Below are 63,303 nucleotides of genomic sequence, written 5' to 3'. Positions count from 1 at the left end.
AAAATAGCTGTTTACATGTGTAACGAAGCATGCAGCCCACTATGACCTCATTATATCACCGTAACAATCATCTGTCCTCTTCCAAAATTCCTCACAGACTGATAGAGCTCTGAGGAAAAACATATCTCATTCTGAGTAATTCGTTTTTCCAAGGAGGAAGTAACTCTGCCTGCTTGCCTCAACGTCTCCTGAAGGAGGACGGAAACTGACACCAGCTCATATGAAGGCATCACTCATCGCCTGCCTGACATCTCAGGCATAAATTTGAACAAAGGTAGTTATTTTCAAACCAACACAGCTACAACACCTGAAACTGAAAGGTCTTTATTCAGCTTATTCGGAATACCGTGCTTTTCTTTTCCAAGTATCCCTCTGGCCTGAGTCTCTCAGTTAGCTGAGTTTGTGGTCACATGTAAACCAATTTAACTCTAAGTTGTTTTTCTGGGACACTCTTAAATCCTTTTCATTTATTAAAACGGACCCTCGGCTGTCATAACCTCTTCGGTACTGGCTCAATTTGATTTTTGGCAACGACCGAACAGGCAATAAACCGAATGCCCTTCCCCATCAGCAAAATATGTGATTTATGACTTCTCTGGAAATATATGCTACATGCAAATATCTGTCGGTGTGATTATGTGAGGATAAATTAAGGAAACTGCTCTGTACGAAACTGAATAAGCATGAAATCATGTTTGCACTTCAGTTAACATTTACTTATAAAAAGTGGGAAATTTTCTAAACCCATGTGAGCTTCTTCACAGCCACCTTTTGCCTCTTTGAACTGCAAAACATCAGTCGACACATACAGCTAATGCTGTTTGCACTGGGCTGTAAGAGTCTTTCTTAAGCTTCCCTTTCTTTCAAACCTCTTTCTCTTGAAAACTGTGAATGCTTTCAACATTTATACCTAAAATCTGGAATAACATGTATCAGGAGTTGGCCTTGTCTGAGTCAAACAGCAGGTTGATCAGCCCTTACTTGCACTTTTCTGCAGAAAACAGCGACTTCCTTGGAACGCCGTTCTCTGTGTTTACAGGTGGCGTCATGTGGATCCAGTTTCCTTGTCAGAGCTTTACAGAGTTGCATCTAATCTCATCAAGGTTAATTCAAGTCAGATTAAAAAGAGAATGAAGATTTCGCCCTGTTTTATTTACCCCTTAACTTTTAGACAGCTTTATTTGAAGTTTTTGGTTTTTATGTCATTGCATTCATAATTTTTTCATTGCTCTGCCAGGAATAATGAAAGATGATCTGCATTTTGCACAAAATGGCAAAATTCATACTTTAGTTTTCTCAGTTTTTCTTCTATCTGCTGAAATTTAAAGGGCATGTATTTGTGGCTACGCTACAACACAAAGGATGCAAACTGCACGTTGCTACAAAACTAAAGAACTGGATGGACCAGGTTTTTGTGTCAGCGTGACAGGTCTTCCCAACCACATACTTTCCACACATTATAACATGCGGTCATGCGGCAGCATGTTCACCCCGTATTTGCTCAAAACTGGGAGTGTTTCAAACGTCACTGTGAGCAAATACAGTTCAGCAAATGCAACACTATGAATGAAGGAAGAACGCTAAAATCAACATTTCCGCTCCTTGATTTGACTTCGATCTTGTCACCTGACATGTTCTGACTCATGAACATGTCAGGTGACAGGTAAAATGTGTGTCAAAGGTCAAGATGGGTCATATTAAATATGTTGAGCGCAACTTAATGGTTTATTAAACCCTGTTGGAAAGCTGCTGGTACAAAGTTACATCACTCCATTCTCCTGCTTCACTAAATTTCAAATGGAAATATTGAATTTAAAAATTTAAAAACATTCTATGATCATATAAATCAGATTAGCTCTGATGAGCCAAGCAGGACATCTTATTCTTTAAAGAACATTTGATTACACAAAAATATCACATGAAAGCATTTACCCCGTCTAATACCAAAATTAAACTGTTATTTCGAGTTGGTTAAAGTAAATCCAATAAATATGTTGACAGTGGTACTTTTTTCTGGAGGTACATTCTACTTTGAAACTGAACATTGTTGATATTTCCAGAGAGTACGGAAATAAGGTCGGACGTCTCTGTTACGGTCAAAGTGTTCCTTACGTCTGACTCAGCTAAGAATGTCTAACGTTGTATAACACAGACACGCACTGTCAAATAGCACAGAGGAAGGAAGTCTTATTTAATCACAGGGGTGATTTGTACATGGCGAGGGACTGTCCACGTTATACATGTCCATGTGCGTTATGCAAGGGCAATTACTCACCATTCAGTCATTTGTAACCACGCCTGGCAGTTACTGAGGATGAAAGTTTGCTGTTACAGGGAAACACTGTACTCCGCTGACTCTCCACTGCCATCAGGCGTCACAGCAGAGTCCTACGGCCTCGTGCAGACACACAGTGTAAGACTGTGGCGCCATCATGTGGGGAGGGCAGAAAAGTAGCTTCGCCGGCCACTTTATTAGGTACACCTGCACAACCGCTCATCGACACTCATATTTAACTCCGTTAACAGCTGGCTGTAACCAAGGTCTGTGCCATTTCTGAAGGGAAAATGGGGGGTTCAAGCCGGTAGTACCCAATAAAGTGGTCTGAAAGTGAAAAAATGTCATTTCTGCACTATAATCCTTTCGACTGACTCTTCTGGTTGCTATTTATTCTTTCTATTCTATTCTTGTCTCGTTGTGAACACATTTTTAACTAAAGTAAAAAGATCTTTCTACGGGACAGAATTGAAACCGGAAGAGATTCTTCTATTCTTATTATTGTGCATACTGGTCAAGTGGGACCACTGCCACAGGGATAAGTAATAATAATAATTAATATTATTTGTATTTTTTCACGCTATATATCTATCTATAGATATAGATAGATGTATTGAAGGCATAGATACGACTCTTTAAACAGCGTGAAAAAATACAAATAATAATTATTATTATTATTTGTATAAAGAGAGAGAGAGAGAGAGAGTCCACTGTAGTTACAAGTAGATTTTCAGATTAATTCCCTCATTTATTATATCAGGCTGTCCTTTGTAATCATAATAATTTCTTTTTTGAGTAAATGTTTCAGTCTACTGCAGTGTAAAATTATAACGGTCAGTGGTAATTCCCTTGCTGTGGTTATGGGTTTAATCTTTGCTAATATTTTAAAGTTTCAGCTTGAAAATACAGACCTGCAGTACTACTCTGTAACAACAGGTGGCGACATGGACCGGGTTTCTATCTAGTCTTCTAGAAAGCTCTTTCCTCACCCGCCGCCTAAAAGTCATAACTCTTTATAAACTTATTTATAAAACACAACTGAGCCTTTTATTTTCAAATTATTTGCAAGTTACTGAGGGCGGTATTATCTGGTGTTATTTTAAAGTAAGCACTGTTACGTTAAATAGTGGGCAGAGCTACGCAGAACACCACCGCCCACTGATGATTGTAGCAGGTCATGCGGCCTCCACTGTTTTGATCCACGGCTCTGACAGACAGGGTAGAGATGGCGGAAGACTTTAAGTCCGGGTGACTCTTTCAAGCAACTCTGCTACTGCGATACATCTCTATTGTACCTAACAGGACGGGATATTCTCCGAGAAGCTGGCGGCTTTGTACGGCACTCGGTTCCTCCCTGAGGACATGGAGATCAGGGCAGAGGGAGAATCTGAGGAGCGCAGGTGAGTGACAGGTTAGGCAGCGTTGGTATACGGCTAACACCCATGGTTTCATAAACAAGGCAACTAAAGAGTTATGTCACTGGTTACCTGTGATCTTTGTTTAAAAAGATGACCAGCAGTGAACGCATTTAAGCTGAGTCAACTGTAAAAAAATGCGAGCCTAAGTAGGTTTGAACACTAGTGAAGAACTAATACCAGTATTACCCGTTAAGCTAGGCTAGGCTAACCTGACATGCCAAGGTTTGACAGGCTGGAGCTAATGGCTCTATCCCAAAGGTCTCCTGGTTTATTATTTACTGTGTTGTAAAAAAAATATGGCGTTGTTAGACTGCACATTTGGAAGATGACGGAAAGGCTTGTATTCGTTTGCGTTATTAGAGCTGTTAGCTGTCATACAGTGAGATGGTGCTAACAGCTAAACTGACCACATAAAGTACCTGTTGTCTAATAAGATTAAAATATGGGTTATATCAGCAAACTAAGCAGGTGGTTATTTTTATGAAGGTTTACTGAAGATCAGCAGAATTACTGACAGTGCAAGTACTGGAAGACTTTTGGGAAGTTCAAGGATTTCCAAGTGTTTTCCCTAGCAGATTAGAAGGATACATGTTTGCCGATCCTCTTAGTTTGCACAGCCCGGGGTTTCTCGTACATGAACACGCACAGATAAGAGTGGAAGGTAATCCTTAAAACCTCAATCTCTCCGAGTCTAGAGGAATTTTACCCCTGGATGTGGAGGGGCTAATTACATAACTTTACCCCTCTCACAGATGCACCACGCTCCGCAGTATGTGCAGAATGCTCGCTAACCTCCGGCCTCGTCCCCCTTACACTCCTGTGTTACACATATTATGTGATTTGATTAGTTGGCTCTGTGTCTTAACTCGTGATGCTGCTGCTGCTCAGAAATTCTGCTGATGCCTAAGAAAAGACCTTGTGCTCACTGTTGTGCTTCTTCCAGGTTTTATTGACTTTTCTAGCTGGCCGTTCTACTTTCACACACCGTCTCTGCCTGAGATACTGTTTTTGATCTATTAGGAAAATAAATTGTGTTTGTCTTTGGCCATGTCAGCCTAGATCAAAGAACTCTTTAGTCTGGTTTCACAGCCTTACAACACATAATCTTCTCTATTTTGTTGCAGTTGTGTTTTTATATTATCTACTGGATTTATTTAACACCATGGAGCACATGTCCAGTTAAGTTCTCCTATAATCAAGGAGTTCACCCTCAGTTGTTAACGTGAAGGTTTCTTTGTTTAATTTTTTTCATTTGTGTGCTGCTGGTGAAGTCTGACTTGCTGAGCTGAGGGGGAATGAGGAAGTCGTGTGAGCCAGCAATTTATGGCTCTTGGGGAGTGTCTAATATCTAGTATCTGACTTTTTTTTTTCTTTCTTCCACTGCTGACTGTATCCTAAAGATAAGGGTTGACTCAGTACTCAGTGGGTACATGTCAATGACTGAATTTGTTTTGCAGTATACTTCATGAAGGTACTTGTAGAATTCAAGTGGGCTCTCACTAGGTTCAAGACCTGCCTTTTATTTACATTTGTACACAAAATATTGATGTTCATGATAGAACGTCATGAACATCAATAATGGGTTCAAACGTACTGACCTTTCCTGATAGGCAGACTCTTGGCTATCGGGAAAAGTCAACATGTTCATGTTGGGATGTAATCACACTGCTCACACATTCAGTAATCCTCAGCATTTCCAATAAGTCATTGAATTTCTGATTGTTTCTGAGAAAAGAATTTTGGTCTAGATGATTAATGGATTAATCAGCTGCATTGCCAACACCAGAACCTCTGTACCTCCTCCCTCTTTGTTAAATGTCTTCTTGCTTCCCTGTTACCTTCCAGAAAGGAGCACTGGAAGCTGCTGTCCAGCCTGAAGACCACAGTGGAGGGCCTCTTGTCCACCAACAACCCTAACGTGTGGTCGCGGTATGGTGGCTTGCAGCGGCTGCACAAGGACATGAACAACATCCTCAGCCATGGACTGAGGAATGAGCAGGTCAGCACACGAAGCCCATATCGATCTCAACAACAAACCTTTTTTTTTGTTTTTGTTTTAACAGAACAAGGATGGCATTTACTAAAATAACACCAGCATATTCGCATGCTTGGGGGAAAATAAAGAATGCTGATTTTGCTAGATACGTCCTGTGTGTTTTGTATCTTATTTCCCGTGCTGTGTCTGTGCCATCTGATTCTGGTATGAAGACAAAAACACTTTGTGTTGCACTGAAGGTGCATTTACCCTGATCAACTGTATCAACACAGCATGCCTGATGAGGTTTTGGTGCATGCATGTATTGAGACTTGGGATGTTTATGTGAGTGATATTGACAGAAGTGCTGTGTTTGTATTGAAAAACCTGTTCTGATCTGACAGATACTCTCCATATCATGGTAATGGGAGTACCTGCTTTGGAAACAACCTGCCCTCATATTAAATTAAAAACAAAAGTGAAACACAAATGTGAACTAAACCGGAAAAAAATAAAACCATAATAAATCTGGCCGGGATGGAAGCGTGTGATTTTTATCAGGTGGTTTACAGTCATGTGGGGGGGAAAAGTTTTCACAGGACTGTGCAGTCTTGTGAAATCTAAATACACCCTTACGTCCGTGAATTAGGAGGATAAGACGCAGGAAAGTGCAAATGTATTTTATTAACAGATCATCAGGAAGGGTGAGGACCTCCTGTAGAAGCAAATGTTTTGGTGGTTTGATCGTCAGTTAGCATGTTAAGTGCTAAATGATGGTATAATGGGGGGGAAAAAAACAACAGAACAGGTTTGGCTTGTTTGACAGCGTTACCAGGGGAAGACTCTTCTCTCTAAAATGAACATGGCAACAGCGCTTAGGCTTGCAAAACCACATCTGAACAAATCATAAGACTTCTGGAACAATGTCCTTTGGACAGATGAGAGCACTTTGGAGAGTTTTGTCCATAGTGCACAGCCTCATGTCTGGTGAAAATCAAACACAGTATACCAGTGCAAACACCTCATACCAGCTGTCAAGAACTGTAGTTGAGAAGTGATGATTTGGGCTTATTTTGCAGCCACATAAATTGGGACATCTTGCAGTTGTTAAACTCTTCTGCATATCAAAGTATTTTTGAGTCAAATGTGAAGCCGTTGGTCCGACAGTTAAAGCCTGGTCAAAATTATATAATGCAGCATGAAAATAATCCCAAGCACAACAGAATGGCTGAAAACAAAAAGAATCACAGTAGTGCAGCCGCCCAGTCAAAGTCCAGATCTCAGCCTGATTGAAATGCTGTGGTGGAGCCGTGAGAGCTGTGTATAAACAAATGCCCGCAAATGAACTGAAGTGGTGTTGTAGAGAAGCTGCTCCACAGCAATGTGAGAGACTAATAAATTTAACAGAAAATCATAACTTATTGTTACTAAGGGCGATTCTGTAAACTACCAATTCACCAAAACTTTCTTTTTAACTAACTGGATGAATATATATATATTTTTTCAGTTGCCCTTCTAAAATTTAAGGAAAATATGATATGAAACACAACTCTCGTTCTTCATAATGACTTGCTGTATTGGTTGAAGCTGATACTTTTGAAACTGGGTCATACACGCCTTTGGCCTTGTGTTGCAGGTGTACTACAAGCAGAGAAACTATTGGCCGTTTGTTTGGTGTGTTCGCTACATCAGCCCACAACTCGCCTCCCACGTTGAACAGGTATGCCCAGCCATGTTAAAGCTGGGATGTAACTTTTTTTTTCTTAATCTTTCCTGACACATAAATATTTCTACTAGACTTTCTGTGCATGATTCAATTTCTTTCTTATTCGAAACTGTGATACAGACTCTTAATACATCCTCTGGCTGAAACAAGCTGCTTTAGCGCTCACCCACTTTAAGCCGGCTTTCTTCTGATTGGCTGGCCTTTACAAACAGAGATTTGGAACAGCAGTTCAAAAATAAAAAAAATTAAAAAGCATCTTTATTTAATCAAACACTGCAAGTTTTTTGTTTTTATATTGTGATTTACATTTTTTTTCCCCCCTAAATAATGTGGCAAAATACAGTATACACTCTTTTGGCTCTGGTTCTCCTTAACTAAATAATTAATAGTTGCTGTTTAGCAGTGTTTGAGAAAAATATGCTACTGTGATTTAATGCTAAGTGTGGTTTATTTACGCTACATTGGTTGCTAATGCGGTTTTCATTTCTAAATCAGTTTCTTTCTTCGTTTCTCTCGCTTCGTTTCCTACTTCTGAGTCATCTTGTTCAAAGCTTTAAACACTGTCTGGTGGTGGTGTTGTTGTTTTTTTTATTTTTTTATTATTAGTTTACTGTAAATGTGAAACCTGTAAAAAGAGCTAATGTTTCAGTTCTCCAATCCTTGTTCACAGCTACCAGGGATGCACACATGCATGTTTATATCTTTTATGTTGTTGCTGTTGCTGTGTGTTTTAGTTTTGAAAGTATAGCAAGTTTCCTGAGAGAGCTGCAAAAGCAAAGAGTAAGCAATTACATAATTTAGGCTCAGAAGCATTTGTTTACTACAAACCAAACACATCTTTAGTGTGAAGGTTGCATTTAAGAAAATGACACTGTTGGATTTGGAGGATTTATCTTTTCTGGAGGAAAAATGATAGTTTACCTTTTTTTTTTTTTTTTTTTTTTAAACCTGTAATGTGCTCTTGTCCCATCAAGCCTGAAGCGCTAGATTTGCTGGAACTGCCTCCCTTTTGTGGAAAATCCCCATAAAGTGATGTTAGAATGTGTTTGAGAAAAATAACACGGGCCTTATAATTATGTTCTTGAAAAATCCCCCCCAAACTCACATGATCTGATGGCCTGGGTAGAGCCACTACACTTGCTTAGATTGCTGACTTTTTGCTTCCTAGTTTGTTGTGGAAAACGGTCTGCCTTTAACCCCAGTCCTGTCTGTCAGGAGGTAATGGAGTTGTATAACAGCAAATGGACTTGGAGTAATCTAGTTATCCTCATTATTCCCCTGGTGTTACAGACCAGCAGGGCTCACTCGGGCATAATGCAATCACCATGTGATGATTGTTGTTCATATCTGAGCTGCCGTCCTCTAGTTTTGTGCTGCTTTTTATCATCTGACATTCCACTTGTTTTTCTCTCTTTTCAAGCCTGGTGTCTATTTCTGTCTCTTCTTCCTAAACCCTCTTCGTAGCTTTAGACCAACTGGTGGGAAACACTTATGGGGAATGTTTGCAGGAAAACTCAAAAGAGGAGCAGTTAGGTTGACTCAGTGTTGGCTTAATGTTTCTTTTAACAATAGAAACTAGTTTGAAATATATAGAAGAAGATCTGGGTAGGTGTTAGAAACAATTAACTGCCAAGGATGAACTCCAAAGCCAAAGCCAGCACCACCTGCTGAATGGTCACAAAAACAAAATCCAGTTAAGGAAATGTTTATGGCCTCATCAGCCGAATTTTTTTTTTTTTTTTTTGGTTTACAAGTTTGATCACATAATTAGAGATGGAAATGTGCTTTTACAGACATATAAAAGTTTTAGCCTGTGTCAACACTTTCCCATCTGCTGTTCTCTGTCCATCCTCAGTTCAGGCACCTGGAGCCGGTGCTAAGCACTGGGATGAAGAGTGCTGGTGAAAGCTACAAGGCTGAGCGTTGGCTGCTTCACAGCTTACAGGTTCACATGCTGTCATCGCAGCTCCGACCTTTGCTCAAGCATCTGGGACACATGCGTAAATACTACAATGGTGAGCCACGTTAATAACAGCCCAGGTTGATATACTTGTATTAGAGATTGCTGTGGTGTATAAGTTGTGTTAACTTTGTTTTCCCCCCTCTCTCGTCTTTCAGATGATGCTTTTCTGCTGAGCGAGCCTCATGTGACCGCCATGTTCCAGTGCCTGGAAGCTGTGGAGCAGAATAATCCCAAACTGCTCGCCCAAGTAGACACTGTTGGGGTGGGTTTTCTGACATCTTTGCACATATCACCTGTTTATTCATGAAAAGGTCACTTGTGCAAATGTTTTTCATCGCTGTTTCACTCAAGTTTGACCAGACTGTAAACACATCATTCAGTTTTTAACCATCACCCATCTTTGATGAGTGGTGTCAAAGTGATTTAATTTTTCAAAGAAAAGAAACTCCTTTTACTTTTATTAAAAATCTTTCTTTCCGCTGCCCAGCTGTCCCCTCTGAAGGGCCCACCTTGCCTGGGACTACTGAAGAGCCAGAGTCTGTGTGTCTTGCCCGGATCTGGTGGGGCTTGGAGAAACGCCGACAAGGCTCCCAGTAGAGAATCTCTAAGCCGCAGACTCACCACCTCCAACTGCTCTCTGCGAGAAGCAGTCGCCACCAGCCAAAACTCTGCAAGCACTACAGCAGCTGGATCCTCAAACAGCAACAGCACAAGTGAGAAAAGAGGCTGGGTTGTGGATTTATTTTTTCTTATACTTAAAGTGTCTTGATGCATGCTCAATCATCCAGGTAAGTAAATCTCCAAAAGTTGATTCTGTTCATCTGGACGTCGCGTTCTCATTGGGAGAAACGTTTCGTCACTCATCCAAGTGACTTCTTCAGTCTCAGCTGACTGCAGGTTTCAATCTTATAAACAGTACATTTGCATAATGACTGAAACCAGCCCAGTGAAGGAACAATGGGCTGGGAGGTCAGTTCCTTCATCATAATTATGCAAATTCTCATGACCATTGATCAAGAACCGTTGATCAATGGCCATGAGTATCATTCACAGAGAGTTGGGGAATGTCCCCTCTCGGGTGGATTTGTGGCAAGGCGCTATGAATACACTACAGTTTGTATGTGAATAGGCAGGCTGAGTTAACCGTACAGAGGCCTGATTGTTTGTTGGCAAAGCCAATTGGTGAAGAATGTGTTAATGCAGTTGGCGAAGTCAGTGTCCTGAGCTGAATGTGCTCACTGAAATGGACAAGGGTGGTTAAAAAATAGCTTAAGTGGATTTAAAATCTCTGCAGCGTGTCACCATTTTTAGACAGTCGGTTTGTATAAACAAAAACAGACATGCGCGATACTTATATGTATGTAAATACTTACATACGCAAGCCCTTGTGGGGCAGAAAATTCTGGGAGTAAAATTTGAATATGTGAAAAACCAAAAACCCATAAGCAAAATCTGAGTACAAATCTTAATCTGTCCCATTTGTCTTGCAGACACTACCTCTCAAACCAGCAGCCTGGAATCTGAATGGGTGGTTGTCACCAGTCCGGGGGAGAACGCACGAGGTGCGACACCCCCACCTGGCTCAGCGTCCATCCCTTCAATCTCATTAACGGACACAAACTCCTTCCTTCAGCCCGAGGCTGACGAGTACGGTGGCGGCGGTGACTCTGACGATGGTCCAGAGTATTTGGCCATCGGTAACCTCGGGCAACGCAACGATCGACGCAATTCCCAAAGCTCCACCCACAGCAGCGAGCGGGGGGGGAACACGGACCAATCCCTGCAGCATTCTACTACACAGGCCCCGCAGAGGTGTTCATCTTTTTCAGAGGGCCAGAAGGGGCCGGGGAGGGGGCTCAAAGGACACACTCGATCATTCTCTGACACGGGGGTCAATCAGAAACTCAGGAATGGTGAGTAGGAGATTTCAAGAGTTTCCGTTTGGAAGGGATTGTTTTATTTATTTAAATTACAGTGTATAGCAATTTTCTGTTTAATTAAGGAGCCTCTCTTTCCTATGAGAAACATTTAAAGATAAACTTGTACTTCAAAATTGATTGTAATACTTCCTAAAGCGGTGAACTTCAGCTTCAGCTGGTAGCCAGTTCACTTCTTGCTTAGTTACTTTGTGTTGCATGTTCATAGATCACAACGTGGCCTGTAGTACTTGTGGTATTTATTTGTAATTGTCTGGCGTGTTTCTCTGGAGCGAGTTTGTAAATTTCTCATGAGTTTAGGTCATTTTCAGAATTAAACTAACCCTAATTTTACTGTAAGTAGCAGAAATGTACCTGACTAATGCAGTTAAGGGTGAGGTTAAGCTGTAGTTCTACCTGCGTAGTATGTGTGTTTTTTCACAGCTCTCTGATATGCGGTTAAGCCGTGTTCTCGCACGCTTCCTGTCTGAGGTTTTAAAGCTTTCACCCAGTTAATATCGGCTCTGTTTGCTCAGACTGTTTCCCCTTTCTTGGCTTGAATTAATCATCTCTTCTTCTGCTCTGTCCTTGTCTTATCTCTCCCTTCTACTGTTTGCACAAAGGAGGGGGCCACAGAAAAATCACCATAATAATAGAGGACCCGGTAGCAGGTTGGCGGTGCAGTTTCACTGTACTCCATCACATGACTTCTCATCTCCCCTCCGCTTTTTAAAAAAAAAAAAAAAAAGTTCTTTGTGTGCATGGTGAAGAACTCCATCCCTCTTATTTTCCACTCTTGTCTTCAGCCCATCATTTGTGTTTTGGATTTTTCTTCTTATTTGTTTATTTAAACCAAATCAGATTGGTGTGAAGAAGTCACTTTATCACTTTGCTTTCTTTTGTTCTGGGACTCTATTACAATTCACACCTTGGCTCATGTGACCCTTACGACTCGCATGACAATGAGGTGGCTCAATGACTCTCAAAATTGTCAGTGTTACAGCCCCATTAGAGGTTAAATACCTGGGAGTGTCCCGTCTATTTGAGAACCCAAAAAGCAACATTGCCTTTAACTGAAGTGTGATGGGGGTGACCGGCGACCATAAAGGTTCCCTAAGACTACGTGTCAGTATTGTATTCAAAGAATCATGTAGTCTTGTCTTTTCTTCTGATGTTTTGAAGTTTTAATATAAATTCTGGAGCTCACAGAGAGGAAGATTCCCAATGCAAAACATAACTTTAATGCAGTATTGTTTACATTTGCAAAGCAATGACAATGTAAACAATACTGTAAGTTTGTGGTCTTTAAGTAAAAGTGGGTCACTGAGTGATATAGACTACCTCTGTTTCACTCTGCAGTTAGGCTGGTTGGCACTCAAAGCCACATTTGTTTCAGTGTAGCCATACACTACACAATAGCCTTAGACGTCATTGTCCAACACAAAGCATTTAACCAGCTGCTTTTCCTGCACTCAAGCATGTTTGCATCCATTTCTCTTAAAAGAATACTGTAATGAGGTGAAGGATGTATTAACACACATCCTTTTTTTGTGTGTGTGTCTCTCAGAATCAGCAGGCGAGGACTGCTGCATGAAAGACTACAGCCCGTTCTCACCTCAGCACAGTGATACCAGCACATCCAGTTCTCTTTACATGGAGTCTTGTGAGTTTTCTGTGTGAATACTGACACGCATATGTCAGCTGACGTCTTGATGAGTTTTGTTTATTCAAAATGCAATTAGGTCATTAAATAGAGATCGACAGACCACGCGACTTTCGCGTATTGCATTGTAGGTACGAATGGCAGCAAAATCAAAACACTGCATCAGGCGCTAGCATTTCCAGCACCGGTAATCGTTCATTCTGCGGTTTTAATCCCTGCTTGCATTTTATTTGCCCCCAAAACAGTTGCGTACAAAACGAAGGCGAACACAGCAGGTCCGTACAAAGACAGACTTGATGAAAAGGCAAAAAAAAAAAGTACGAGGAAAAAATCAAAGGAGTGAAAGGGTCAGACCATACAAGCATACAGAGTGCGCTAAAGACGTTGGCGTGCTGCCCAACTTTCATCACACTCATATTTAGAATTATATGGTCCTAAGTGTGAGTGCATACACTCACGAAATGTTTAGTAACTTCAGATCCCTGCAACAAGCCCAGGTCCAGTTTATTTTGGTGTGTCTATTTTCTGATTTGGACTATTTCATTTTACAGCTGTCGTTAAAATTTTTCCATTTTCTCCTGTGCAGGCCAACGCAATTTATTTGTCTTTTCAGGTTGTAGTTTTACACAACATTTTCAGATCCAATAGAAATAAAATAAGTTTTTCATAATTCATTCAATTTATTGTCTTTATTTATAACTGGCATTATTGTTTCATTCTATTATAGATTCTTACAAGAAAGAGGCAAATCCATTATGCTTTATTAGCTGCTTCGGTGAAAAACAAATCAACAATGCAAAAAAACAAAACAAAAGAACCACAAAACATTTCAAAACAACATACTGGAAAACAGTTATTCATCACTTGATTGCTTCAATACAACCCTTGGGCACATATATGTCGGACTTTTCGTGGCTGTTTTGATCTCGCTCTCCCTCTTAACCGATCAAATCTCGCTGTGGTAGCAGCTTTAAACTCAGTATGACCCAGGTCGATAGAGGGTGCCCAGTCTGGACCGCAGCATTTTGTAGGCTGGTTTTCCTGCAAAACACAACAAACATTAGCAGGCAAAGCCACAGTGAACAAAGCAGCAAAGCGCAACGAATTCAGTTCAAATCCATATAAGACTTATTTGTAACCCACATCAACAATTATGTTATGATAAATTACGTGTTAACTACAACAAAAGATTTACCTTTGTGGAAATGCTTGGAGCAGACTAACATGTGAGCTGGAACGTTAGATTTGGTCTTGGAATAGCTGTAATCCAGGCCATCCGTCGCCTCTTCGTGACTTCGGAAACATGACTTGAACAATTTTTCTTCCGCGAAGGAATCCGATAAAAAACGATCTCTTTACCCGTCGGCTTCCCGTGACTGTCATGTGACCGCCTATGGCAGTTAATAATACAACAGCTTCTTGCCATTCTTTGTGTCTCAGTTTATCTCTGTGTGACTGTTGTCTTGTAATAGCTCGCGCGTGCTGCCTCTTGTACCTACAATCCTTTGCGGTTTTACCCTGGAAATGACGTCACATTTTCGATCTCTATTGTCCAATATTATGTAAAATGGATAAAAGTAAATCTGTCTTGACCAACACCCAATTAAAGTGTTTCTTCTGGCAGCCAAAAATCAGAACCTTTTGATTTGTAGGCAACATTATGGCACTAAAATTCCAGTGCAGTGTGTAAATGTCTGTTTTTATGGCTTTGTGTTTCTGTGTATGCTTTGTTTACTTCAGATGGGTCCCAGTCCAGCAGTACCTCAGAAGGGATGTTCAGGAGGCCGTCAGAGGGGCAGAGCCTCATCAGCTACCTGTCAGAGCAGGACTTTGGCAGCTGTGCAGACCTTGAGAAGGTCAGGGCTTAATTCATTGCAAATGTAAATTGAATCTCAGTGCAAACATAATTGAAATGGAGAAAAATGTAGAAATTATGGGTGAAGATATGATGATAGTTACAACCAAATTTCCCCTTGTGGGACAATTAAATTATTATTCTATTCTATTATATTCTCCTTTTTAATTACCTCTGTGTGCTGCAGGAAAATGCCCATTTCAGCATCTCCGAGTCGCTTATTGCTGCCATCGAGCTGATGAAGTACAACATGCGGCGCCAAGAGGAGGGCGAGGAGGAAGGAGACAGTGACAACGAGATTCAGCAGCTGAAGCAGAAGATTCGCCTGCGAAGGCAGCAGATCAGACGCAGCCGTCTGCCGCCATCAGCAAACTCCCAACACGGTGTGCAAACATCAGTTACATGAAATCCTTTTGTCATCTGTACACAGACACAGTACTTCCTTCATGTGATTCTAGGTCTCTCAGTAGAGAGAGAGCTTTTTAGTTGTCAATCTTCAAAAACAATGTGTCTGTTTAATTAAAGTAGCTTTCACTGATGCACAGATCTTTAAAACAAGTATCAGCTTTTAATAGATCCTCACATTTAAATCAGACAGTAAGAACCTGCTTTTTTCACTTGAGGAACATTTCTAAACTTAGATCCATCGTGTCAACAAGTGAACTCGAGATGATCATACATGTTCTTGTCTCTACTAGACTTGACTTACTTGTCTAAACAAGAAAGGGCTAGCTCGTCTACAGGTTGTTCAAAACTCTGCAGCGAGGCTACTGACCAGCTCGAACAAGGGAGCTCATATGACCCCTGTTTTAAAGAGCATTACAGGGGACCCCCCCCCCCCCCCCCCCCCCATATTGCTGATTAGATTCATACACATACTTCCACTCGTAACCTGAGGTCATCAAACCAAAACCTTTTAGTGGTCTCCCACACTCGTTTTAAAACCCGAGGGGACCGATCTTTCCAAGCTGTTGCACCCAGACTGGAATGCACTTCCCCTATTTCTACGGTGTTTGGACTCAGTGGAGACCTTCAAAAAGCAGCTAAAGACATTTTTATTTCAAAAAGCTTTTAATTAGACCAGGGTTTTTATGATGTATTTATGACTGTATTGTGTTTTTGTAAAGCACTTTGTGACACATGTCTATGAAAGGTGCTATATAAATAAACTTTACTTACTTACTTACACATACAGATGGACCACAGAAATACTGGAGAAACCATTTATGATTTTTTTTAAATTTTTTTTATTGCACGTGTTGTTTATTTCTGTGTCCTTTCTTCTGTGCAGCTTTTCACTCCACTGACAGTGGAGGCTCCAGGAGGAGCTCTCAGGACTCCTACCAGGGCCTGTCTGACTCGGGCTCAGCGGAGGAGGTGGAGGAGTGTGAACTGCGAGGTAGAGAGGGAATGAGGGAACACTGGGGTGGGGTGGGGGGCTAAATAATCAAATATATATATTTTGGAATAATTATTAGTTTTATTCCTAGATTTTATAATTCATCATTGATTCGATTAATTCACTTTCTGGTCATAATTCATAACCTCTTCATCAGCCTGTCTGCTCACCAAGCATGTCACATTTCACCGAAGACCCTAAATATGAATGTCTGAGTGCAGAGTTCACATAATACTAGCTATTTCTGCTGTTGCCATTTATATATAGCTGTTAAAGTCATGTGATCACACACGCTAAGTATTTGTATAGTCATACTCATTTTGAAAGGCGTAGCTATTCTAGGAGGTCTGTCATATTTCTCATGCTACAAACAACCGTAGTCTATGAATTGCTTTTATTCTGCTAATAAGGGTTGTGGTTTTTCTCGTGTCTTGGTGGGTTTTATGTATGAATGTATATACATGTATTTAACTGTACTTGGAAATGAACATCTTTGGGATTTCTGCTAACAGTAGGGCTGTCCTGTAACATTTAACTAAATGTTAACAGAGGATAATTGGTTTGGTTGGTTGTTAGGGGGAAAAAGAAACTTTGACCCAAAAGTTCTCAGGAAGTTACAATCATGGACAGATGCTGTGAAGCTGATATTTAGTCATTCATCTGTCGACCTGATATCATTTACAACTCGTCTTTACTTCAGTCCTTTAGCACTGGTGCTTGTTACAGACTCTCTTTACTGGTTGTTGCAATACATTCAGATGTATTCCTGCTTTTGCAATAATGAAGCAGCAGTTTTATTTGTTGTTGTTTTTTATTGTGTGGTGTTACTGGTAACATTCTTACCTAGAACTAAAATATTTTACTGTTTCCTCAGTATATGAACTCAACAGCCATTTAATTCAATATACCTGTTAAAGTACTTATTAATTAAAACATTAAGCTGGTTGTAATACTGTGTTCAAGTTCAAACCAAGCATCAGAAGGGAAGAAAGGTGTTTAGGAGAAACTGCTAACTTGTTATCTTTACACATAACCATGTGTGGGGTTTACTGAAACTGGTCTAAAAAGGAGAAAATATCCAGTGCGTGGCTATTCTCCAGGTTAAGAAGCCTTGTTGATACGAGAGGTCAGAGGAGAAGATTGGAGTAAAATCATTTCATGTGTTTTCACCCTTGTACCTGCATGACTTCCACATATACATGCTCCTCTGGATGCGGCAGCGCAGGGTGGCACTGACACACTCTGTGGAGTGTAAAAATGTATGCATGTGGTGACAGTTTGTGTCTCTCAGATGGCTGTGAGGGTCAGTCCCTGTTGGCGATGTCTCAGAACGGCCTCTCCCTGTCACTCGCCTCCCTCTTCTCAGGTATCTGCGGGCTGGAGTGGTGGGCGTGGCTCCACAGCTACTTACAGGCAGTTTACTGTGGCTGTGCTCCTCTGAGAGGAAGCTGGTGGTTCTACTCCAAACTGAAAAACCTTCTTTCATTAATCGCTCTAACTGTGCTGGATGTGGGTCCTGCATAATTGCCGTGCTAGTTAGTGTTTTGGTTTCATAGTAATACTTTTTTTTTTTTTTTTTTTTTAAAAAAACAACTTCCATTTCACCCAGCTCTCACCACTAATTTTTATACTATTGTGCATATAAGGTTTTGCAATATCTTATCTTTACCTGCTTTTATAGTTTTTAAGTATTTAATTGAGAGCTATGCAAGCTGTGCACCAAAGGCATTAAAAATTGATGATACATTTCTGGGTTTAATTTACAACCGAATTACAAAAAAGTTGGAATCTGTGTAAAATGTATATTAAAGAGAACGTACAGATTTGTCTTATTTACAAAAGAACTTTGCCAACATGTCAAATGTTTAAACTGACATTATGTAACATTTTAAGCTCATTTAAAATTTTACTGGAGCATAGCATCCCTTCATTATTTCACAATAGCTGCTCTCCAGTCCTCAGTTGTCTTTGTTGTACTTTTTATTTAGTTTTTCGTTTGTTTCATTGTGCTCCAAGATCTGGACTGCAGACAGGCCAGTTCAGAACATGGAGTCTGCAACATTCAAGGTGTTCTCTGACAAACATGTCATCCTGATAGGAGCATGTGCTGCTCTAAAACCTGTATATACCTTTCAGGTCTGATGGCTGATGTACAAGCTGCTAATTCCATAGGCAATAATGTACTCGCATACCATTGTTTGAAGTGAGTGCTGATAACACGCTGGATGGTCTCCATCTTGTGTTTGTTCATGTGGACAAAATAGGTTAGAAACACTTAGGCTTCAGCCTTTTGTTTCTTGTGTCCAAACTTTTTTTTGAGATGTTGCTGCCATCAAATCAAAACAAGTTAATATTTATGTGTATAATATGTCTCAGTTTAAGCACTTGGTGTGTTTTGTTCTATTAAGAATAAAATGTGAGTTTATGAAATTTGCATTGCAAATGATAGCGTGCTGAATAACCACTCTTAGCAGTGGCAACATGTAGTTTCCTTCCATAACTAAAAACCAAACACAGTTAAGATGCTATCGGCTCAGTCTCATACTCACTCAGTTATTTTATTTCCCTTGTGTCCAGTATCTAATCTCTTTCCAAGAACTTGTCAGTTTGGAGATGAGCCACCTGCCTCCTCACCTCAGTGAAACTGTGCTCTTGCCTTTTTGTGTTAGTGCTTGTTGCTCAATGCTCCGGGGTTTTGGTGGTGCAGGAAGACGAATGTGCCTGTACCTGTCGGGGTTTAAAGAGGCTCTCGGGAGGAGACGAGGGAGTTAACCAGTTGCATCATGTGGCTGTTGTACATTTGAGGTTATCACGTATTCATCCATCCATCCATTCATTCATCCCAGTCATTATTCATTACTTCCAACATGTGTCCAATGACCATCTGGTGTTGTCACACATGCGTCCTTCCACCACGTGTTCATATTTAAAGAAGTTAGCTCAGTAACCAGAATGGTGCTAGGATTATTCCTGATAAGGTACACTTCAGGAGGAATAACAAAGAAGCGGTTATCTCTTAGGGGGATTTCATTTAGACATCACAGCTTTAATTTTCTCGTAGCATTTTCCTGAAAATGCACCGTTTAAAGGGAAGGCAAAGAAATTGGCTAACACCACTGACTACAATATCCCAACAAATCTAACAGCTTTCTAACTGTGCTGTAATTGCAACTCACTCCTCTGAACACAGACTGATCAAAAAGATCAATTGTCAGAGCTTCTATGCACACATGATTTACGTTGTGCCACTAATTGAAAATTGCACATTCACACGATGATTTTTAATCATCTCGAGCAATCAGAACAAATGCAACCGTTCAGACCTTTGTATCTGTAGGTCTTGAGTTTGCTTAGTAGAAGCTATTCATAACACACATAATCAAAAGATTTTTAAAATCCATCTTATCTGTTCTGCACCAACTTTAATTGCCTGCAATCCTGAAATTTTGGCTGTAACCTGCACTCATATGGGCAAACAGGAATGTTGATCCTGAAAGAAACTGGTAAATCCATGCAGGCGGTCTCCTGTTCTGCCAAACCTGTGCTGCTTTTGTCTTTGCTCGCTAGTTTCTTTTCTTTCTTTTTTTTAAGAACACGTTTTAGTGATGATATTGAGACTGTTTAGCTTTCACTGCATGTTTTCTGCTTAAGTGAAGTTAAAATTAGCTTGAATTAGAAGAGAAGAGATGGTGTGGGGTTTTTTTTTTTTTTTTTTTTTTGTCAAATTTATCTTTCTCGATTTGTTTCACTTTTTAATCTTCAACCTCTTTGATTAATTTTTTATTATTATTTGTTTTTAACTCTGCTTTGCTGTAGCAAATAGTGGCAACAAACCAAAGAAACACCATCCACTCGCCAGTTGCTTGCAAGCCTTTGGAAGCCCTCTCTTAAAAATGAGTCCTGTTACTGTTTGTTTTCACTCGGCCAAATCTCCTTTAACGTTTTGCTGTGTCTTCTAGATGCAGACATAAAGCACAGTGTAAGCTCCAGCGGCAGATCTTTTCTCAGCTCAGATTCATTGTAAGTAAATTTTTCTCATTTCTCTTTACATCATAATTTTGTCAGTTTTACTTTAAAAACTGGCTCAGTACCTCACTAAGGAACAGCCCTCTGGCTCGACAAATCATGGAAGCTCCACTACCACATCGTCGTTCTAGACAGACCAATCACTGCAAGGACAGAGGGTCTCCTGACCCCCTTTATAATAGCCACTGGCCCAACCACAGGCATTTTCAAATAGCCCTTTTCCTCTAGTACTTACTGGGGGCAGCTCAGCTCGACTCGACTCGGTTTTTCAGGTTTTCTGTTAGGTGGCAGTACCTGATACCAGGTACCTTTTTTATTACCTACTGAGCCGGGGTTCCAAACAATCTAAAGCAATTGGAAAATTTGACATCAACAGACTGCATGCCACCAATTTGACACTCAGTGGCGTCACTTGATGAGTCATGAGCGTCTCCACAGAAACCTGGCAACGAGGGAAATGACTACCCACAAAACTCTATGGTTCCCGTGGCTGACAAAGTGCCGTACACTGAGTAGCAGGTATACCGTCACCTCAATGTTGTGGTGTTCATGTCGCATGCAAATGACGTCACTGGACTTTCAGCTGGATTGCTGTATCAAGCTCGTGTACATTGGATGGTACTCAGGTCACTTTTTCATTACAACTAAGTCAAGTTGAGCCAAGTAGGTGCTAGGTGAAATAGGCCAAAAGTATTTCCTCTACGTGCCCATGCCCCATTGCTCTTACTGTTATTGTCATACTAATAACTTACTGATAATACACAAGGACCTATTTGGAGTTGAAGACCAGAGTTGAAGTCACTTAAACAAAACAAAACAAAGCGTGCTTTAGGTTTCCTACACTCCATTGACTTCATTTAGTTAGTTTAATCAATCAGTTGAATTCCAAATTTGAACATTAAAATGAATCAAGTTGTGGATTTTACTGTCCCTTTTTTAAAAATGTCTTGCTTTCCTGTGTGTAGCACCCCCTCCTTCCTCCAGTCTAACTCAGCTGAGTCAGTAGCCATGGGTTTACTCAGGCAGTTTGAGGGCATGCAGCTTCCTGCAGCTTCTGAGCTCGACTGGCTGGTCCCAGAACAGGATGCCCCTCAGAAGGTACATATCCCTGCCGCTTGCAGTTTTCCAAACATGGCACTGAACATTGTACTCAACTGATCATGCTGTCTCCCAGTTGTTGCCTATCCCAGACTCTCTGCCGATCTCTCCTGATGACGGCGAGCACGCAGACATCTACAAGTTAAGGATTCGGGTCAGAGGTAACCTCGAGTGGGCGCCGCCGCGACCACAGATCATCTTCAACATTCATCCTGCACCCAAGTGAGTCCACATCATATGCATCTTCATCTTTGTGAAAATAAATAAAAAAAAAAATAAATAAATGTATGTATGAAAAATAAATAAAAGCATACTACAGGGATTAAAGTGGATACAGTAGGTGGAGAAGAGGAGTCTAAATTAGGGTTCTGTTAGCACCAATGAACTTAATTTATATTTTTCAGGAATAATAGTGATGACTGTGGGCTCTTTCACAGAAAATTTAAAGATATGCTTATATTTATTAATCATTTCAGACATGCAGTAATCAAGTAAGAGACACAACTGTTTGCAGTTTGCATTTTTTTTTAACTTATTGTTGTCTTTCAGGAGGAAGATAATTGTGGCTAAACAGAACTACCGCTGTGCTGGCTGTGGCACCCGCATTGACCCAGGTATAACCAGCAACAACATAAAAGCTAAAGGAATTGTTCTGCGTGCACATCCTTACCTTACCTCCCTGTGTTTTTGTTGCCTGTCCCTGCCTCAGACTACATTAAGCGGCTACGTTACTGTGAATACATCGGCCGGTACTTCTGCCAGTGCTGTCATGAAAACTCTCAGGCTGTGGTTCCCGGCCGGGTGCTGAGGAAGTGGGACTTCAGCAAATACTATGTCAGCAACTTTGCCCGGGACCTGCTGAGCAAGATTTCTGGAGATCCGCTTTTCAACCTCAACGATATCAACAGCGAGCTGTACAAGAAAAACAAATCTCTGGAGACTGTTCGAGTGAGTTCAGAGGCAGCAGTGACATTATCATGTTCAGACTAACATCACCAACATGCAATATCATTAAGAAAGAGTGTTGGAAAATAATTCACACTCTGTCTTTATCTTATATCCTGTATTTGAATTTATTTTTGCAAGTGCTTCAATGAATTACTGCACATACTTCTGATTTTCCTGGAAAATATAAAGAGATGATGGTTGACTTGAGACTTTTGCATCATACAGTAACACAGCCTTACAAGTCATGTTTATTTTTCTCACGCACAGTGAAGTAAACATAATTTTCTAATGTGGTATTCAGGTTTTGAGGATGCAGCTTTTTCACATGAAAAATCTCTTCAAGACGTGTCGCCTCGCTAAAGAGTAAGAGATCTCTGCTTTCTCGTAGTCCACGATCATTTCACAAAGCTTGGTAACAAACTTAATTCGAGGTTGTGTGTGTCTCTCTCCTCAGCTTGTTGGACAAGTTCGACAGCCTGCCGGGTCACCTGACAGAGGACTTTCACCTCTTCTCCCTCAACGACCTCACTGCTGTGCGCAACGGGGAACTGGGTTCCCGAATGAAAGAGCTGCTGAAACTTGGTACCATGCACGTAGCCGGCTGTGTGGTAAGATGAGAGTCAGGTTCCTCTATAGATTAAAATGGGCTTTTGGACAATAACATCAACAAATACAATGCTTTTTGTTTTTTTCGTGTTAATCTAAAATTTCCTTATTTCCTTTCCCCTCATCTTATCCTCAGCTGTGCCAAGCAAAAGGCTTTATTTGCGAGTTCTGCGGGAACGACAAAGACATCATCTTCCCTTTCCACCTGAGCAAGTGCCAGCGTTGCGAAGGTGAGCCCTCTCTGCTGGTGGCAGGCCTGGGTGGTGCAAGGCCCTCCTCCCGCCTCTTCGTTCAGTTTACCTGGCCAGATTGGAAGATCCCCAAGCCTCGTAGCCTGGCAAAGGCCCTCGCGATGGGCATGAAAGAGGGGGTGGGTGGGGAGGAGGATTTAGGGATGGGAGTAGATGAGGAGGTGAGGAGTGGAGAGCAAAAGGAGCAGGAGGAAGTGCGACAAGCATCAAGAGACACAGCACAAGTGAGACATGAGAAAGGGGGACTATTTCAAGGTTTTACTGCTGGAAAACTGGTTAAAGCTTTTTCCCGAAATAAGCTTAATGAGGAGGAGCAGGTAATGACAAGAGGGGGGGATTTGGGGAGGAAGGAACAGATGGCGCATGATGACAACGGAAGCGTTGGTCAGCACGGTGGGGTGGAGAGCAGTGAGGGGGAACAGAGCAAGGAAAAGGAGGACAGACATACAAGAAAGGAAAAAATGAACTTCTTGAAGGTTTTTCAGATGGACAGATTAAAGAAAAGCATCTTAAAAGCAGACAAAAGGGACAGCGACAGAGAAATAGGCAGCAGCGTGGAAAGTTTAAATGAAATTGGAAAAGAGGGGAAGGGAGGTGGCAAGGCATCAGTGCTAGGAAGTCGAGTCAAAGGTTCTTCAAAAACAGACGTGGAGGATGAGCGGAAACCAGAAGTGAAAGAGGAAGACAGAAATGAAGAGTTTAAAAAAAGATCCTCAGAGGAAGCACGGGGAACGGCAGACGAAAAGAAAGATGGGGCCCAAGCTGGGAGAACGGGGAAAACTGAATCTGTGGCTGACAAACATCCCGTTATGAGGCTAGAATCTCATCAGCTGACAACTGTTGTCTCCAGAGGGAGAAGCAAGGAGAAGGAGGAGAGTAGTGGAAGTGGGGAAAGTGATGGAGGAAGAGGAAGAAACCCTGGGGAGGAAGGCCAAGAAGAATCAGGAATTGTGACGCGGAGTAACTGGAGAAATCATAAAACTCGCAGAGGCAGGAAGATGAGGGAAGGCATGGAGGAAAAATAAGACAAGAGGGGAGAACACAAAGAGACGCGACATAGATCATGATGCAGGGGGAGGTGGAGGACACGAGTAAGGAGGGCTGTGTCCTGGGATCACAAAGGATTAGGAAACCTGAGTAAACCTGGAATCAGCTCACAGCAAACAGTTTAATTTCATACATTTGCTGGATTAAAACTAGCTCCTGTTTGTCCAGAACAAGCGATGGATTTCTGGTTGCAGTTAACCAAAGGCCTCACGGTTATTTATCCTTTGAATAAGACTATCGAGCAGTTATTGTACAGTGATTTAATTTTGTCTACCCTTGAGGTACATGTTTTTTTACAGTGTTCAGTCTTGATATTTAAAATGTTACTACCCCAAACGCACATTTTTGGCAGTTAACACTTGTGTAGCTGTGCATTAATGTTTACCAAAACCAGAAAGTCTTACAGAAACCAAGTTGGACAATCCTTATTGCCAAGAGTATGATGATGATGATTATATTGATACCACTCTTATATTTGCCTGTTAAAGGTAAAACAACGGCCTATAAACGTCTCTAAACTTTGCAGATGCACGAGTTGGGCCTCACGTGTTTACATCCAGTGTTAAATATGTAGTTTTAACTTTACTTTGCAGACATAAGAGTGGTGTTCTCTAACTGCACAGGACATGCTGAACTGTCCCTTTAGGTGTTGTAATATGTCTTGTGTGTTAAATTATTATTAGATGTTGTAGTCGTACCTTCATATTTCAGCCATCTTTTTCCCTTTACAGTTGTTTTTTGTCACTGAGGTCTGGTGTGTTTCTGTAGTTACGGTGCTGGTGGAGGGGCGATGTTTTTGGGCGGGTTTTTTTTGCGGTGGATCTCTTTCGGCTGAGGTTGTGGAGGTGCTGGCGCTCTACGTTCCCATCTTTCTCTCTGAGCTCTGAGCTGCTTCCGTGTTGTTGGTGTGTGTCACTGTGAAAGAGACGCTGCTCCTTGTAGTTGCTGCTTTTATTCTTCTTAAGAGCTTTTCTGGGAACGGGTGGCAACTGTACTACAGTGGTACGTCGCTCTGAAACGTTTACATCTCTGCATGCTTCGTTTCGGTGGGTGTTTGTGTTTGTCTGAGTCGTTTTCTCGCACGTGTTCCACCTGAGCTGGTGATTTCATTCCCTTTGTTCGTGTGTGATGTCGGCTGAAGAAGAGTCAAGTAAATCTGGACTCTGCTGTTGTTGTTGCTACGCTGCCTCGCCTGTCTGTGTTTTTAAACCCTTTTCTTTTAGTATTTAGGCTTTTGTCGAAGGAACTACTTTAACGTGCGGAGGTGACGACATGGATGTGAATGTGTAATTTATGCTTTTTAGTAGCTTCTGCTTCTGATTGCTATTATTTAAGCTGGTTTTTATTTTATGTCCTCATAAAATAAACATTGTTTTTGAATTTGAGTTGCCTGTTTTTTCACGAGTCCATCATCAACAGGAAAAAAAAGAGATCCCCGTTAGAGCATCGTATGGGAATGAGGCTGAGTAATGAAACGGGACATGTCTGGACAAGTTTCCTTGTGCTGAGCTTATCCCGGGATATGACTTGCCTGACATACCTGCTCCTTGTGGCTTTCTGCCTTTTTCTTCTGCGGCTTTTATACCTTCCCCGCTCCACCCATCGTCCCTCAGCTCTAATTGTGATTGGCTGCTGTTTGTGCAGTCCAAACATGAAACTAGTTAAACTGGTTTACACTGCGCAGGTGTTGCTTTCTTGTTAAGATGACACACAAGCTCAGTTAAACTGGCTTTCTTTTTAAAAAAAATGTTTTCTCTCCGCTTTTTTTCAGACTGCCACGCGTGTTACCACCGCACCTGCTTCCGCACAGGTAAAGACTGTCCTCGCTGCCAGCGGCTGGCAGACCGGAGAGAGAGGATGGCACGCAAAAACATGGAGGAGCAAGAAGATGAGGGAGGCGGGCCTTAAAGCTGGCAACAGGGGAACCTCAGAGAAAGAGGAGGAGGAGAAGCACAACACGACGATGATTGTAGTGGCTGACCATCTCCCGTTCTGTTCCAGCCTTTGTAACCCGGCGAGACGGCCTTTGCAAACAGCTGATTGCCTCACATGCAGGTTTTACTACATCAGGGCAGCCGCATCACTCAGAAAGAGCACCAAGGCTGGTGTTGATTTTTTCCTATGAATCTCTTTTAGACATGCACTTTACTCTAAGAATGCGTCCTGCTAGAATGGTAGTGATTTTTAGAAATCAGCTCCCTGATTTGGCAATTGGATTAGATTTGTCTGTCCTTTGCTGATGACTTTATTTAAATTTCCTTGTAAATATGAACTGAATATTCTTGCCAGCATCTCCGTATGGTAGTGCTTCTGTTGCTCCAAAGGGAGTTTTACAACAGGGCACCTTTCTTGCTTCAGCTGTGCTGAATCATTCCTGAATTAATAAAATCGCTCCGTGTGTGTGAATGAGAAAACGTGCTGCCTTACACAGATGTTTGATGCTCTTATGTTGTAGTTTCATGTGTGAAAACAGCCAAAGATTCTCGACCTGTCAGAAAGTCCCCATTTTTCACTTTTAAATCTTTAAATTGGGATTTCAAAACGTTAGATTTGAAGAGCTGATCAGTTTCCCAGTTAAGACGGTGTATTTAAATAACCCAGGAGTGCTCTCTTCCTCGCTCCTTACTGTCCTGTTTTTAGCTATTTTACACACATTTGTGTGGCTCTTGGACAAAGCTGCATTCAAAAACACTGGACATTAGAGGAGGTGTTTCAAATCAGCATTGAGTTTTTTTTTTTGTTTTGTTTTTTTTAAAGAATTGTGCTGCTGCTTTGTGTGCATTTGGTTACTGGAGAGAGGTGTGTTGTGAGTGTGGGTGCTTGTGTTTATTTGCGCACACGTCTACCTGCTGTGCGTGTAGCCCAACTGGCACACGGCTGCTCGTTGTAGGTTTTGGAATATTGGAGAAGGTTTGGTTAATTGCACTGATCCCATGTTTTTGTTGGAGGGGCCGATGGTGGGACATCACTCTTTGAGTTTTTAGATGTGTCAGGAACATGAACCCTGATCTTGAACGGTCTTAAAAGTTCCTGCCGGTTGAGTTTCTCAACATTGTGAAGATCCACAAGGTAGAAGAGACCATTATCACTTCTTGGGCTAAATTTAGTTTTTTCTTCCAGCAGTTTGAAAGTGTAAACACGACGGTTCACTGTTTGAACACGGAGTTGTGTGCGAAAGCAATTTTTCCAATGGGACTGCTAGCTTGGAGTCTCCTTTAACTGTTTAAACTGACCGTAAGGTTCTGACCACGTATGAGCGTGCTGTTATCACCTGTAGCAGATGATTAATTTCAGTAGTTGAACCAAAAAATATCTTTACAACTCTGATCGTTTTATTTTGATGACTTTTTTTGCAAACCCAGTATTGCACAGAGGAATAGAAATGTCTGATTATTGGCTCTGTTGTGAGCTGAATTGATCACATTTGTAGTCCTGAAGTCCTTTGATAGACTGGATAAAACTCCAGTGTATGTATCCCATCTGTAGATTTGAGTTGTTGAGGTTTTGGGCACATAAGGATAAAATATCTTTATTTAAAACTGCCAGAGACTGATTTTTGAATTTTGAGATGCTTTTTAGAAGAAACACTGAACAAAGTGACTGCTGAGCTCTACTGACAAACCTCCATTTAGATGATTATTACTATTGGTTTTGTTGCCTTTAACATGGACGAGCGAAGGGGCCTTACAGTGCACTACAGATCCAAATGTATGCTATTAAAAAAGTTAATTATTATGATTAATATTGTGTGTTCATTTGCTTTGGTTCTGTAATCATGTTAATAATAAATGACTGGCTAGACTGTTAATAAGTGTCATTCTTCACTTGAACTTTTCTTGGTAAATAAAACTGAAGTCTTGGAAGTTCATCTGCTATGTATGTTCATAATTAGTATTTAATACATCAGAGTCACAGCTGCCAAGACCCAGAGGTGGAGGTTTTTCTTTGCCTGTTTTGTTTTTGTGTGATTGCAAAACAATAGGCTGGCGCCCCCTGGTGGGCCATGAAGGTACTTCAGATCGACTATAGGAGATCATTAACAATAACCCATTTTGAACATTTCCTTCATACATGTAATTTGTATGCAGTTTAAATAAAAGAGAATGTATAATTTTTAATGTTGCACTTCTGAACCTTTAATAAGCCATAATCCTATTTATACGGTGAATCAAACGATTATCATTTTGGTTTGATTTCTATAAGAGTCTATAGGAAAACTTCATTGGAAGTGGCTCCAAAATCTCATAGATTTTTCTGTTTAAAAACTCTGATTATGATAATTTTGGAGTCCTTCCATGAAAAAGAAACTGAACTAATAAAATAAAGCCAAGTTATTTTAAAAATGAATAAATCCGTAAAAATTAATCGCTGTTTTGTTTGTTTGTTTTTTGGGGGGGGGCTACTTTCATTTTTGATCTATTTAAAATAAATTTAAAAAAAAAATAAAAATCCTAATTTGCAAAAGTGAAGCTGTTAATGAAGAATCAAGTCATCAGAAAATCAAAATAAATGAAAACCCAGCTGAAAGTCTTCATTTTCTGCTGGTGTGGTGATTGGAAATGATTGCCTTAGGTGATATCCGGTCACACTGATGAATGCATTTGGAGCAAATTTGGGGTTCAATACTGAAGTGGTTTGCAAATCAAACCTGATCGGTGGACAGCCTGCTCCCAGTCGTCTCCGTACAGGTACTAATCAGGCTTGGCCCAACCCAACATGTGGAGTGCTCGAGGTGGCGGTATAACCTCAAACTGAAGCAGCTTTAATTGTCATAAAATGTAATTTTTAGTTACTCAGTTTCGATGCCAAGCTGTTTAAGTAGCAGAGCTGAAACCATCGCTTACATTTCATTGTCACAGAAGCTGATGTCTCATGTATTTATTTTCTTTGTCACAAATTGCTGTTTATGATTATGCAGGTAAACCACAACCCATGAAATTGAAAAACAATACAATAATAGTTGTAATAGTTTTAATTGCTAATGAATCTTAAAGACAAGTACAACTTCTATTAATGGCATTAGAGTCTAAATGTGTTCAAGGTTCTGATCTGCAAGGAAAATGGTGGTTACTGGATGTAAGCCGAGGCCTGTAAGTTTATGAATGTGTCCCTCTTTCATTATTTTTCTCTGGCTACTGATATGTTTGGGGGGGGAAGCTCCAGTAAATAGTGTCAGGATACAGTAAACCACAGTTTGTGACTGTAAAATGCAGAGTTTGCCAAGGCCAGCTACCTTACAGCTCATTAACTGATGCTATTTTGATTACAGGAATGAAATTCAGATAACAGAAGCAGGGCTATTTTCATTATACTAAATAATGCTGCAATTCCTGATCTCAGCAAATCTAACTCATGCCCTCTTTGCTCTTGGTTTGTGTATTTGTCACACTAAAATGTTTCAGGTCATCAATTCCTTTGATCTGAAACATGTACGTGTGACAAATATGCAAACAAATAAGGAATCAGCACGGGGTCAAGTGCATGCGTGAAGTGAAGATTGCCATGGCACCAATCCATGTGATGCAGTTTTTGATCTAATCATGTAGCAAATGAATTATTCCATATCCAGATGCTTATTATTGTGATAAAGCTCACAAAAATGAAGATGATGTACAAGCCAAACAGCAGACGATCGATCACTGTCCCGATCATTTCCCACTCCTGCGTGGCTTTGGTCCCTTGACAGTATTTGTCCATCTGAACTCGGATGGCTGTGAGCTCTCTGCCTAACATCCTCAGTTGTTCCAGAACTGGGTCCGGAGAGTCCAGAGAAGCTGAAAGTGTAACATCTGAGATGCTCTGATGGTCGGAGAGGTTTGTGGCGCTGGTGTTCGCTGATGGTGCTGTGAAACACAAACAAAACACCCTGAGACCACAAAAAGTGGTTACTTTTTCTTAAGTCGTAGATGGTGATTAAAATCGACTTGACTATATTACTACCGGCTTAAATAAGGATAAGCATAACGTACTTTTCAGCTGAGAGATACGTGGCATGACTGTGGAGAGTTGTGACCTAAAGTTTACGTGTCCAGATTCATCAGGATCAAATTGTTTACAAGTTTTAAAAAAAATTGGTACCTCGAACTGACTGCGAGAAAATGATTCATGCGTTCATATCGAACGGGTCAGACTGTTGTAACGCTCTGTTTGTAGGACTACACCATCATCAGAGTTCTTGCATATAGGCAAATATAACCATTACCCAAGCGTTTATGTCACTTCACTGGCTCCCAGGACACACACACAGATTTGCCTTAAAAATCCTTCTATTAGTTCTTGAAGCTCTCAGTGGTTTGGCTCTCTGGTACAAGTTAATATAATTCAGTGAAGGAGAAACTTTCAACTCGTTTATTCTTCTTGCATCCCTCCATCCATGGTTTTCAACTTATCCGGGGCCGGGTCACGGTGGCAGCAGCCTAAGCGGAGAAGCCCAGACCTCCTTCTGCCCGGCCCCCTCCTCCAGGTTGTCCAGAGAAACAGCAAAGCGTTCCCAGGCCAGCTGACAGATATAATCTCTCCAGCGTGTCCTGGATCTGCCCCAGGGCCTCCTCCCAGTCGGACATGCCCGGAACACCTCACCCAGGAGGCATCCTTGTCAGATGCCCAAACCACCTCAACTGGCTCCTTTCAAAGAGGAAGAGAAGTGTTTCTACACTGAGCCCCTCCCGGATGGCCGAACTCCTCACCCTATCCCTAAGGGAGACGCCAGCCACCCTTTGGAGAAAGCTCATTTCTGCCACTTGTATCTTGCTCTTTCGGTGGGAACGTACACCGATGGATAAACTGAAAGCTTCGCTTTTACGCTCAGCTCTTTCTTCAACATGATGTACAGCCTCCGCATCACTACAGTCGCAGCACCAATCTGTCTGTAGATCTCCAGCTTCCCTCTCCTCTCACTCGTGAACAAGACCACGAGATACAGTCGTGGCCAAAAGTTTTGAAAATGACACAAATAATATTTTTTACAAAGTTTGCTTCTTCAGTTTTTATCATAGCAATTTGCGAATACTTCAGAAGGTTATGAAGAGTGATCAGATGAATTGCAACGTCCTTTTTGACATGAAAATAAACGTCATTCCAAAAACCTGCATTTCCACTGCATTTCATCGCTGCCATAAAAGGATCTGCTGACATCATTTCCACAATCTTCTTGTTAACTCAGATGAGAATGTTGATGAGCACAAGGCTGGAGATCATTATTATTACTCATTTATTGAGTTAAAATAGCGGACTGGATTTGTTAAAAGGAGGGTCATTTTTGAAATCATTGGTTACCTGCAAAGAAACACATGCAGCCATCATCGCGTTGCATAAAAGAAATTGATTCCATCCTGTTTTTTAAAACTCCAATTGCTTATTTGTACTATGCTTTCATTTTAGAGTGTACTTAAACTCCTTTATTTGGTGCAGGAACTCGTCCCTGACCCTCAGTGGGCACTCCTTTTTCTGGCTGAGGACCATGGCCTCAGATTTGGAAGTGCTGATTCTGAATCCTGCCTCTTCACACTCAGCTGCAAACCACTCCAGTGCCAGCTGGAGGCCGTCACCTTATGAAGCCAACAGAACCACATCATCTGCAAAAGGCAGAGATGAAATTCTGAGGCCACCCAAGTGGAAGCCTTCTGCCACTTGGCTATGCCTAAATATTGTGTCCATAAAGATTATGAACAGATTCAGTGACAAAGGGCAGCACTGTTGGCGTCCAACGCACCAGAAACATGTTTGACTTATTGCTGGCTATGCGGACCAAGCTCCTGCTCCTGCATCCGAGGTTCGACTAACGAACGGACTCTCTTTTCCGGCACCCTGGCATAGACTTTCCCAGGGGGGCTCAGGAATGTGATCTCCCTATAGCTGGAACACACAATCCTCAGCCATAATGCCAGCATTATGTTGTTTAACCTAACACATAGTCCACTACAGTCAATACAGGCCACAGCTGTTTCTTCAGCTTGGGCTCTTAACAAAATCTTCTAGTAATAACGGGACTATAAAAATAATAACGTACCTTTGTGAGATGGATTGAGGGAGACTGTGACTCGGTTGCTCTTTTGCTTTGGAGGGATACAAACAAGAACAGCTAGATAACGTAACACGAGGACACTGAGCCAGTGAGGCACTGCGCTGTACTCTCTGGGCTTGTACTGAATGTTTGTGATGAACAGCGTCTCCAACAGGCTGGCAACCATCAGCGCCAGACTGATGGAGAAGAAAACATCTGCAGGAAACAGCACCAAAGACAGGAAGAACTCAGAACAGTTTTCATTAAATCATTTTCACATGTGAGCTCATATTCTCTTTCTCAGTCTTAGTTACCATCGTGTTTAAGAAATGTCTGGATTACAGCCATAGATGCCTTATCTTGCTGTGTGTCATTGACATGACAACTAGAGCTAAAAAAAAAAACCCCACACCCCAAGAATAAATGTGTCTTTAGTAGGTGGAGCCTTTTGGCAAGTTGACACTGATCGGGATCATCCAGTTTTGCAAAATGTACTTCGGTGAAGAGTTTCACAGTTTAGAAAACTTGTTTTTTTAGGAACTGACAGTTTTGGTGAAAATTTGATTTCGAGACGTCTGTTCCACAGATGTTTGAATTCAACCCTTCATAATCCAAAGGACACTGTATTGTCTTTCAGAAACACTGTCTCTAACCTCCTTAAGTGTATAAATACAGCACAGTGTATTTCTTCAAAAGAAGAACTATGCAGCCGATACTACATTTATGTACACTCACTGATGAGCGGTGTTTTCTCCCCGGTAACAGGCAGCAGGTCATTCATTATGAGCAGGAAGACGGTGTAGCCCAGGATGAGTGTCATCTTGAAGGAGGATCTGTCCACGCTCTGTGGGGGCAGCACAAAACTGAAGAGGTCCACTGTGATTAGGAAACAGCTGGGGACCAGGAGGTTGACCACATAGGCGATTGGTCTCCGTCTTAGCACGATCTTGGGAAGAGACAAAAGTATTAAACCTGTAAGAATTTTGTTAGATTGTATGCATCAATCAATCTTTTTCCTTTACAGCGATGTGACTGACAGAAAATGATTACATCAAGTTGTTGCTGCTAAAGTCACTGAATCATAGGATGTACTTAGTTTTTACCAACTGCTTCAGAATTTTGGTCAATAAATGAGATGTCTCATTACATCAAATATTAGAAATGAAGCTTTTAAAACGGAAACTACTTCCAAAATGCTGGACGTAATCCCTGCTGTCCTGTGCCACCACAGCACAGTTCAGTTTCTTTATGTTTCACTCATGCATCATCTGCACCTGATTTTACTTTACTTTCATTCTCACGACAAACATGTTCAATATGATAGCGACTGGTTTATAAAGGCTTCCCATAATTAGGAACTATTAAACAATAAAGTGTGATCAGCTATAACAGTACAAAATAAATTATCAGAAGGATGAAAAAGTCAGTAAAAACACGCTTACATAGTATGTGATCTCAGAGTAGCTTCCACTGTCTAAATGCAGGCTGGAATCGGCAATATTTATATCTGTCAGCTCCCACTCCCCACTGGTTACTATCACATCTTGGGACTCTTTCAGGACCTTTTCAGCTGTGGCGCCTTGAATCATCTGAATATCCGTAGCTAGAGTGACATTCAAGACTTTTGCTTATTTGCATATTAGCACATAGTTTTGTGTTAAAATCAGAATATGGATGCTCTATAGGGATGTTTTAGAGTTTAAAAAATAATTTTTAAGACTCTTTGAGATTATTATTTTTTTAAATTTTCAGGCAGCCTTACCAAAGTGTATATATGATCCGAAGGTCAACGAGCAGTTTTGGATATCAAAGGGAAAGGTGTAGATTCCCAATTGGCAAGAAGTGACCACTGTGATGGGCTTATCATCATATACATGACCTGTATTATATAAGTAGACATAGGGAGTTTTGGTAGAGCTGGCTTCGTCCAGGCTGGAATAGAACAGAATACAATAATAAAACACTGAAAAAATATATATGAAAAACAATATATTCAAATCAGGTGATGAGTGTAAGAGAACAATAATTCATTATTATCAGGATGTCCTAAAAACTAAATGAAAAGTCTTCAGCTAATCCAAAATGCTGCAGCAAGAGTCCTGACAGGGACTAGAAAGAGAGAGCGGATTTCTCCTGTTTTGACTTCCCTTCATTGGCCATCCATCCATCCATCCATTTGCTTCCGCTTATCCTTTTCAGGGTCGCGGGGGGCGCTGGAGCCTATCCCAGCTGTCATAGGGCGAAAGGCAGGGTACACCCTGGACAGGTCGCCAGTCTGTCGCAGGGCTAACACATAGAGACAGACAACCATTCACACTCACATTCACACCTAGTGGCAATTTGGATTATCCAATTAACCTATCCCCACAAGCTGCATGTCTTTGGACGGTGGGAGGAAGCCGGAGTACCCGGAGGGAACCCACGCAAACACGGGGAGAACATGCAAACTCCACACAGAAAGACCTGATGGTGGAATTGAACTCAGGATCTTCTTGCTGTGCGGCAACAGTGCTAACCACCGTGCCACCGTGCTGCCCCCCCCCTTCATTGGCTTCCTGTTAAATCCAGAATTGAATTCAAAATCCTGCTCCTCACATACAAGGTCTTAAATAATCAGGCCCCATCTTATCTTAATGACCTTGTAGTACCATATCACCCTATTAGAGCACTTCGCTCTCGCTCTGCAGGCCTACTTGTTGTTCCTAGAGTATTTAAAAGTAGAATGGGAGGCAGAGCCTTCAGTTTTCAGGCCCCTCTTCTGTGGAACCAGCTTCCAGTTTGGATTCAGGAGACAGACACTATCTCTACTTTCAAGATTAGGCTTAAAACTTTCCTTTTTGCTAAAGCATATAGTTAGGGCTGGATCAGGTGACCCTGAATCCTCCCTTAGTTATGCTGCAATAGACATAGGCTGCAGGTGGATTCCCATGATGCATTGAGTTTTTCCTTTTCAGTCACCTTTCTCACTCACTATGTATTAACAGACCTCTCTGCATTGAATCATACTTGTTATTAACCTCTGTCTCTCTTCTACAGCATGTCTTTATCCTGTCTTCCTTCTATCACCCCAACAGGTCACAGCAGATGGCCCCGCCCCTCCCTGAGCCTGGTTCTGCTGGAGGTTTCTTCCTGTTAACTCATTCACTGCCATTGACGTCTATAGACGTCAATTACGTTTTTCAATGGGAGGGGCCAGAATACAACCTCGGGCAGCTTGTCAGTGAATTTTATTTTTTCATATATTTGTAAATAAATTGTTTTGATAAAACATAACCTTTCTCAGTGTTATTTCTGTTTTATAGAAGTGAAAAACTATTTTATATGTTAGAGGTGTCACAAAGCAAGAAATATTAGTGTCAAAGGCACTTTTCTGCTTGAAATGTATTTTTCACAAAAAGCTCATTTTCTCCCTTTTTTTGGTCAAAACAGGCATTTTTGGTGGAACCCACCTCTCTTCTACAGCTGATTACTAAAGAATGGAAAATGGTAGAAACAAGCTTTTTTTTTGGATGAAAGAAGAGAGTCTGTTCTTCATTTTGGTAGGTTCAGCGTTTATATGATCATAACACACAGTTTTCTGTGGCTCTTCAAAAATGAGTAAAAATGCTCAAAAACCCTGGCAGTGGGGAGTTACCTGATTTGAAAATGGCTGGCAGTGAATGAGTTAAAAGGGAGTTTTTCCTTCCCACTGTCGCCAAAGTGCTTGCTCATAGGGGGTCATATGATTGTTGGGTTTTTCTCTGTATGTATTATTGTAGGGTCTACCTTACAATATAAAGTGTGATTTGGCGCTGTATAAATAAAATTTGAATTGAACAACACTGAAAATAAATGTCGCAGCCTGTCCAGTAGGTGGTGCAGAGGGTGGTCGGGGTTCCTGATTAGTTTATTTATCTCCTGCTCCCCCAGCAGACCACAGCAAAGTACACTGCACTCATCAGGACGTAAGCTTCCTTAGCAAAGAAAACCTGCTCTTCCACTTTCTGTTTACAGAGCAAGTGTTGGTCTCCCAGCTCAGTTGTGGACGGCGATGTCTCTCATGACTGCTTTGTCATTTCTGACATTTTTAGTGTTTTAATTAAAAGTTAGTTTCTTCGACTTGATTTAGAAAATTCATTAAACTTACAGCTGTTTTAAGTGAATGTCTGGGACCCAAAGGTTGTCCCGAGGAACCGAAACTCTTTTAGCTGCACATTCCTTCTCATCCCAGTTCAGTCCTTCGATATCCCACTCCTACATTAAACAGAACAACAGCAAAACTGTTCCACAGCACTACAGCTATCATGCTAACTGCTGAAACAGGGAAACACAACATCTGGCATTAAGTCATGTTAGACTGTAAGAAAAAGTTCCCAAGTGATAATAAATATTTGAAATTACTGTTACAGACTTAAGGAAATCTAAAATAACAAGTAATGTATTCTTTATGTATCAATTCAGTGGCCAAACATTTTGATTCATTCTTATGATCGCTCTGGACTGGTTCATTGTGCTGAAAATACAAATAGCTGCAACAGAAATAATTTACAAAATGTCAGTATAATCATATAAGAAATGTGACATTATTGTATTAGTTCTGAGAGCTGTTCAAAACATACCAGGACCTGCCATATGACTGAAGACAGTGTTTGGGATTTTTCATTCTAAAGATGAGTAACATTAGAAAGTATATTAGAGTCATAAGGATTATTAGTTCCACATAGATGACATGATGTTAATATTTTGTGTATAAGCTGTGTAGACTCACCACTCCTAAAATTCCTGCCACTGTTATGCTGATGGATATGTTTATTGGCTTTGCAAAGGTTTCGACAGGACGCAGCAGTTTGTTAGGGAACAAATGATTTGTGAGTTCATCAAACAGGGCAGCAGGAGTTGGGCTGGTGCAGTTCAAAGCCGCCACAAAGCCTGAGATCAAGAAGAGAACAAGCAAATTAAACGTACCATTATGTTAAATGCTTGAACATGAAAACACGCTGGCTCAGTTCTTCCATTTGTATTTTTTTTTTTTAGTGCAGCAGATGCTTATTTTATTACAGCGGGTAAACACGTGAGAGCCGAGTGTGTTTACTCGTTTCTTTTGTTTGTAATGAAAATGTAATTGTACTGAAAACACTGAAAAATAAAAGCAGATCCAGTGCTGCCCTTTATTGAGATAGATGTAACTGAATGACCTCCTTTGTTTGAAAATTAATGACAAAAATAATAGTGATGGGAAAGTTTTTAAACATTTAACCATTTAGCTTCTCTGTTATGTATTAATCTGCATGTATATCACGTATAAAGAAATGAAGGCAATACTTTAACTTTAGTCTCTAAGTTAGGTTTGTTTTTCTTACAGGAAGTTTTAATGCTAAATTTTAATAAATCCTTCATACATTAGTAAATATGTGTAAGGTGTTACGACTGTGCAGGAAGTAAATCAACACATTGCTGTCGCTTTCTTTGTTGTGAAATGTGTTGATAAAATGTTTTCTTGCCTTACCTTGTAGCAACATGAAACAGATGACGATCAGCTCAGCAGCTTTCACACCGGCCATTTTCTGTCTCAGCTTTATTTAGCCCTTATTAACATGACAAGTGGCTGATACTCTAAATTACAACAGCTTGGGTGCCGTCACATACAGATAAAGCTGTGAGGATGCGCAGGTGAAACCAGTAACCACCTTCAGAAACTAATATTGACTTTGCAGTGTGACACACGTACCTGATGCACGCGTCCATCCACACATTGTTGCAAGTGTTTGGATTCAAAGCAGGTTTTTATCACTTATCATCTTCACTTGGATTTGTTCCGTATGAGTCAATCACATGATGACTGTTGTGACAGCTTTTTTTGGCAACAGGCTCTGCTGCTTTCAATTTCCAATAATGTGACATAGGTACGCAATTATAATTTGTGGTGTGATATTAGGAGATCAGTGAAGATTTTAACTGGCAAATAGTTTTTACAGACCAATTTGAGCTGGTTTGATGGAGATAAATGGGCAGCAAGCAGCCTCTCCATTGCCAGAGAGCTCTAGTTTTGTCTCGTCTGACTAAAGGACGCACTTCTAGTGTGCATAATCTTTCTTCAGGTTGTCCTTAGTATACTTCAGTCTGCTGTGAAGGTGTCTCTTTTGCAGAAGTTGAGTTTTTCTTGGTTTGCAATCTTGCAGTCCATTCCTGTGCAGGGTTCTAGTGATTGTCTTCTTTGAGACCACAGTTCCTGACTTGACTAAATCATTCACTCATCTCTTAGCATTTGTTATGGAGTCTTTAAACACACATTCTCTCTCTCACTAGTTTTCTTTCCAGAGTCTTTGAACTCTCTTGATTCCTGCCTCTATGTTGGAAATCCTGTTAAAAAGTCCTTAGGACAATTGTGTTGGTGACAGCTTTTGTTATAGTATCAATAATATATATAAATATGGAATACTGATACATGTTTGCATAGACTTCTGTGGAATATGGAGACACTCCTGGCATTATATGAGCAAAGTGAGACTCATTTTGTCAGGTTTCGTGGAGATGAGTGTAAAGACCCAAACAATCCCTGTTATGATCTCAGTGATGGAGAAGCTTTGATGAAATAATTTGGTAAAAAGTTCAAACTTACTTAGGAGGACCCCACCACGCCTGCTTAAAGAAAAGTAAATGTGCTGATGTGATGGCTGCCCTTACAGCCACACAGTGGTAATATCACCATATTAGTGTAGAGGCTTTTACATAACATTGCATTCACACTTGTCTTTAAGTATAAGAATTAATTTACAGGACAAATAACTGATTTGGTTCAGAATTAATTCACATTTCCACATAACACTGCATTCTAAAATAAGTGCGCACATTTTAGTTTACACTGTTATGTATGACTAATCTTTTGTTTTCTGAGTTACCTTAGTTGCAGCTGCTCCAGTCTCTTGTTTGAGGAGCCAAGAGGTGGAAAAGGGGCGGAGCGAGCTTTAAAGGAAGACTGCAAATTGGTTCATTCCATAACTCGGGACCATGGGGGGAAATTGGAGTTTATTATGTTGGTTTCAGTTAGGCTTTGTGTTAGGAGAGTTAGGAGTTAGGAGAGGTGGAGGAAGATCTCAGCCTGGGCGTCTATTGTCTTGTGTAGTCTGGAAGATGAGTGGATGACGGGGTGGGTGCAGTTTTCTCTGTGGTGGGGTCGGGTAGGCTGTCCCGGGCTCTGTAGGGCCAGGCGGCGCTGCTGAACTGGGCCCCGGTCCGGATGGGCCTGGGCCCCCTTTTGCTGGTGGGTTGCAGAGTATGCGGGTGCCTACTGGGGTCAGCGGCTGGCCCCAGGGAGGGGTCACTTGCCCCGCCCTTCCTTCCCTCCCCATCTCCAGCTGCCTCCCTCTTCCCGCTCCACCACAACCACCCACACATGCAGGGCCTTGGGGTAAAGGTATGTCACCAGGGTGCGGGGGAGGCATCTCCCCCTCTGTCCCCTTCTGGCTGCCTGTACTTCAATTTTATCCCACAACTTAGACATTCACATTACTCACACTCTCATTACACATACATATAGGATCTTGGGGGTGGGCACGCTACACGGTATCCAAAAGACCATCAGGGGGTACACCTCACCCCTGGCGTCGTTGCCCACCTCTCAATTTTAAATACACGTAGACATTGAGGGCTAGCAGGAGGGACCATGCGCTTACCTGCTGCTCTCTGGCAGGTAGCTCCATGCCCTCCTGGGTTTTAAATGCACCTTAGAACACACATGCATCAACACTACAATGAGCGGGTGGAGGGAGGTTTGGAGTCTTCTCTCACCCCCGTTCTCTGCGGCCTGCTGGAGCGGGGGGGCTAGGAGGAGGAGTTGGCTGTCCGACTGCGGTCTGGAGTGTGGGGCCTCCCTGCTGCTGCCGAGTCGGGGCGGTCTGCCTCTCCCCACCGCAGGGAAAAGGGTAACACCACCTGGGTCTGGGTGCAGTTTCCCCCTCCAGGGGCAAGGGTACCTAGACCCGGTTCGTAGAGTACGCTTGGGGAGTGTGATCGTGTGTACAGCGTCTCTTTATGTCTGTCTCCACGTTGGGTGAGTGTGGAGTGAGTGCATATGAGAGCATGAGGGTGGGAATGGATGTTTGTATCTGTGTGTGCCTGTATGTCTGTGTCTATATGCCAGTGGCGGACTCCCTCAGACATCGGTGCGTTGGTGGTTCTTTGTGTCCGGGGATGGGCGTCCGGGTACACACCGGCTCACTCCTTGGCGGCCGCTTATCGGGGCCTGGAGCCTGGGGCTTGCTCGGGCCACTTCGGAGGTGGGTGGCTCGGTCACTCAGGCACAGCTGGCTGCCGGCGGAGCTCACGGGCGCGTCACTGCAACCCCCCCTGGCTTCTGCTCCGCGGCTGCTGGGTGAGCCCTCATCTGGGACTCTCCTCAGCTCTTTCTGGGACAGTGGCGCAGCTGCCCCTCTGTTGGTCTTCCTTGGTCTCTTGTGTTCTGGGGGCCTCTGGATGTCTGGAGTTTTGATCTCCTCCATACCTGCTTCATGCCCTGGAGGACGGGGCTGTGGCCCCCCCACACCCTCTAGCAGATCATTACATGAAGGAACCTTTTAAAAAAAACAAGCCCGTCCATGCTCACAGGTGTACACACGGGTGATCACACCCACAAACTACACCCTTTTTGGCTCCTACCTCAAAGCACACTGTGTTCTGTTGATCTTATGTGCTGCACAATAATGTTTAACATTTAGTATTTACTGTCATATTCCCATATATCATTGTGATGTTGTTTATTCTATTACTCTTGTTCTCTTCTGCTTGTTTTCTTTTTTCTTTCTCAACAGGTGATCCAGGTGATTGATATATGCATTTCTTTTTCTTTTTTTTCTGCCCGTTCTGTTGGTTTTTGTTTTTTGCCCTTCTCCCCCGTCCCTCTTCTCAGCTGTTTCTCTTTCCCTCTTTCTTTCTCCCCTTCTTTCCCCCAGTCAAGTCTGTCCCGTATTCAGCAAGTGAAAATAAAATAAACAATAAAAGGTGAATCAAATGGACCATTACGGCAAGGCTGGGATGGTCAATTTGGTAAAGTAAATCCGTTGGGCATCTTTCTTTGCCTTTAGACAATAATTCTGATGGCAAAAGAGCCAAACGGGACAGGCAAAAAAAACAAAAAAAAACAAAAAACGACTAAATAAAACAGGCAATAAATTAACCAAAAGCAGTTTAAAAAAAAAAAAGAAAAAAAAGAAAAGCCAGTGTGCATGGATTCATCCGTGTTTGCCATTACACACTTCAGCACCATTGGGCAGTGATTTTCAGGTTCCTTTTCACATGTAATGTACAGCTGGCCACTACACTCTTTGCAAAAGCCTCTGATTTTAATAAAACAAGATACAGTTCTACAGAAGTTTGACTCTTGCAAAAAATATAGGTCGGCCCTTTCATGTAACATTGACAGTTACCTAAGGTTCACAGTTCTGCAGGCTGTTTGGAGCCTTTGAGTCCAGATTTGCTGAATCACTGAAGTGCACTCCTGTGTATGTTAATTTTATACAACTTGCTCATGACAGCCCACATACAAATGACAGCACTTTTGTTAATATTAGCATTTGACTTAAAAGCTACAGTTCACATATTATTAGGTTAATGTTTTAACAACCATTAGCATTTTAGCATATACCCTGCTGGTAGCACACTAGATGGAGTAAGGTAATGTTAAGAAACATGGTAGCCAGTGATCCACAACCAGCTTATTGGCTCAAAACACCTTATCTAATTATAAACTGATACGCACCTACTGGCATGCCCCTTTAAATTTCTTCATAAATGTTATTTAATGTTATTATTACGGCAGCACGGTGGTTAGCACTGTTGCCGCACAGCAAGAAGGTCCTGAGTTCAATTCCACCATCAAGCCAGGGTCTTTCTGTGTGGAGTTTGCATGTTCTCTCCCCGTGTTTGCGTGGGTTCTCTCCGGGCTCTCTCCAAAGACATGCAGCTTGTGGTGATAGGTTAATTGGTTAATCCGAATTGCCCATAGGTGTGAATGTGAGTGTGAATGGTTGTCTGTCCCTGTGTGTTGGCCCTGTGACAGACTGGCAACCTGTCCAGGATGTACCCTGCCTCTTGCCCTATGACAGCTGGAATAGATTCCAGCACCCCCTGTGACCCTTAAAAGGATAAGCAAATGGATGGATGGAATTTTATTAATATCTTTAAAATAATAGCACCACAAACAAAAATTTTTGCAGCACAAACCTGTGACATCAACTTCTGTTTGATTTGGGTGATGTGGGGGGCTGGTTGACCTTTTGACGTTTGCATTTTCATTAATATCTTTAAAACAGAGGCAGCACAAACGACAATTTTAGCAGCACAAACCAGCACAAACGTAGCACAAACGTTTGATACCACTTTTGTTGGATTTGAAGAAGGTGGGGGGGCCAACTTCACTCACATGGTATCACGTTGTTCCACCCTCACCTTGCTGTGTTTCTTCCTTCGGTTTCTTGGCTAAGCTTTAGCTCTCAGTTCCTGGTTTGTTTTCTAGTTTGTGTTTCCAGTTTCGTCTCTAGTTTTCTGAGTTTTTTTCTATAGAAAGTCTTCCCAAAATTAAAAGCGGCTGCTCTAAGTTGTCAGTCTGTGTACGAGTCCTGCATTTTGGATCCTTCATCCTGCCACTGCACCCTCCTTGACACAGGCTCAGTTCTTTTAATTTTATTGGTGTTTCAAATGCTTTTTTTTTTTTTTTTACTGCTGCACCAAGTTTGCTTAAGTACTTTAAGGCTGCCTGTTCATTCAAGGGAGATGAAAAATACATTATAATTGTAGCTAGTAATATCACAGATGATTAAATAAATATATTTTAGGTAGATGCTTGTGCATTCTTAAAGTCTTATTGAAGTATGTCATCCATACATGCCAACCCTCTCGATTTTTCCGGGAGAATCCCGAATTTCAGTCCCCCTCCCGAATATCTGTACAATAATAACATTTAACTTATTTTATCCGATAAACACTGTAAAATTCAAGTTTTTTGTATATATATGTATATGTACAAATGTCTCCCTAATTCTGAGGTCTCAAGGTTGGCAAGTATGATGTCATCTGTTCAAAGACCCTCCCAGTCAGTGCTGTTCTCCATGCCTGTCTTACTGTACATGATGTTGTTACACAAACACTTTAAAGGTGATCATTTAGGACTTAAACAATAATACAGACAGCAATGTAGTTAAACATCTTACATTCAGTTTTATTAGGAATGAATTAAAAAAAAATCTAGTCTCCTATTTTTTTTGTGTCATATAGGAAAAGAAGCATCAATATCCGATGAGAAGACTCATCGGATATTGGCCTTACTGTGTGTTATTTTGTGGTGTTTGGTGCAGTTTTCTTGTTTTGTAGGATTGTTTTTTTTCCCAATGGGAGGTGAATATCTCTAACAAGTTTTTTTCACATTTGCACATCTTAATTTTTAAGTGAAATATGCGTTTTGAGTTTATGTACTTTATGCATATAAGGCAACGTTTTCCTTTTGCAGTATTTTTGTGTAGTGCATTTTTCTGTGTTTTAATAAAAGGGGAACAAAGGTCAACCAAAAATGATGTTATTATTTTCACATACTTACTCAGGTTATGCGAAGTGAAACATGCATTTTTTTTGGGGGGGGGGGTAATGTGCTGGAAAAGCTTGAAAATGGACTTGAAAGTGCTTAGAAAGGGCTTGAATTTAACCCTGAAGAAGGTGTATGAACCCCGCAAGGCAGGAAAGTAAAAATCTCAAGAAGGAACTGATGAAAGTGCAAGATGAAGTTGCAGAGGAGAAAATGGAGTTGATGGGATTCCTCAAAGCGATGACAGACGCTGAAGTGACCAAGAAAGACTGTAAAAATGCACTGAAAGACCTACAAATGCGCAAAAAAGAAGCTAAAGAGCTCCTGAAACAGTAAAACTGGCCAAACAGCAAAAAGAAAAAGTTAAAGATGCCAAGCAGCACCTAAAGAAAACCTTACAAGAGCTGAAGGCAAAAGAAAAGAAAGCCGAGGACAGGAGTGGATTCTGGAGCAGAGTGCAGAAGAAAAACTGTCCCAGCAACATCGAGTTTAAGGGGAATGATGGATCCACAAAGGAGGACTAATAGTTTCTTCTTCCTTCCCCCTTTCTCTCACCCCAAACCTTTTTCATGATCTTCTCTACCCCCACCCTGGCCCATGACAAGTGTTATGTAAAACAGTACCACACTTTCCACTCTGTAACTGTGAATAAATCCATTATTGCTTTATTTTACAATGCAGTGCAAAAATATTATGCTCCCAATCTTTTTTTGAGCACAAAGCTTTTTTTTGCCCCTTCCTGACTTCTTAAGTTTTATTAAGTTTCGTTTTTTTTAAAATGATGATTTCGTGTTTTGGATTATTCAAATTCAAATTCAAATCTTATTTGTCACGTACACAGTCATACACAGTACGATATGTAGTGAAATGCTTGGACAACTGCTCGTGACCTAAAGAAAACAAAAAAAAGAAAAGGCTATGAATAAGATAGGAAATAAATATGAAAAATTAAAAAGGGTAAATTTAACTAGGAGGGAATAAAATATAAATTAAGGTTAAAAATGAAATAACTGTACAACACAAATTAGAATGAAGGGTAAATTTAACTCCCCTCCTTGAATCGCTACCTTATCGTGGTGGAGGGGTTTGTGTGTCACAGGGATCCCAGGGGCTATGTTGTCTGGGGGCTTTTGCCCCCTGGTAGGGTCTCCCATGGCAAATTGGCCCTGGGTGAGGGACCAGACAAAGAGCGATTCATAAGACCCTTATGAAAAGGAAACCGAGGGAACAGTTTACCCTGCCCGGGATAGGAGGCAGGCCCGGGGAGGGTGCCCGAGGGCGAGCGTCTGGTGGCCGGGCCTTAGTCCATGGGGCCCGGCCGGGCACAGCCCGAAGAGGAGACATGGGCCCATCCTCCCGCAGGCCCACCACCCGCAGGAGGCGCCATAGGGGTCGGGTGCATTGTGTGCCGGGTGGCGGCCAGGAGCGGAGGCCCTGGCGGACTGACCCCCGGCTGCCAAGACTGGCATAGGGACATGGAATGTCACCTCTCTGGTGGGGAAGGAGCCTGAGTTAGTGCGTGAGGTTGAGAGGTACCGGCTAGATATAGTCGGGCTCACCTCTACACATGGCTTGGGCTCTGGAACCAGTCTCCTGGAGAGGGGCTGGACTCTGTCTCAGTCTGGAGTTGCCCCTGGTGAGAGGCGGCGGGCTGGGGTGGGTATCCTAATATCCCCTCGGCTTGCTGCCGGTGCGTTGGGGTTTTTCCCGGTGGACGAGAGGGTTTGCTCCCTGCGCCTTAGGGTCGGGGAATGGGTCCTGACTGTCATCTGCGCTTATGCGCCGAGTGGCAGTTCAGAGTACCCCGCCTTCTTAGAGTCCCTGGGGGGGGGGGGGGTGCTGGAGGGTGCTCCACCTGGAGACTCTGTTGTCCTGCTGGGAGACTTCAATGCTCACGTGGGTAGCGACAGCGAGACCTGGAGGGGCGTGATTGGGAGGAACGGCCTCCCTGATCTGAACCCGAGTGGTGTTTTGTTATTGGACTTCTGTGCTAATCACAGTTTGGCCATAACGAACACCCTGTTCGAACATAAGAGTGTCCATAAGTGCACGTGGCACCAGGACACTCTAGGCCGTAGGTCGATGATCGATTTTGTAATCGTATCAGCAGACCTGCGACCATATGTTCTGGACACTCGGGTAAAGAGAGGGGCTGAGCTGTCAACTGATCACCACCTGGTGGTGAGTTGGATCAGGTGGCGGGGGAGGACGCTGGACAGACCTGGTGCACCTAAACGCGTAGTGAGGGTGTGCTGGGAACGTCTAGCAGAGGCCCCAGTCCGCGAGATCTTCAACGCACACCTCCGGCAGAGCTTCAACAGCATTCCGAGGGAGACTGGGGACATTGAGTCCGAATGGACCATGTTCAGCGTCTCCATTGCCGAAGCTGCTGCATTGAGCTGCGGCCGCAAGGTGGTTGGTGCCTGCCGTGGTGGTAATCCCCGAACCAAATGGTGGACACCAGAGGTGAAGGGAGCCACCAGGCTGAAGAAGGAGAACTATCGGGCTTGGTTAGCCTGTGGGACTCCGGAGGCAGCCGACAGGTATCGACAGGCCAAGCGGAATGCGGCTCGGGCAGTGGCTGAAGCAAAAACTCGGGTGTGGGAGGAGTTCGGAGAGGCCATGGAAAAAGACTTTCGGACTGCCTCGAAGAGATTCTGGCAAACCGTCAGACGTCTCAGGAGGGGAAAGCGGTGCTCTACCTGCACTGTGAATAGTGCTGGCGGAGCGCTGCTGACGTCGACTGAGAAAATTGTCAGGCGGTGGAAGGAATACTTCGAGGACCTCCTTAATCCCACTGACACGTCTTCCAAGGAGGAAGCAGAGTCTGGGGATGAGGGGAATGACCCGCCAATTTCCGGGGGCGAGGTCACTGAGGCAGTTAAACAACTCCTTGGTGGCAGAGCCCCTGGTGTTGATGAGGTCCGCCCCGAGTTCCTGAAGGCTCTGGACGTTGTAGGGCTGTCCTGGTTGACACGCCTCTGCAATGTTGCGTGGAGATCAGGGGCAGTACCTGTGGACTGGCAGACCGGGGTGGTGGTCCCCATCTTTAAGAAAGGGGACCGGAGGGTGTGTTCCAACTACAGGGGGATCACACTCCTCAGCCTCCCTGGGAAAGTCTATGCCAGGGTGCTGGAAAGGAGAGTTCGTCCGTTAGTCGAACCTCGGATACAGGAGGAACAATGCGGTTTTCGTCCTGGTCGCGGAACACTGGACGAGCTCTTTATCCTCTCCAGGATACTTGAGGGTGCATGGGAGTTTGCCCAACCAGTCTACATGTGTTTTGTGGACTTGGAGAAGGCATTCGACCGTGTCCCTCGGGGTGTCCTGTGGGAGGTGTTGCGGGAATATGGGGTGTCTGGCCCATTGCTACGGGCCATTCGATCCCTATACAACCGTTGCAAGAGCTTGGTTCGCATTGCCGGCAATAAGTCGGACTCATTCCTGGTGGGTGATGGGCTCCGCCAGGGCTGCCCTTTGTCTCCGGTTCTGTTCGTAATTTTTATGGACAGGATTTCTAGGCGCAGCCAAGTGGCGGAGGGCTTTCGCTTTGGTGGCCTCAGAATCTCATCTCTGATTTTTGCAGATGATGTGGTTCTGTTGGCTTCATCGGGTGAGGGCCTCCAGCTCGCACTGGAACGGTTCGCAGCCGAGTGTGAAGCAGCGGGAATGAGGATCAGCACCTCCAAATCTGAGGCCATGGTTCTCAGCTGGAAAAGGGTGGAGTGCCCACTCCGGGTCGGGGATGAGTTCCTGCCCCAAGTGGAGGAGTTCAAGTATCTCGGGGTCTTGTTCGCGAGTGATGGGAGAAGGGAGCCGGAGATCGACAGACGGATTGGGGCTGCAGCTGCAGTAATGCGGACGCTGCACCGGTCCGTCGTGGTGAAGAGGGAGCTGAGTGTAAAAGCGAAGCTCTCAATTTACCGGTCGATCTACGTCCCTACCCTCACCTATGGCCACGAGCTGTGGGTAGTGACCGAAAGAACGAGATCGCGGATACAAGCGGCAGAAATGAGCTTCCTCCGAAGGGTGGCTGGCCTCTCCCTTAGAGATAGGGTGAGAAGTTCGGCCATCCGGGAGGGGCTCAGAGTAGAGCAGCTGCTGCTCCACATCGAAAGGAGCCAGCTGAGGTGGTTCGGGCATCTGACAAGGATGCCCCCTGGGCGCCTCCTGGGTGAGGTGTTCCAGGCATGTCCCACCGGGAGGAGGCCCCGGGGCAGACCCAGGACACGCTGGAGAGATTATATCTCTCGGCTGGCCTGGGAACGCCTTGGTATTCCCCCGGATAAGCTGGAGGAGGTGGCTGGGGAGAGGGAGGTCTGGGCCTCTTTGCTTAGGCTGCTGCCCCCGCGACCCGGCCCCGGACAAAGCGGATGAAGATGGATGGATGGATGGATGGTAAATTTAACTGGGAAAGAATAAGATAAAATATATAAATTAAAGTTGAAAATAAAATAACTGTACAACAAAATACACAATATAGAACTATATAAGAATGTATGAAGAAATATAAATATAAATAAATATATACACAATAACAGCAGCTGTACAAGTATTAACCGGAAATGAAGAATATAGTGACCAGTGTTGTGCAATCCACATTATGTCTTGTGCAGTGCAAATATGCTTAAAGTGATTTAAGTGATGAAGTGAAAACAATGTCCAGAATGTCCAGTGTGTGTAAGAACCATATGTGTGGGTCAGTACTGTGTGGTGGTGTGATTGAGAGACCGTATCGCCTGCGGGAAGAAGCTCCTCCTCAGTCTCTCTGTGTTGGTCTTCAGGGAGCGGAATCGCTTTCCTGACCTCAACAGAGAGAACAGTCTGTTGTTGGGATGGCTGAGGTCCTTCACGATCTTCCTGGCCTTGGTCCAGCACCGCCTGTTGTAGATTGAGTGCAGGTCAGGGAGCTCGGAGCGGATGGTGCGCTCAGCTGACCGCACAACCCTCTGTAGAGCTCGTCTGTCCTGCATGGTGCTGTTCCCGAACCAGGTTAAGATGTTTCCCGCCAGGATGCTCTCTATGGTGCACGAGTAAAAGTTCCTGAGCACCTTGGAGGGCAGTTGGAAGTCTCTCAAGCGTCTGAGGTGGTAGAGACGCTGTCGGGCCTTTTCACCACGGTGTTGATGTGACAGGACCATGACAGGTCCTGCGTGATGTGAACTCCGAGGTATTTGAAGCTGTCCACTCTCTCCACTGGGCACTCGTTGATGACGGGGGTCTGGTAGTTCCTCTCCTGCTTAGTGCTGAAGTCCACTATCAGCTCCTTTGTCTTACTGACGTTTAGAAGGAGGTTGTTCCTCTGGCACCAGTTCTCCAGATTCCTAATCTCCTTCAGGTAGGCCGTCTCGTTGTTATCAGAGATCAGGCCCACCACGACGGTGTCGTCAGCAAACTTGATGATGGTGGTGGAGCTGGTAGTGGCCACACAGTCATATGTGTACAAAGAGTACAGCAGGGGGCTCAGAACACACCCCTGGGGGGCTCCAGTGCTGAGAGTGGTGGAGGCTGAGACATGTCCGCCCATCCTTACTGCCTGTGGTCTGCCAGTTAGGAAGTTGGAGATCCACTGACACATAGATGAGCTGAGTCCCAGATGCTCCAGCTTGGTGGTGAGTGTGGAGGGAATTATGGTGTTAAATGCAGAGCTGTAGTCTATGAAGAGCATTTTAACATAATTCCCCCTTCTAGTGTCCAAGTGAGTGAGTGATGTGTGGAGGAGATGAGAGATGGCATCGTCTGTGGAACAATTGCCCTGGTAAACCTAAAGGCTTCAGGGAGCATTAATTGAGACAAGTGAAGCCTTTAGGTTTTTATTTCCAGTTCTTTTGTGACCCCCTGGATGAAACGTCGATGGGCTACGTCCACACGTGCACGGGTATTTTGCACCCAAATGCATATTTTTCTATGCGTTTGGGTCTTTCTAGACTTGTGATTGCTCACCATTTAGTTTATAGCGTTTACATGTGGACGGAGATATTTTTTCAAAACTGCACGGCTCAACAGGATTTTCTTTTTAAAACAATTCCGTTTTCAAAAATACCCGTGTACGTGTGGACGTAGCCTTGGAGTAATTTTAGTAGGTCGGTCAGTTCAAGTCCCAAAGTCACAAAGAAATGCCTTTGTAACCCTTTCCGGTAGTGATGTGCGATACCACTGATTTCCTGTCCGATCCGATAACAAGTAATATTCAGGGTGGTATCGACGATACTGATCCGATACTTTGTATAAAACTTATTTTATTTATTGTATAATAATAATAGCGTCATAATGATTACAGGACATCAGATTACTTGTTCTTATCACTTAATAATGCAGGGTTCATCATATAGAAATAAAAAACTGAAGTTGTGCGCTATTTGAACACCTTGCCTGCCTGCAGCACTAAAGGACTCCGTGAGAGACGTCTGTCTCGCCCTAGCAGCACCTGTCCCTCTCCCACTCTTCAGTTCGCCTCAACATACGCTCGTCATATTCTGTGATATGATTTACTCTGAGGTGTTTGACACGGTTAGTGATGTTGCCACAACCATACATGCCAACCCTCCCGATTTTTCCAGGAGAATCCCGAATTTCAGTCCCCCTCCCGAAAATCTCCCGGAGCCACCATTCTCCCGAATTTCTCCCGATTTTCCACCCGGGCAACAGAATTGAAAAACCATATCGCAGAATTCATAGCGCGGCCCAGCCAATTCCAGTTTCCAACAATGACGGCAGCTACTTAGTTTTAATATTACTCTTTTTTCTCTTTCTGGGTCGCAAAAAAACTTTTAACATATTTTCAGGTGAGCATGTAGCTGTGTAAACTTCAAATATCTGAGCCGACCGACACATCGTCTTCAAACCCCCGCGGCCTTTCACTACTCGGGTTAAACATGATATATAAGTCACTTTGATAACTTAAATATGTTATTGTTGGGCTTTTTCAGTGTTTTATTTGTTCGTGAGTAAATCGGTTTGGCTGAGATTAAAGTTATTAGATTAGATTAAATTAAATTTAACTTTATTAATCCCTCGGGAGGGGTCCTCCGGGGTTTTCACACAGCTGAATAAACGTTAAACAAAAAACTAATTAAACAAAGTGTGAGACGGTCGAGAGTTTACGTCAGCGCCTGGTTATATTTTAGATAGCAAGGAGCAGACGGCAGAGTTTCACTCCACCGAGGGAGCTCGTGATGTACTACCCGGCTTTCTTTAGACCACGAAGGCCGGGTCCTCAGGTGGAAGCAGCCTCTGAATTTGGACACCCCCGCTGTTTCCGGGCCGGCCAATAATAACGGTGACATTTAACGTATTTTATCCGATAAATAAACCCTGTAAAATGCATTCATCCCCCCTCAACAGCCCTTTTGAATGTCTCCCTAGTATGGCCACAACACCTCACTCTTGGAGCACTTTTTTGCCACTTTTATCGCAAACCACGTCTCAGCTGTTTGTGGAGGTAAAATAAGTCCGCACATGACTCCAATTACACTCAGCCATTGTTGTGAGTGGTGATGTGCGGATCGATCCTGAAATATCGATTCCTCCGATACCAGTCATTTATGTTCTAGAATTGATTCTCATATAAAATATCACTATTTTAGTAATTTAGGGTAAATATGTAGTTCATCATTAACAGGAACAGTGGAAAGAAACTATATCATTCGGATCGTTTACATTCAAAGGAACTACTTCCTCTTCCGCCTTTCATAGTCATGTGCGAAATACGGCTGTATAAATGTCTCGCAGCCCCTTGGCGTTTTTTTAAATCCTGCATATTATTAAAAGGTGGTGATGGCGAATAAATAGTCCATCAAAAGCTTTGTGGGTCAGTCCATCTCAGCCCAGGATCAACTTTATTGCTGGCTTATTGTTAATATCAGGTAACAACAACAAATTTTCATTTCCTACTTTATTGTTCATACTTTTTCTAAAGTAGATTTCCCTCTGTGACTTGTGTCTTTGATTTAAAAAATAATGGTAAGCATCACTGTTTTTATTTTCAGAATTACTAATTAAGATTTTATTTTCATTAAAATTTCTTTCTTTGACAAAATAAAAATAATAATAAATACGTGTGTGTGTTTAAAATGGATTAAAAATGTAATGCGTCTGAGAATTTATTACCACACGACTCTTCTTCAGCTGATTTCACACATAGAGACAAGAAAACTGCATTGTTATAGTTCACTTCAGTTATTATGTTACTGTTTTCTGTCATCAGATCTTGGGTTAATTTTAAAAAATTTGTAACTGGTAGGGTTAATAAAAGAAGCTACTGCTGTACATGATTAATGGTAAAAAGCAATAAATCTAAAGGCATGCTATATATATATTAGCACTTTGAAAATCTTACTGATCATGCAAAGCTCAAACCACATCGAATCATACATTCATCCACTTTAAGCAATATGATCTATCCCCAAATGCACAGCCAGTTTACAATCACCCGTTAACCTAACATGCATGTGTTTGGACTGTGAGAGAAAGGACCTTGTTGCTCTGAGGGAAGATTAACTCATTTATTACTGTGGCAGATGATGGTGATGATGACCAGCCCCTGTCCTAAAACCACTGCACTGTATTTATCAGTTGGCCTGTTTCAAAATTACAAGTAAATTATACTTTATGTTAGAGAAAAAAAATACAGTCCTTGTCATGCATTCACGTTTTCTAATTGTTTATACAAGACACCCATCCTGGATCATATCAATATTCATTTAGGTTTGAGTGATCCAAATGCACCACATTGTGACAATAACCATAGCATAGCAGCTGATGATCAGTAGATAGATACGAAACAGCAGGAAGTCAAGGACATATCCTACATGGCACCACTGGTCCAACAGCTGGCTTTCCTTCTGCAGAGAGACGAGGTGGGCACGAAGTTCAGCAAGGTACTGACAGATCTGTTGCAGTTCAGGCAGAGCAGATGTACCTGGCAGAAAAGTGGAGATTAAAAAGTCAAATAAAGAGCACTCCATAATATATTTAACACCACAGATATCTTTTAATTTAATACAGAATAGAACATTTGCCCATGTAACCTTTTTGTATCTGAGTGAACCAAGTGATGCCTGCCAGTATGTTTTCTCAAATACTTTTAAGGTCACAAGATTTTTCAGCACCAATTGGCCAATGGCAGTAATGACAGAGTATTATGTAGGTTGGCTACCGTTACTAACTGGGTGCTGGTCAGGTGCCCGGCTGGCTGGTTGAATGATCCAAGGACCAGAACTGCCATTGGAGTTTCCAGGTTTATCCTTCTGTGGTGTAGAAGGCGGCTGGATATCTTCTGGCCAGCGGTAGCAGATGAGGTTTGCTATATGTTTGAGCACAACAATCCTAACCCCCTCTGGAACCTCCCGATATTTCAAGGAGTTATGGTGGAGGACATTTGTAATGATGACTGTTTCCAGTAGACTGATAACCATGAGGGCAAGACACACTGAGAAATAGATACCTAGATTGAAGAATCAAAGGACAAACATTAAAGTAGTCATACATTTAACTTTTAAGATGTTGGCCGAGTTGTTTATCAGCACTTTTAACAGGCAGCTAAATTTGGGGCCTATAAGCCTTCCAACCATTTTCTTCTACTTATCTATAAGGTGGTTTATAACAGTATGCACCTATGATGGGAGTGCCATTTGCTGTACTTGGCAGCAGGTCGTTCATGATGAGCAGGAAGACTGTGTAGCCCAGGATGAGGGTCATTTTGAAGGAGGCACGGTCGACGCTATGGGGAGGCAGGTAGAAGGACAGGATGTCAATGAGCATGAGGAAAGAGCTTGGGATCAGAAGGTTGACCACGTAGAGCACTGGGCGCCGCTTTACGACCACCTAGTGAACAAGAAAGCACATGCAGTTTAGATGCATCTTCACAGGGTGTGACTTCTGTATTCAGAAAAGTGAGTTTTTAATTTTGCATTCGCTTTCTGTTGGTTCTTTTTTAGTTTCTATAAACTGATAGATACTGAATTAGTAAATGCTAAATTCTAAAATCTGTTCACCGACTCCTGTTTGGGGATGAGAATGTACAAAACCATCTGCCTGTTGCAGTTCAAAAAGTTTGTATAGGAGAAGTAAGAAAGGAAACAGTTAGCTAAAAATCACTTTAAAGGTCTACAGTGATGCAGTGGCTTGCAGATAATCTGTGGTCAAGCAGTAAAGCCTTTTGGATGGTTTTAAAAACAACTTCTGACCTTAATAATAAGAGACTCAGCTACATGTCACACTCTGTGTTGAGCTAAACTATACCTGCTGGCTTACATTGTATATTTGCCATACAGACACTAGTGGTAAATAGCATTAATAAGTAAGCATCAGTCCCATTGTTGCTGTGCTGTGGAGTCTCTGATGCCCAAATTAGTTTCAGTCTGTTATATTTGTTTTATTTAAAAGTAGGAAATTCAGTGAAAGTGTGGCTCTCTGACCCAGAAGGTGATGATGTCCCATTCGTCGATTCCAAATTTAAGTATGGAGGTCTTTCCCAGTATGTCCACCAGCTCCCACTCTCCACTTGCTTCCAGGTATCGTTTTGAGTTTAGAGACATCTCCTTAAAAGGCAGAGCTGGACTGACCCTCACATCCCGTACTATGTAAGACAACCACAGCAACACAATACACTGTTAGGTATACATACAAAAGTAATTTTGTAATTTGCACACAATGTATGATAGTTGTGTGATTGAAATGAAGATGTTTGGCTTTCATTTAAGCGGTTTAATAAAGGTATTCAATTAACCCTTTAGGAAATACAGACATTTTCAAACATAGTCCTTCAAATTAATTGGAGTCAGTCTCATAGCAGTTACCTAATCTCAACCCAAACAAACATGTTTTTTATTTATTTATTACAACCCAAAAAGACCCAAAAACAAACAGCAAATGAAGGTGGCTTCAGTAAAACCCTAGCAGGGAGGAAAGGGAGGAAACAGTATTTGGTTAGATGGCTTCTGCACTTCAGGCAGTCAGAGAATTTGTATCCCAGTATTAAAAACAATTATTATGTTTAAAATTATGTTACTTTGTTCCATTAATATTATTTAGCCACTGAAGATGTGAACTATGTGTAAAATTGGCTGTAATTCCTAAAACGGCTGATGCAATTTTTTTGTTAAACCCTCTGAATTAAAGCTGAAAGCAGCCCATTCTTACTGGTGTGCATGTAAGAGCCAAATGTAAATGTGCAGTTCTGCACATCAAAAGGAAAACTGAAGATCTCCAGATTGCAGGATGAGACGAGCCGCAGCATCCTGTCCCAGCGGATGTGACCCGTGTGGTTAACGTAGACGTAAGGACATGCCTGGGAGACGTCGTCATCCACACTGGCAGGGGGAGGTGGGGAAATTAGGAAATAGTATAATATTGAACAAAAACAATGACAGAAAAGAGAGATCGTATTTGTATCAGTCCCACTGTGGATACATATGTATGAGACAGTGTAAAGTAAAAATAGAACTAAATACAAGTACAGTCATTATTTATAACTCCATAGTTTTATAAGTGCCCCTGTAAGTAATTACAGTAATCAAGTACACACAATACTAGGACCATAAGAGGTCTGTATCCATCCTTATTACACCTGTGGTTCCTCCACTGTGACAAGCTAAAATGTCTGCATGAAAAGGTCGATAATGTAGCTGCAGATGACATCTTAGAATATCGACATGGTTTGTATTTTGTAACTGGACTTCAGGATCTTTGGCTGATTCCAAGCCTGTTCACAAAAATATCTTTTTCAGATCTGTATCAGCATTTCATGCTTATCACTCTGTACTTATGGCAACTATGCATGTGTGGTTTTGTGCTTAAAGGTTCATTTTGCTGAGCTGATTAAATGTATAAATGTTATTATTTAAAAAAATGTTTTATTTGAAGTGCTTACAACTCATAAACAATGATGTCCGGAGACCAGAGCTCCTTCACAGGTAGAGAAATCTTCGTGACACCATCACACTCCTTGGGGTCCCAGACCAGGAACTCATTGTGCCAGTACTGCCACAGAAGTAATGCATTCATTTTAAACCTCCAGTGTAACATTTAAATATGTGAGCAGCTTTTTACAGTGTCCATGGTTATACTTACTATAAGTTTGACATTTATTGAGTACTTACCAGTCTCAGCCACAAGAAAGTAGTGAGCATCTGAGTTTTCTCATTCTGAAATACAGTGAATATGAGTAAACCTGTTGTTGACTGGTACCACTCAATTCGAGTTAAAACAGCATTAAATAAGAATAGGTATGATAATAATATGGGGTTTTAGAGAAATTCCTTAAGAAGTCTTGGTGCATTTCTTAAAGTGGTAATAAGGAAACTCACCACACCGAGGACAGCATACAAAGTGAAGGAGATGTTGGCTATGGTGGGATTGCTGAGGTTCACGGCTGGCCTGAAGGGTTGGAGGTCAAAGACAGCCTGCAAGGACTCGTGTGTTGGGCCACTGTGGCCATTTTTACAAGACAGTATACTGTAACATACAGACACTGACCACAGAGAAAATGTATTTCATAAAAACAACAAAACACAAAGAATAAACTTTGCTTTTGAGTTTTTGCCTTTATGGATTTTTACCTATAGTGTCAGTTTAGATGGGGTGACCAAGAGGGTCACCTCAAGGCACTTTATATTGTAAGATAAAACCCCTAAAATAATGACCCCCTTGGAGCAAGCACAATAAATTGAAATCTATTAATTACTGTATTTTTCTGACCATAAGGCACACGGATTATAAGGCGCACTGTCGATGAACGGGTCTGTGTTTTTATACATAAGGCGCACCGAATTATAAGGCGCTTGTTAAGCAAAACAAGCATTAGCATTCATCCTCCAGCTTCACTGTTTATGCTATGCTATGCTAATATAGCTGTGCTGCTAGCGATCACGGAGCACATCATTATATACCAGCTAGCCCAGGGGTGTCAAACTCAAATACACAGTGGGCCAAAATTCAAAACTGGAACAAAGTCGCAGGCTAACGTTAATATTTATTGAAATATATTTATTCCTCCAGATATAAGAATGAATCTTTTCTTATGGACTCAAAAACGTTTTGCTGAAAAACTGAATATGGAACAAGCAAAGCTTAATACTAAACTGTGGTGGACCACTGGAGGGCTCCACTCACACCCAGTTCTCAGGAAGTGTTGTTGCTGTGTTTTGGAGGGAAGGTGTTCAGTTCTGTGGTGATGAGTAATAAACGAGCAGTGTTTATCGAGAGCTCTCGTGTTGTCTGTGTTTACCTCCACATTGGTGACCCCTGACTCGAACATGCTGCAGTCCGATGGTGGCGCCGACTCCGCTCTGGATGCATCAGCAGCCGCCAGCTCTCTGCCTCCGGCTGCAGCTACGTTTGCTGTGGCGCTCGAGCTGCCGGACTTTTGGCTTCACGATCCCCCGTCGTGGTTCGTGCATGTGGAGGCTCAGTTTGCCCTTCGTGGCATCTCGGCTGACGACACGAAATATCACCATGTGGTGGCTTCTCTCGACCCGCTAGCCACCCGTCGTGCGTTGACTCTCCTCCGGGACCCACCCACCCGAGGGAAGTACGCTGCCCTTAAGGAGCTGCTTCTTCGGCGCTATGCCCTCACCGACGCAGAGCGAGCCGAGAAGCTCCTCTCCCTCTCAGGCCTAGGTGGCGGTACGGCTCTCGAACTGATGGAGCACATGCTATCCTTTCTCGGACCGGACGACGGGGGATTCCTCTTCGCCCACATCTTCCTCCAACAGCTGCCGGCGGCCGTGAGAGCCGGCCTCGCCAACTCTCCGCTTCTGGGCACGAAGGATTATCGCTCCCTGGCTGAGGATGCGGATCGTATTCTCCTGGCTACCTGCACTTTCCACGATCACGACCTAGTTCCAGCCTCGCCGGCGGCGCCTTCCACTTCCCCGCTGACCTGCCACGACGTACCCGATCCTTCGCTGACGGCAAAGATCGCGGCACAGCGACACCACGGACGGGACCTCTGTTTCTACCATCAGCGTTTTGGCGCCGGAGCGCGCCGCTGCCTGCCGCCTTGCGCTTTTCCGACCCTGGGACATGGACCCCGCCAGCGCGCTGTAGCGGCCGCGACCGCTGGCGACAAAGAAAAACTGCTCTTCATAGAAGACTCGCGCTCTGGGAGACGTTTCCTGGTCGACTCTGGCTCCCAGAAGAGCCTCCTTCCCCCGTCCGGAGCCGACAGTTTAGCAGCAGGCTGCGGACCGCAGCTTATTGCGGCTAATGGCTCTCCCATCGCAACGTTCGGGGAAAGGTCCGTGACTGTTTGTTTTCATGGTCGGGATTTCCAATGGACCTTTGTTGTTGCCGCTAGCTCTGTACCTATTTTGGGCGCTGATTTTCTTTGTGCCCACGGACTGCTGGTCGATGTCGCTAACAGACGCTTAATCGATGCACTGTCTTTTTCTTCAATACCCTGTTTCACTCGCGCCATCGAGCCCCTGAATCGGGCTAATTTAGTGACTTCAGGGAATGTTTTTCAGCGTTTGCTCTTGGAGTTCCCTTCACTGACTGTTCCTAATTTCTCGAACACGGCAACGAAGCACGGGGTTGAACATTATATTCCGACGGTCGGTTCCCCGGTGTTCGCACGCGCGCGCCGCCTCGACCCCGCGAAACTCTCCGTCGCTCGGGAAGAGTTTGCCGCAATGGAGCGCCTCGGCATAGTGCAGCGCTCGAATAGTGCCTGGGCTTCTCCGCTACACATGGTGCCCAAGTCAGACGGTCGGTGGCGGCCGTGTGGGGATTTTCGCCGTTTGAATAATGTCACGGAGAATGACCGTTACCCCATTCACCACATCCAGGATTTTTCCGCCCACCTCGCCAGCACCTCGATTTTTTTCTAAAATTGACTTGGTGCGGGGGTATCACCAGGTTCCCGTGCGCGCCGAAGACGTCCCCAGAACTGCCGTTATTACCCCTTTCGGCCTGTTTGAATTTTTGCGCATGCCGTTCGGCCTGAAAGGCGCCGCCCAGACTTTTCAGCGGTTGATGGACTCTGTTTTGCGCGGGCTGCCTTTCGTCTTCGTGTACCTTGACGATATATTGGTGGCCAGCTGCTCTGAGAGTCAGCACGCGTCCCATCTGCATCAGGTTTTCCAGCGCTTGGCGGCACACGGCCTGATCGTCAACCCCTCCAAGTGCCAGTTCGGCTTGCCGGTTCTGGATTTCTTGGGCCACCGCATTTCCGCTGACGGTGTGGTTCCGTTGCCAGACAAGGTCCGGGCCGTTTCGGCTTTTCCGCGTCCTGCGTCAGTTAAAGCGCTGCAGGAGTTCTTGGGGATGGTCAATTTCTACAACCGCTTTCTCCCCAGAGCTGCGCACCTGCTGCAGCCTCTCTATGCTGCCTTGAAGGGTAAAACAGCTAAGGACCCGATTGATTGGCTCCCTGAACGCATCCAGGCATTTTCTGGGGCCAAGACCGCACTGGCAAACGCCGCCCTGCTGGCCCACCCGTTTCCGTCGGTGGAGATTGCGTTGACCTCCGACGCGTCGGACGTGGCAGTGGGCGCAGTGTTAGAACAGCGGGTCTCTGGTGTCTGGCAACCGCTCGCTTTTTTTAGTCGCACGCTTAGAGACAGTGAGCGCAAATATAGCGTTTTTGACAGGGAGTTGCTGGCCCTACACCTCGCCACACGGCATTTTCGTTTTTTTCTCGAGGGTCGGAGCTTCACCGCGTACGTCGATCATAAACCTTTGACATTCGCGATGTCCAAGGTCTCTGATCCATGGAGCGGGCGCCAGCAGCGCCAGTTGGCAGCCATTTCCGAGTTCACAACGGACATTCAGCACGTGGCTGGTAAGTCCAACTGCGTGGCTGACTGTCTATCCCACGTGCTGGTTTCTCCTGTTTATGTTGGCATAGACTTTGAGGCTATGGCCGCTGACCAACAGGCCGACCCGGACAGACCCGTGTGGAACGGCGGGCCTAGCCTGCTTTGCGATGTTTCCACCAGCCGTCCACGCCCTGTAGTTCCCCTTTCGTGGCGTCGTCGCGTTTTCGACTCCGTACACGCCCTCTCTCATCCAGGCGTCCGGGCCTCGGTCAAGCTGGTCAGCTCTAGGTTCGTTTGGCCGGGCCTTCGTAAATCGGTGAAAGACTGGGCAGCCGCGTGTATCCCATGCCAACGCACTAAGATCCATAGGCACACACAGGCGCCCCTCGAATCCTTCCGCGTTCCAGGGAGGCGTTTTGATCATGTGCATGTGGATCTGGTTGGTCCTCTGCCGCAGTCACAAGGTTTCACGCACCTTTTGACTGTAGTGGACCGCACAACCCGCTGGCCTGAGGCAGTGCCTCTGGCCTCCACTACAGCAGCAGCAGTGGCCAGGGCATTTTTGTCAACGTGGGTTTCGCGTTTCGGTCCCCCCGCCGACATTACCTCAGACAGGGGCCCCCAGTTCGTTTCCGAGCTTTGGTCTGCCATGGCTGACGGCCTGGGGGTCAAGGTCCACCGCACCACTGAGTACCACCCGCAGGCCAACGGGATGTGCGAACGTTTCCACCGGTCGCTTAAGGCCGCGTTCCGTGCTTCTCTCACAGATGGCAACTGGGTTGACCGTCTTCCATGGGTTTTACTGGGGTTGCGCTGCGCGGTTAAAGAAGACCTTGGGGTTTCCCCGGCTGAACTTGTCCTTGGTCAGCCCCTCCGGGTCCCCGGGGAATTCTTGCCTGAGAGCCCACCCCCGTGCTTCGCTCCCTCTGTGCTGTCTCTCCGTGCCCCAAGAGACTCGTTTTCTCTTCCTGGCCCAGTGCACCATTGTGTGCCTGACACCTTTGTTCCGAGGTCGTTGGACTCTTCGCAGTTTGTTTTTGTCAGGCATGACGCTCATAGGCCTCCGCTGCGTCCACTGTATGACGGCCCCTTTCGGGTTATTCAACCGGGCCGGAAGCATTTCCTTTTGGATTTTGGGGGTCGGCAGGAGGCTGTTTCTATTGACAGACTTAAACCAGCACATGTGCTTCTGGATGACCAAGTGGTGCCGGCTCAGGCCCCCCGCCGTGGCCGCCCGCCTTCCACTGGACTGGACAACCCTGCTTCTTCCTCTGGGAGTGCCCCCCACCTGGCGGGGCCCGAGCTATCTTCAGTTTTTCCTGACCGTCCGTGCCAGCCTGGCCCTCAGGCTCGTTTCCCCTCCGCCAGCTCTCCACCTCCCCGGTTCAGCCGTTCTGGACGTTTAATTAAAGCAAGGGTTCTGGACTAGGGGATGACCCTACTGGGTGTTCGGGGGGGGGGGGGGGGGGGGGGGCATGTGTGGTGGACCACTGGAGGGCTCCACTCACACCCAGTTCTCAGGAAGTGTTGTTGCTGTGTTTTGGAGGGAAAGTGTTCAGTTCTGTGGTGATGAGTAATAAATGAGCAGTGTTTATCGAGAGCTCTCGTGTCGTCTGTGTTTACCTCCACAAAACAATATATATATATTAGCTGTATAATACCAGTAGGCCAGCTCTAATAGTAATTTGGTATGGCTTCGCGGGCCAAATGTAATTAGGTTGCGGGCCAAATTTGGCCTGCGGGCCAGAGTTTGACACCTATGAGCTAGCCCAACTTCAGTAACCCTACAAACGTCACTGCTGTTTAGTTTTCTGTCTTCATTTATGTTGGAAGTGATAGCAGAGCTGTATGTTTGAATTGTTTCAGAAATCTCTCAGTCAGAACATGCTATATCATATTTAGGTGGAAACTAGTGAGCTAACTTACGGCTAACTTCTATCTCTGTTAAATTTAATAAATCCTATTTTCATGGATGCCTGGATGTTAAACGTAATTGTTACATCTGGTAAAGCAGCAACGCTGATCATTTTATTAAAGATGAAAGAATTTAGACAGTTTTTACCTCTCATTGATGCCGCAGTGTTGATTTGACTTTGGGACCCGAGGCGGATGGATTGTTGGACCCAGATTACTCCGCGAGGCTCCTGACTACGGTAGCCATAATGCTCCAACAATCCATCAGCAGTGCGGCTTCATAGCTTACAAAAGTCGTACTAAAACATTTTTGACAGTTTTTTGAACGCTGTGCCACATAAAATCGGTTCCAGGTCAGTAAGCACAACCAGAATTCATACATAAAGCACACCGGCGCACTGTCGTTTTTTGAGAAAATTAAAGGATTTTAAGTGTGCTTATAGTGTGAAAAATACAGTAGATATGATTCAGAAAGGTCATTGGAGAGAATTGTACTAAACAAATATCAGTAGTAGTGCAAGTAGCTGTACATAATATTAGCTGTGAGATGGCGATGACTAATTTATTCTCTGATGGTTTAAATGTATTTTGTGAAAATATTCATTTAGTCATTAGTTGTTTCGATTAAAGAAAAACTTGATTCAGCAGCTCTGACTGTTTGTCAGCTTGGTTACAGTGTTGAAAAGAAACCTTATGATTCTATTCTCTTTTTTCAGCAATGAACAATAAGTGCCCTAGCTTCACCGAGGAGTTTTTAATTTTTGGTTTTTAAAGCGCAACAAACTTTTTTCTTAAACTAAATAAGCGTCTTCTAAATTAGTGAGATGACTTTTCCTCTCCAGTTTACAGCTTATCTGCTTTCAGGTGTGTGTTTATGAGTTACACTAGGCACTTCTGATTGTAGACTTTATGATGGATTTTTATAGGCGTATTTCATACATAAGACATAATAATGTGTATGTACAAAATGTTACTTAGTTCTATCATTTTCAATCAGCCAGATTTGTTTTGATTCTTAACTGAATATTTTAAAATGTATGTACTAACACTGTATGATAATTCTTCATATTTAAACAATAAGAACAAGAGTCTAATGTCCTGTATTCATTATAAACGTATAGTTTGAAATACTCTCATTTTTAATCCAAACACATCAAGTTTTTGCTCAAAGTATCGGTATTGGATCAGTATTGCTGCCTGAATTTTACTGTATTATCAGATCAGAAAGGAAATCAGTGGTATTGCACATAAGATAAAGGGGGGGGGGGGGATGATTGAACTTATTTATAGCACTTTTAGAAAGAGATCTGCTGTAATCAAATGTTATTCATCAAATGTCAAATCAAATGTTATTCATTAAAAGCCATTAAACAATAACGACAGTTGCCAACTAGAAGATGAAATAACAAAAAATATTTATAGCAGTAAAAAAAACAAACGTCTTTGCAGTACTTATACTTAGAAAGTGTGATTCTAGCATACCACAGTGACATAAACTAAATGTACAAAAGGGAAAAGAAACAAATATATTTGCACAGTAAGACTGATTTTAACCTGAACCTGACAGATAAAACCTTTACATTAGTAATAATTAAAATAATAACAGTCATGCTTATCATTATTATTAAAAACATTTGTTGCAGATGAAAACCTGCTTAGGTTTAGAAAATAAAGTATGAACACTTAAGTAGGAAATAGAGGTGTTATCATTACCTGACATTAAGAGTAATCCTGTGATGAAGTTGATTCTCTGCTGAGACGGGCTCATGCTGAAAGCTTTTGATAGACTAAACTTTCTCCACCACCACCTTTTAATAATGTGCAGTGAAAAGCTCCTCCTGATAACACACACACACACACACATACTTGTTTTTGTCTCTTAAAGAAATATTGTAATGATGAACCTCTG

The 63,303-nt window shown here is 43.1% G+C and overlaps 3 protein-coding genes across 5 annotated transcripts; 1 reads left to right on the top strand and 2 right to left on the bottom strand.

Annotated features, from left to right (window-relative positions):
* The first annotated feature begins 3,288 nt into the window (after nucleotides 1–3,288).
* On the top strand, nucleotides 3,289–28,508 carry rubcn (rubicon autophagy regulator). Of its 3 annotated transcripts, XM_085381660.1 has the most exons (22): nucleotides 3,289–3,675; nucleotides 5,539–5,692; nucleotides 7,305–7,388; nucleotides 9,250–9,409; nucleotides 9,513–9,619; nucleotides 9,845–10,070; nucleotides 10,848–11,270; nucleotides 11,897–11,944; nucleotides 12,841–12,936; nucleotides 14,677–14,792; nucleotides 14,979–15,174; nucleotides 16,083–16,190; nucleotides 17,482–17,556; nucleotides 20,150–20,210; nucleotides 21,182–21,314; nucleotides 21,391–21,536; nucleotides 21,864–21,928; nucleotides 22,024–22,262; nucleotides 22,564–22,625; nucleotides 22,717–22,870; nucleotides 23,005–23,098; nucleotides 25,938–28,508. In XM_085381660.1, exons 1-22 carry the CDS (start codon nucleotides 3,638–3,640, stop codon nucleotides 26,072–26,074), a joined length of 2,922 nt encoding a protein of 973 aa, XP_085237786.1. In that variant the 5' UTR covers nucleotides 3,289–3,637; the 3' UTR covers nucleotides 26,075–28,508. The 3 variants fall into 3 exon arrangements, with proteins under 3 accessions (XP_085237786.1, XP_085237787.1, XP_085237788.1); XM_085381661.1 differs by lacking the exon at nucleotides 11,897–11,944 and having other exon boundaries at nucleotides 3,293–3,675; nucleotides 25,938–28,507; XM_085381662.1 differs by lacking the exon at nucleotides 17,482–17,556 and having other exon boundaries at nucleotides 3,293–3,675; nucleotides 25,938–28,507.
* A 669-nt stretch (nucleotides 28,509–29,177) lies between these two features.
* On the bottom strand, nucleotides 29,178–37,708 carry LOC146653195 (5-hydroxytryptamine receptor 3A-like). The gene is made up of 9 exons (XM_085381250.1): nucleotides 37,654–37,708; nucleotides 36,916–37,076; nucleotides 36,767–36,811; nucleotides 36,295–36,401; nucleotides 33,931–34,100; nucleotides 33,611–33,771; nucleotides 32,904–33,114; nucleotides 32,175–32,384; nucleotides 29,178–30,009 (listed from the first exon to the last, which is right to left on the bottom strand). Exons 1-9 carry the CDS (start codon nucleotides 37,706–37,708, stop codon nucleotides 29,705–29,707), a joined length of 1,425 nt encoding a protein of 474 aa, XP_085237376.1. The 3' UTR covers nucleotides 29,178–29,704.
* Nucleotides 37,709–52,421: 14,713 nt separating this feature from the next.
* LOC146653194 (5-hydroxytryptamine receptor 3A-like) lies at nucleotides 52,422–56,477 on the bottom strand. The gene is made up of 9 exons (XM_085381249.1): nucleotides 56,447–56,477; nucleotides 56,028–56,191; nucleotides 55,821–55,865; nucleotides 55,592–55,701; nucleotides 54,862–55,031; nucleotides 54,138–54,298; nucleotides 53,334–53,544; nucleotides 52,877–53,164; nucleotides 52,422–52,639 (listed from the first exon to the last, which is right to left on the bottom strand). Exons 1-9 carry the CDS (start codon nucleotides 56,475–56,477, stop codon nucleotides 52,422–52,424), a joined length of 1,398 nt encoding a protein of 465 aa, XP_085237375.1.
* Between the last annotated feature and the right edge of the window lie 6,826 nt (nucleotides 56,478–63,303).

This window comes from Rhamphochromis longiceps, linkage group LG15, assembly GCF_057381845.1.
Source record: "Rhamphochromis longiceps isolate RC_006_pf linkage group LG15, R_longiceps_female_GT1.1, whole genome shotgun sequence".
In the NCBI taxonomy this organism is placed as follows: Eukaryota; Metazoa; Chordata; class Actinopteri; order Cichliformes; family Cichlidae; genus Rhamphochromis; species Rhamphochromis longiceps.
Note: the sequence above shows the minus strand (reverse complement) of the source record. Positions and strands in the feature narration are given on the sequence as shown.

Excerpts from the sequence above, each read along its gene's own strand:
- rubcn (XM_085381660.1), top strand. The coding sequence starts at position 3,638 with ATGGAGATCAGGGCAGAGGGAGAATCTGAGGAGCGCAG. Across the intron at positions 21,315-21,390 it reads AACAGGATGCCCCTCAGAAG|TTGTTGCCTATCCCAGACTC; the intron begins GTACATATCCCT and ends GCTGTCTCCCAG. Across the intron at positions 22,263-22,563 it reads AATCTCTGGAGACTGTTCGA|GTTTTGAGGATGCAGCTTTT; the intron begins GTGAGTTCAGAG and ends TGTGGTATTCAG.
- LOC146653195 (XM_085381250.1), bottom strand. The coding sequence starts at position 37,708 with ATGGCCGGTGTGAAAGCTGCTGAGCTGATCGTCATCTGTTTCATGTTG. Across the intron at positions 36,402-36,766 it reads CAGTCATATGGCAGGTCCTG|GAGTGGGATATCGAAGGACT; the intron begins GTATGTTTTGAA and ends TGTTTAATGTAG. Across the intron at positions 30,010-32,174 it reads CCTCAATCCATCTCACAAAG|CACCATCAGCGAACACCAGC; the intron begins GTACGTTATTAT and ends TGTGTTTCACAG.
- LOC146653194 (XM_085381249.1), bottom strand. The coding sequence starts at position 56,477 with ATGTATAAAAACACAGACCCGTTCATCGACA. Across the intron at positions 56,192-56,446 it reads CACAGACCCGTTCATCGACA|TGTCTGTATGTTACAGTATA; the intron begins GTGCGCCTTATA and ends CTCTGTGGTCAG. Across the intron at positions 53,545-54,137 it reads GGGACATCATCACCTTCTGG|GTGGTCGTAAAGCGGCGCCC; the intron begins GTCAGAGAGCCA and ends CTTGTTCACTAG.